The sequence below is a fragment of the Mytilus californianus genome, unplaced genomic scaffold (assembly GCF_021869535.1).
Source record: "Mytilus californianus isolate M0D057914Y unplaced genomic scaffold, xbMytCali1.0.p SCAF_12, whole genome shotgun sequence".
Taxonomy (NCBI): Eukaryota; Metazoa; Mollusca; class Bivalvia; order Mytilida; family Mytilidae; genus Mytilus; species Mytilus californianus.
In genome coordinates, this window is record NW_026262604.1 from 52,637,757 (window position 1) to 52,705,996 (window position 68,240).

The following is a 68,240-nucleotide window of genomic DNA, read 5'->3' on the forward strand; positions in this document are numbered from 1 at the left end:
GAAACTTATATTAGAAAGAAATAGTGTTTACTTTGACGGCACATACTATCATCAGAAAAAAGGAACAGCTATGGGTACTAAAATGGCGCCTTCATACGCCACTTTAGTACTTGGATATTTGGAACAATTATTATACGAAAAAATGGACCATAAATACGGAAATGACTTTGCCATTTACCTACGTCAAAACTGGAAACGATTTCTTGACGATTGTTTTATAATTTGGAATTCGGATATATCTGTTTCAGATTTTCATTCTGATTTAAATTCTTTAAACCCACATATTCGTTTCACACAGAAATGTCAACAAAATGCCGTTTTTGGATATTTTAGTACTTATAACGGAAGACAATGAAATTGTCACAGATATCTTTTCTAAAGACACCGATACACATATGTATTTAAATTTTTACTCAAATCATCCAAAACATGTAAAATTAAATATACCTTTTAATCTAGCATCAAGAATAATTACCATTACAAGTACAGAACTATTACGCAATAAAAGATTGGAAGAATTAAAAGTGTATTTAAAAAAGCAGCAATATCCGGAACAAGTGATAGATAACGGAATTCAAAGGGCACTGATAAAAGGACCAATCATTACAGAATCACGGTGATCCGAAACAACCGAAGAATCATCAAACAGTTTAGACAAAATTATCCCGTTTGTCACAACATATAACCCACGAGATTATGATATATTTAGTTTCATGCGACAAATTGAAAATAATTTACACAAAAGTGAAAAAATGGACAAAGTATTACAAAAAAAGAAGATTATCAACAGTAAAAGACAGTCAATAAGTCTAAAACGATATTTAACATCTTCAAAATTCGACTTTAATGAAACTTTGCCTATTGTTAGAAAATATACCGATAAACGATGTATGACATGTCCAGATTTAATAGAAGAAAGTTCAATCTATTTCAAAAATGGAAAGCATTTCACAGTTAAACAAAATATGTCTTGTAAAAGTTCAAACGTCATTTATTCTCTCATATGTGCAAATTGTGAGGAATTCTATATTGGAGAGACAAAAACAGAACTGCGGACTAGAATGACTGTACATAGACAGCAAACCAACCATGAAGATTTAACATTCATCAGGGCTAACGACCATTTTCATCGTTGTTCTAATGGACGATTTAAAATATTTCCGTTGTATATGGTCAATCGTCAAAATGATTTTCTCCGGAAGAAGAAAGAAGAATTAATCATAAACATTCTCAACCCGGGATTAAAATGATAAATAATATTTTAATTTTTACGAAACATTTTAAAGACTTTACTCCAATTTTAAAATGACATTAGTAGTCTCCCTTGTATTTGTTAACGTCATACTATTGTTAACGTCAATCAATTGTTTTATAACATTTATGTATACAAGTCACATTACCTGAAGATCTGTGAAAGCAGTGAAAGCGCTAGTAAAAGTGATGAATTGAAACCGTCATTATCTTATATTATTTTTCTTATATGTTACCAGCATACGGATTCTATTTGACTTTTCTTTATATATATATATATATATATATATATATACTAGTATATATACAATGTTACAAGACATCGAACACACGTATCCCTCCGACACTGAATCAAAAGAGGCAGTTGCATCAAATATAAGCCGTATAAATAATCCACCTCAAGTTTGTCAAATATTTCGACAAATTATATATATTGACTTGAATATAATGCTTTCATGCATATTTTCTAGGATCCCATATGGTATGAAAAGAAGTTGAACATCTTTTTTATGACGCCGACGTCATCGGAGGGTAAATTTTAGTGTTACCCTTGTCCGTACGTACGTACGTCGCAAAATTGGTTTCCGTTCTCTAACTTTAGCTTGCCTCAGCCAAATAATATGAAACTTATACATAATGCTTATTATTACAAAACACAGATCAAGTTCGAATTTTGGTTGCGTCATTTTTACCGTTCTAGAGTTATGCCCATTTACAAATGGAAAAATTGCCGAATTTTTCGTTTCCGTTCTCTAACTTAAGTTTGCCTTCACCAATTGTTTTGAAACTTATCATGACACAATGCTTATAACTATAAAACTCAACTTAAGTTCGAATTTGGGCTGCGTCACTTTTACCATTATTAAGTTATGTCTCTTTATGAGACATTGCAAAACAACCTTCATTACTGAACGTGCAATTAAAATCAAATGCGTTATATACAGCATGGCCACCGTATTGTGTTATATCCTTCCATCTTTGCAAGCGGTGACATCGTTTGTGTCCCATGGACACATTCTTTATTTATTTTTCTAGATAATTCTGTTGAATATTGAATGCCTAGCAAATGCATTCCCATATTAGTTTACGAGTGTGAACTGTGATATGTTATAAGAAGTATATACCGTGTCGTGATATATCTCTTTTCGCTCATTGCAGTTTTAAATCCTTCGAGTGTTCAATGAAATTCTTGTGGCCATTTTTAAAATACGAACTTTAAGACTAGAGAAATTTCATAGCATAAAATAGCAAAAATGTCGATGATTTTTTTTTACACGATATGAAGGTAAACTGATCTTTTTTTCTGCAGATTTGCGGAAATATGTATTTGACGTCATTTATATTAGTCCTTATTTTGTCCTGTCGCTATGGCAATCCTATAGAAAGTGATATGAACAGTTGTTTTAATTGAACTTTGAACTTTGATAACAAAATAAATGAGTCCAATAACAAGCAAACATCACGTTGGTAGTATATGGGAACAGTTCAAGTCGTACCTATGGCGGGGAAGAAAGTCTTTATCGTATTGTAATGTCATCAAACGGTTGTGAAGTCATATATAACGCCATCCGTCAAGAGAACGGATATGGGTACTACGCATGCGTAATTAAAATGGTGCACTGACCGCGCGTGTCGACAATTCACATGTCTTGTTATATTTACATAAAATACCGTTAAATTAATAAAGTTACAATGAAAGATTACTCAGTTGATCGCACATTCACACATAGCAAAATCAGTTTGAAAATTAATATTAACTTTCATTTTTCTTAAGACATTATTGAAATCCATTACTACAATTTTTTTCCTGAATGTGGTCTAACTTTTCAATCACTATGTTCTCTTGCAACATTAATGGATTCTAATCCTCAAATCTTTTAATACATGTATATAGATTTGAAAATATTCATTCCTGGGCTTTTTTTTGCATTAAGTGATTATATTACCCCTTGCGCTGCACCTTAAATTAAGTTTAAGAGGGCGGTATCATAACTCTGACTGGGAGCAGCGCGCGCAGAGTTACGTTATCGTTTCAAAAGGTTTCCAATCCCTTACGGATCCGCCATTGAAATGTATATTCGTTTTTGACGTTAACAGAAATCCTCTTTTCATAATTTAAACTTTTGATTTATATATTTTACTTACCTGAGGTATCTTTAGATACTGATGTGCCAGTCTAATTCCAAGTCGACAGTTGTTTACTCTATTGTGTGTTTTCAAATTTCTATAACCTGGACAGGATCCAGGCAACACAGATTCCAATAAGGCACAAAGTGATATACCATAGTGCCATGAGGATGAAAAATTCTCAACTGATCGGTCCGGAATTTTAGTCTTTACCCAAAGCAGAATGGACAATTTTCGCTTTGACTCTACAAACAATGAAATTAGGTTAAGAACTTGTATTTATCTACTTTTGACTGCATGTATCTTTTTGTCAGATAAAAAAGTCAAGGAATATTTATATAAATTATCAGAGCAAAATAGTCATCATCGGATAGTTTCGGCTTTATCCCTGCCACGTAATCTCGTGAAAATATTTGTTCTGACAACATAAGTATATTTTTGTTTTTATTCTGCATTTAAAAAATGACACGGACCTTGTTGACAAATATCCAGTATCAACTTCACAAATAATACATAATGGTCTTCCAGTATAGATTCTAGGTACTGACGTTGTTTATCATCTAAATTACGTGTTATAGTGTTCTTTTTATTTGTCTTTGCATATTATCAACCTTTACTGTTTAGTCCATGTTTGGTAATATCCTTTTGGCGTGACTCGGTGTTTATACATTGGTTTGGGTGGGTTTTCTTTTTTTTTACAAATTTTGTATATCAATCATTTGTACGATTGTTTGGCTTATTGTTTAAATAAGAAGACTTGTAAACTATAATACAGCGACAAAATAAAGACGAGGAAATACATGTATGAACCGACCATTCATCATTTGTGGGGATGTTGAATGTTTGTTTTTTCTTCTCCTCAGAACTAACAAGTTTTATTGACTTAAAAAAAAAATCCTCTAATTTCCATTTTGTTTCTTCTCTTCCCTTCTAAAACAAATTATTTTGTGTATGAAATTTAGAATCAAACAATTTATAAACTCCAGCCCCCTTCACAAGATGAATGGTTGATACTTTAGGATTGATTCTTACCTGATGATAATAGGTTCACGAGCCTCTCTTTGTAACGTGGTTTGAAAGGGATATTGCCATCGGGATCATTGTAGTATAGTGTCTTCTCTTTCTCTCTGATATAATACACTGGGTTAAAGATGTAGATATAAGACACGTAATGTAATACATAGAAGCAACCACATCTTATAACTACCCATAACTTCCGGAACCTAGAAACTAGAAATGACAATTACAATTAGTTAGGGAAGCATACAGATATATAGTGGTCATTTAAACCACTGATCACCATTCACAAATTGGCAAAATGTGTAAACGCACAAAAAATGTCATGGACATTACGCCATACATGAGTCAAACAATATAGGAAAGTCATTAATCCTTGTTAAGTTTTGATGATGTTGTAATGCAGCAACTGCACCTTTACTAATTATCAAATAAAAAATATCTACAAAAAGTCAAAAGCATGTACATGTATTCAGTCATAAATACGGTGATGAAGACAACTTGCATGACATATTGAAAATGTGTTAAATATTATTTGCATTGCATTAGACCGCCCGATACCCAAATAACTCAATTTCTTTTGCGACCATCAAATTGCCAATTTATTGCAGCAAATTTTCATATTCCTATGCGAATTTTTCAAACCGTGTGTAGGAGGATGAGTAAGCAGTACTTGACCAAAGTAATTACCTAGTGGTTCTGATCCCGCTCTATTTACAACATTCGTCTTCTTCTTCAAAACTGGTGGTGGCATAATTGGTGTAGTTCTCAATTTTCAATAGTAAACTATAAGGTAAACAATGCATATTTATTTATTAGTTATCAAATATATACAATAGTTGCCTTTTTTATAATTCGAGTATACAATTAATTAAAATACCCCCCTTCATATCAGGAATAACTTGGTATTTTTATTGAACTTCAACAATATCCCGCCCTAATAAAAGAAATCGTCTTTTCTATCGTGGTATGATGAGAAATTGTCATTGCTATCGCTGTATCTGGAGAAATCGTCATTGTTATCATGGGATCGTTATAAATCGTAATTGCTATCATAGTACCCTGAGAAATTGTCATTGTATCATGGTATCGTGGGAAATCGTCATTACTATTGAGGTATCGAGATAAAACGTCATTGATATCGTGGTATCCTGAAAAATCGTCAGCGTTAACATGGAATCCTAAGAAATCGTCAATTGCTATCATGGAATCGTGAAAAATTGTAATTGTTATAGTAGCATCGTGATGCGATCGTATTCATTTTGATATAATCAACATTTTTTGTCTATGTATCTTTATAAAAATTGTAGCGTGATCGGATGATCTTTTTTTTACCAGCAAATTCTAAAGATACGATCGACCGATTTTGCATGGTCGTTGACGTTATGTATTTGAACAATCGTATTTACAAGTATCAATATTGTAATAAATGATGGGAGACACGATGCTGTGTTTGTAGACAAGCTGTTGCGTATCAGAGTATGCTTCGCGTGTAGTGAGTTTAAAACCGACTTAGTACAATAACTTTAAATTAGAGTGTGCACATGTTTAGTTTGATTCATATTGAAACGGCGTATGTCTGCCTATCTAGGAAGAGAGAGAGAGAGAGAGAGAGAGAGAGAGAGAGAGATTTAATACTTTTGTAGATTTGGGACGATACTAAGCTTGACATATTGTATAATCAACTGTCTATTCTTTAGGAATGCATGTCTTTTTGTCTTATTGGTAATTTTTGCCGTAGGTTTCTTGACTTATTGACGTTTCTCAATTATCTATTTTTATTCATGAGTTACAAATTCTAAAGGCCAAAATATTGGCTTCTTCATAATGTCCCTGGACATTTAATATCGTGAGGAAAGTTCATTACAGTTTCTTTTATAAATCGACTTTCTTTAATATGCTGCTTAACTTTCAATACAGTTTAACTATATAGCTTGCTATTTACAGAAACAATTTGTCACGAAGTTCGTGATATCTATTTCAATTCAATTTCAATGTTTAGAGATGTAAATGATAGATTATAAAACAACTAAACCAATCGCATCATTAATTATTGTGTCAATTTAGTTCAGGAATACTGAGGGAAACGGATGGGAAAATGTATTAAACGTTTACTTGAAAGAGGAAACTCATTTCCACAGTAGCCCCCCTCCCCAAAAAAAACCCCAACAAAATAAACACACACACGCACAAAACTAAAAAAAAACACAAAAATAGCGAGGGAAAAATGATGATTAAAAAAACAATGCAAAAGGATCGATTGGTTTTTGACACGCGCATGATTACAAGCGTCAAAAGGGCATTTACACAATGTAATTGCAAAGTACTAGTAGATAGCGAAAAGTGCCATGTCAAATTTATTTTCTAGAGCCTTTTATTTTTTTATTTTATCATTTCATAGATTAAGCTTTATTCCAAAGACCGATGGGGTAAAATTGGACAATATAAATTAAACTGTAGGATTTGAACAACCCATCTGTTTACTGGGACAAATGGAGAGGTATAAGTATAGTCATTATTTGACCCCTAATATTGCAAAATTAGTAAATGTATGTCTTAAATTCATCAGTATGTTTATTTATTGATAAATTAATAATATGATATAAACTGGACGCTTTAAAGGCATAAAGGGGGGTGGGGGGTTCTGGCAATCAGAAATCATGTAATGAAATTAAATGACTTGCCAACATACATGTAAGAACGCGCTTCTTGTTTTTTTTTTGCTCTGAAAATCATCCAATTAAATTGAAGTACACATAACTAGGTACTGTAAACTGTTATTATATTCCAATGTTTCCTGCTTGGCTAATTTGGAGCATCATAGCTTTATGCATATGCATTACAATTACAGTATTGCAATTTATATTTTCATGACAGAAATTATCAAGGAAAATTATTTTCTGCAACAAAGTGTGAAGAGTGACTCAGTCCAGATAGTCTTCTCGTCGAGGGAACAACTAACTTGATTAGTAGAAGGGAAACTGACAACGCCATGGCAAAAACGAATGACGACGAAAAGACCAAATCCTTAAAACACTAATGTTACATAGAAAACTAAAGACTGAGAAGCTCTTTCCCCACCAAACACCGGGGATGAGCTCAGGTGCTCCGGAAGGTCCAGGAGATCCTGCTCATATGTGACATCCATCGTGTTACTCCTATTAAATGTGTTGAAAAGTATTATCAAGAAATTGTATATATCTTACCTAACCCTACGCCATCGGCAAATTCGTATACCCTCGGTCATGCAAATTGTCTAACCCACAATTTGACCGAATGTGACAATTTGAAATAGAAAACATTTTTTCGGGAATTGTACAACTACAATGAATTTAGGTTTACTTGTTTGTTAGGATGAAGTAAGCATAACATTTTAATTCGTCTGTTGACCTCTTTAATACATACAGAAATAATATTGCTATTAGGAGTTAATTTCTATTATTTTGTCAGTAATTTCAGCATTATATAACGGTGAACGGATCGGTGAAATCAGATCTAAATCAATGAAAGTATGGAATTCTAGAGTTATATTAGTTAACATATACTGTTTGGTTTGGCTTATCTTCTTACAGATGTAATCCTATATATTTGTTGTGTAATAATTTATTGCCAGGGTTGTGAATATATAAATGAGGGTCTGGATGCATGGGGTTTACAGAAAAGAAAATAATGAGCAAAAAGTGCAGAATAATGGGCAAGAGAACATAAAGTATAAAGAAAAGAGGACAAAAAATAAAGAACCGTGCGGGGCTAAAATATAAAGAATAGAGAACAGTGCGGGGCTAAAATATAAAGAATAGAGAATAGTGCGGGGCTACAATATAAAGAATAGAGAATGGTGCGGGGCTAAAATATAAAGAATAGAGAATAGTGCGGGGCTAAAATATAAAGATTAGAGAATAGTGCGGGGCTAAAATATAAAGAATAGAGAATAGTGCGGGGCTAAAATATATAAAGAATAGAGAATAGTGCGGTGCTTAAATATAAAGAATAGAGAATAGTGCGGGGCTAAAATATATAAAGAATAGAGAATAGTGCGGTGCTTAAATATAAAGAATAGAGAATAGTGCGGGGCTAAAATATATAAAGAATAGAGAATAATGAGCAAAAGATATAAAGAATAGAGAGAAATGACTTAAAAGATTAAAGAATACAGAAAAGAAGGACCCCCCTCCACACACACAAAAATCCAGACAAATGTAATATTCGACCTGTAGATACTTTTTTCATCGCTATATGTAAGTCATGTAAGTCTAAATTAGCCTGAAAATATTAAAAAAAATCGAAAATTATTTCAACTGATGAAGTCTTAAACGGCGAAAGTATTAATAACAAAATCACATGGGCTCCTTTTGCTGTGACTTTCCCTTTAAACCTTCTGATATAAACATGAGTAGATGTGGTATGATTGCCAATGAGACAACTATTATATGTATCAACCAAAGTCCAAATGAAGTGGATGTAGCAACTATAGATCACCATAGGATCTTCGACAATGAGCAAGACCCAAACCGTAAAGTAAGCTCTGACATGACAAATGTGAAACCAACAGCTTGATTTATGACAAAACAACAAAAAACAAATATAACAAACAGCAACCAAAGACAACAATTCGATGGATGTCTAGCCCTCGATCTTGGTCACTAGTAACCTTTGAATGAATGACTAAATCTAGATCTTGATAATTAGTAACCTTTGGATGAATGAATAACTCTAGATCTTGATCACTAGTAACCTTTGGCTGAATGACTAACTCTCGGTCTTGATCACAAGTAACCTTTGAATGAATGACTAACTCTCGGATTTGATCACTAGTAACCTTTGAATGAATGACTAAATCTAGATCTTGATAATTAGTAACCTTTGGATTAATGACTAAATCTAGATCTTGATCACTAGTAACCTTTGGATTAATGACTAAATCTAGATCTTGATCACTGGTAACCATTGGATGAATGACTAACTATATATCTTGATCACTAGTAACCTTTGGATGAATGACTAACTCTAGATCTTGATCACTAGTAACCTTTGGATTAATGACTAACTCTAGATCTTGATCACTAGTAACCTTTGGATTAATGACTAAATCTAGATCTTGATTACTAGTAACTATTGGATGAATGACTAACTCTAGATCTTGATCACTAGTAACCTTTGGATGAATGACTAACTGTAGATATTGATCAATAGTAACATTTGAATAAATGAATAACTCTGGATCTTGATCACAAGTAACCTTTAGATGAATGACTAACTCTAGATCTTGATTACTAGTAACATTTAGTTGATTATCTAACTCTCGATGATCTTGATTACTAGTGACATCTGGGTGAATGTCTCGCTTTCGATCTTGATTACAAGTAATAAATTATGTGGGTGAATGTCTAACTCTCGATCTTGCAATTGATTACTATAGATATTTGGGTTTATGTCTAACTCTCGATATTGAGTACTAGCAACTTTTGGATAAATATCTAAACTGTCGATCTTGGCTACTAGTAACCTTTGGGTAAATGTCTAACTCTCGATCTTGATTACTAGTAACCTTGGTGTGAATGTCTAACGCTCGATATTGAGTACTAGCAGCTTTTGGATAAATGTCTAAACTCTCGATCTTGGCTCGCTACTAGTAACCTTTGGGTAAATGTCTAACTCGAGATCTTGCGAACTAATAACCTTTATGTTTAACCCCGCTACATTCTGTATCTGCCTGTCCCTAATCAGGAGCCTGTAATTCAGTGGTTGTCATTTGTTTCTGTGTATCAAATTTGTTTTTCGTTCATTATTTTGTACATAAATTAGGCCATAAGTTTTCTCGCCTGAATTGTTTTCCGTTTTATGCGACAGGAGATTGTTAAGAATAATCTGTCTCTTTTGATTTGAAAAACTCCCGTTATTTTTTTTCATACGGATATGTATCAAAGAACATGTGAGGAAGTGTATATAAATATATCAATTTGACAATAGTATAATAACGTCATGTCATTGTTCATTTTTAAATTAAACATCATATTCCAACTAATGCGCTTTTCAAGTTATATATCTCGCATATTTTCGATACACGTTTTGTGTCTTGCCCGTTCACAATTAATCTACGTATACAACTACCATTTTAACAAGTGTTAAGGTTGTTGTTTATACAAAACATGTCATAAAAACTACTAGTAATATCAATTCTTTAATGATATTTATTACTGATCAACACAAGCCTGTATATGTCTACAAAAGCATCAATTCACCATGATCTATACAAGGGTTTTTTTTTTCATCTAACAAGATTCAAGGTTTTTATGAACAGTCATTCAGGAGTTTGGTTTCACCGTACATTGTTGTCAGTTGCCTTAGAATTTTTGTTTTATTCAAGGATATGCCACTTTGAAAAATATACCTAATAAAATGTAGATATACTAGCTTACTTAGTAACGGAGAAATTCTAATTAGATATAAGTATGTGGTATGAGTGCCAATAAGACAACTCTCCATCCAAGTCACAATTTGTAAAAGTAAACCATTAAAGGTCAAAGAACGGTCTTCAACACGGAGCCGTGGCTCATACCGAACAGCAAGCTATAAATGGCCCCAAAAATTACTAGTGTAAAACCATACAAACAGGAAAACCAACGGTCTAATCTATATAAAAAAGGAAAAACGAGAAACACTTATGAACCAAAACAACAAACGACAACCACTGAACTTCATGTTCCTGACTTAGGACAGGTGCAAACAAATGTAGCGGGTTTAAACGTTTTAATAGGCGCCAATCTGCACCCTACCCGAAACAATAGTATAACATCACAACATAGAAAGACACAATATAAAATATCAATTGAAATGGCTTAACTCAATCAATAGACATATTAACAAAAACAAGTGAACATGCACTGAACGAATAAATTTGATCTATGACCCAATGTAAATACAAAATTGATAAAACAAGGGTGTTAGATGTAAAATACTATTAGAAAGACTACCATAACCTTGGACAACTAGTACATTTGTGAATTTAATTATCTTTCTAGTTAAAATATCTGTTGTTTCTAGTAAATTTACTATTCCTTCAAGTAAGTTTACTTTCAACCTAGTGAAAAAGCATAACAAAAATATCGAACTCCAGGTAAATCAAACAGGGGAAGTCCATAAAAACTGACAAATAAAAAACATTATCAAGCAACGGAACGAGTGACAAACAACTTCATATTCCTGACTTTTATAGCCGTCAATACCGTATGGGTTTTTCTCATTGTACGGTTGCCTATCATTGCTTACATCCACTTCATGTTTACTTTGGTGGATAGTTGTCTCATTGGCAATCATACCACTTCTCCTTATTTTAATACTAGTACAGGCATTTTCCGAAGAAAATGGTGGGTTAAACCTGGTTTTATAGCTAGCTAAACCTCCCACTTGTATGACAGTTTTTCGGTAAGTTTTACAATAATGGCTAGTTATCCCATGGACATTACATTTACTACTAGGTATTTTTTTTAATGCCAGAAGCATTAGCGTGTGTAACATAACTTGACTGATTCCGTTTACTTCTGCGGTGTTTCTAGGATGATTTCCGATATTCAGTAAACATTTTAAATATTAATCGGCAATTAATGAGATATCGACTTAAACATAGTCGGGTTTTCTATCTTAATTTTATGAAATACAAATGAAACATAATTATTTCTTACCTGATAAAATCACGTCAGTAGCATCTTCACCTGTAATCTTCTTCATCTGACATCTACCTGTGAAGTCTTTACACCTGGTTATTGGAATCCGTATATATATCTTTACTTATGATATTTTAGTGTTACGTTGAATGTATTGATTTTCTATACCTGTGTTTTACCTGTCATAATTAAGGATGTTGATATAAAATATCATTCTGTCAAATATAGATTTTATCTGCCATAATGATTTGATCAGTTCAAACTGATATAGGATTCTTAGCAAGGTGAACAATAGAATGCATATTAAGCTTATCTTTGGGGGAAGTCACAAAGTGACAACTATGATATGTTACAAGTGCTTAGATCAGGCAAGATGTCACAAGTTCGAAGATTGTAGCCTCTTCCTTGAAAAGAGGTTGAAAAATAAATCCAACATGGACAGAAGTTCAAATATGACGTATTGTAGGGCCATTTTATTTTTTTTTTTACTGTGACGCCTTCGTAAAAACTATAGTCCTAAAATTATGACGTCTTGAGGGGCGGATTCAGGCGGGGGCGTTGCGGGCGTGCGCCCCCCCCTAAAATTTGCAAAACATGGGTTGTCCTCAGCTTAATAAAGAATATTTCAATAATTCTTCCTCAAAAATTATTTCGCCTAGCTCCGCTCGCCGAAAATTTAAGTTTGCGCCCCTTACCTAAAATCCTGGATACGCCCCTGTCTTGTAAGGTTATTCAATTTTTTGCTGTGACGCCTTCGTAGGAACTTGTCCAAAAATTATGACGTCTTGTAAGGCTATTTTTATGTTTTGCTGTGACGCTTTCGCAGGAACTGGTCCAATTAGTTATGACGTCTTGTTAGGCTATTTTATTTTTTTTTACGTTTACGCCTTCGTAGCAAAAAAATAGAATAGCATTAAAAACTGTCATAATCTATTGGACGGCATTACAGCAAACAATTAAGGTATATATAGCCTTTGAAGGCGTCATAATTATTTGGACTACATGGACATATGGAAACAACCTGGAAGGAAACATCCTCATACTTCAAGATGTTTACCTATCACAGAAACAAACATCATACCATACCTCCCTATTTTTATAATGATTTACCTAAAGTCTGAAACCCGTGTTCTATATTAGAAACACTTACTTTAAACGAAGTTAAAAAAATAACTATATGTTCCTTGTGGCCGATATCTATTTGTGCCAAAAATGAAATCATTTGTGTCAATGCTGCTTTTGCGCCAGTTCATTTTGGAAACTATAGGTTTCATTTGCGCCAATAAAACAATCATACAATTGAGCCAATTTTATAAATTTATTCATTTTTACTTCTATGCATGTACATGTATATCTACTACATGATTGATGTTCCCTCCGACTTTATACATTTAACCATTTACTAATGTCAGTTCAATTTGTCTTGCATTCTTTAGCAAGAATTAAATGCAGTATTTTTCTCCACCAAGCCTGACCAATATGAAATCTACAAGACTTAATGACGACGTTTGGAAACATGTCTCTTAGGGAACTAAACAAAAATTTCTGACTCAGACAAAAAACCATATCCCCCCCTTTTGAATTTAAATGGTTGCTCCCTTACTGTTCTATGCATTCGCTCTTCAAAATCTAGATGAATGGTGTTAATGTTCAAGATCAAGTTAAACTTCTTGCAACTTTCATCAAGTAAGGAAAACATTTTCTTGAAACAAGCTTCTAATTTGACGACAACAGACAAAATACTGATGGAATATAATGTCCATTCTTAAAGCCATGAATAGTATAGAGTTGTTTGAAATATTTTGGACACCATTTATAAGTACCATTAACAAAAAAATCCTCTGAAACTGAACACAGAAATTTCAAATTGGCCTCGCATCCAAATAAAATCATCCCGCTAATATAAATAAAGTACATCCTACATGTATTATATAGATAAAAAAATATACAGGTAAATGTGGCGCAATTTGGTTCCATTTATTGGCGCAATTAATACAATCAGAAAAAATAGAGAATGTCGCAATTGATACCTTTCAATATTGTAACCGGCGCAAATTGATTCTGGCCTTCCTTCAGTGCCTCTTAATTAGAACGGTGATAGGTTTACACGATCCTTGTATTGTACGTTCACCAACGAGATTCTACGAGGACATTACTAGTATGCGACTTTCAACGATTGCGAAGATCGCAATACCCATATGACCAGCGCGCTCGAAATATTTGAGTGAATTCAATTAGACAACAAAAAGTTTGGAAATCACCGCAAAATCCCTGGCTAGTAAATAGATAAAGAGCATAAAAGAAAGCTTAATCCTGAAATGGAACAGGTATATACAGATGTGTGTTGGTGTGTGTCTTGTGCGTGTGTGTGTGTCTTGTGCGTATGTGTGTGTGTGAAGGGTAGGACCGCGGGCGGGGTGGGGTAACAGTTTAGTCTGGGTGTGTGTCTTCTGTGTGTGCGTGTGGGGATGGGACCGCGGGCGGGGTAGGGGTAACAGTTTAGTCTGGGTGTGTGTCTTCTGTGTGTGCGTGTGGGTTGGGACCACGGGCGGGGTTGGGGTAACAGTTTAATCTTACTTCTTCATACTATCTCTATTATTTGAAGAAACGACGACACAGAATAAAAACATCCATTACATAGATTTGTTTTAAAAAATGCACTTCATTCTATATTAAGGGAATTTTTTTTGAAGTTTTTAGGGTTTGTTACAAAAAGTAAATAAAGGATTTACTATTTGGACATTGGCATGCCACAGAAATAAAAGAAATTATAAATTGAAATTGAGAATGGAAATGGGGAATGTGTCAAAGAGACAACAGCCCGACCAAAGAGCAGACAACAGCCGAAGGCCACCAATGGGTCTTCAATGCAGCGAGAAACTCCCGCACCCGAAGGCGTCCTTCAGCTGGCCCCTAAACAAATATGTATACTAGTTCAGTGATAATGGACGTCATACTAAACTCCAAATTATACACAGGAAACTAAAATTAAAAATGATACAAGACTAACAAAGGCCAGAGGCGCCTGACTTGGGACAGGCGCAAAAATGCGGCGGGGTTAAACATGTTTTTTGAGATCTCAACCCCCCCCCCCCCCCGCTATACCTCTAGCCAATGTAGAAAAAACAAACGCACAACAGTACGTACAGCAAAACTCAGTATAAGAGAAGTCCGAGTCCGATGTCAGAATAGGAAACAAAAGAAAATAAACAAAATGACAATAATACACAAATAACAACAGACTACTAGCAGTTACTGACATGCCAGCTCCAGACCTCAATTAAACTGATTAAAAGATTATGTCTTCATCATATGAATATCAGGCACAATCCCTCCTGTTAGGGGTTTAGTATTATACCGTCATAAAATATATGAAAAGAACATAACCCGTGTCATGCCAACAACTGGTTTTAGAATAAATGTGTTTAATTCCGATGCAAAGACCCTATAAGTGAATTAATATTAAAGCCAAAATATGCAATCTTTAATGACCTGACAACAGCATCGTAACTATATCCCTTCTTAATAAGTCTGTTTAAAGGTTTTGTTAGCTTTTGAGGTGAATACTGACATTTTTGTGCTTTGTAAAGAATACTACCATAAAAGATTAGATGTGAAATACCCAAACGTACAAGATATAGAATGGAAACGGGGAGTGTGTCAAAGAGACAACAACCCGACAAAAGAGAAGAAAACCGCCCAAAGCCACCAATAGGTCTTCAATACAGCGATAAAATCCCGCACCCGGAGGCGGGCTTTAATATGTCGCGTCTTAACATTTGTCAACACAGTAACTATAATTAGAAACAAAGCGTGACAAACGTACAAAAGTAATAATAAAAAAAAAAGATTTTTATAATACACTAATAAATAAGTCACTCTATGTAAAGTAAAATTAAAAGTATTAATCCAATACCATCACCTGATTGATAATAGAGTGAAAAATAAAAAGGCTGGACAGAGATTACAACTACAAAAAAAATGCAGGACAACATTTTCATCCTAGCCACCCCCTCTCCCCATAAAAGTCAAATGGTAGCTCCCTTATTGTATATGTGACCCGGAGAGGAAGGAGAAGGATACCCATCTAAACTTTCTGATCCTAAATTCGATAGGGAACAAAAACTGGGAATGTGAACATGGCGAACACCGGCTCCAAAATATCAGAAATAAAATCAAGGAGTTGGGTAGCTCTAGAGAAATAGATTGACAGTGTTTCCCTTGCATGATATCAGTATATGTGTCCCTAAACTCAGAGGAACTTCTGTTGAGAGGACCAAATATGCATTGACACCACACAGTGGCGTAGCTTGCATTCTGTTATTACCGAGGCAGGGGTCTGGGGTTGCGCCCCCCCTCCCCCCCCCCCAACCACTAGAAGCTGTTGAGGTTTTGCAATTTTAACAAGAAGAATCTATTAAAAATTATAACAGTTCTTTTATTTAATTTCCTCATAATAATATTAATATGCCTTACACTAAGTTATACTACAGATTTATTAGTTGATTACTGGTACCTACATCATTTTCAATCAACGGCTCAGATGAATACATAAATGTTCTCAAATACATTTACCACTTTTTCAAATTAAATCCTTTCAGTGAACTCAGATTCGTTGAGAATAAAAGGAGATGGATATGGGGAATACTTAAATGACACAGCACGTCAAACAATCAAGCTAAGAAACCATGTCAACTTACGTACAGAATTAAGAAAAAAAATAGATTTTAGCTAGCGCTTTACAAGTGGACGCAACAGCAAGATTCAAAACGTGCACTCTGCAATGATGATAATATATGCTCTTGGTTGGATTTGCTGTATGCAGGTTTTAACGAATACCAGAAACATTACCAGACATTATACGCTAGTACCATTTCTTGATAAACTAAGAAATACACACGTGCTACATGTAAAACGCATCACGGCACTTTTATGGGTTGTGTTTCGCCCTGATATTTCTTGGAATGTCTTCAAATTCTTGCATGGTTTTCCCATTGTTAAAGTGACAACCGTTGAAGTACTAACGGAAACATTTTCGTTTTTCTGAAGTCTTCATAATAAATGAAAACATTTTTATAAAGTTTTTATATAGAAACAGACATTTACTATACATGTCGCTGGAATAAATGACTCCTTCAAGTATTTTTGTCCATAATGTGATTTCCTTTCTTTTATATTTAAGCACCATTTTAAATCTCTATTCTTTTAAGTTTAAAATAATTTCAGGGCATGTTTCTGTATTCTGTAAACCTCACTCAGACCCTATATTCTAGGAATTATTCTCACACAAAATTAATAATTTACTTGCTCGTGAAATGGATCATCATCTATTCTACTGATTTTGCTTGGGGTAGGATTAAAATTTTCCAGCTTCAATTGTGTCGATTTCTTTTGACTCTGACATATTTAGAAAACTACCGCAAAGGAGTCGGATTTCCAGAGGGAAATGTTTCCACAAGTCTTGCATAACTCTCAAACGGTATGAATCAATAACGGCAACAAGACGATATACAAGTTGGTTTAGTAGCGAGTCTGCTGCATTTTGTGAAAAAAAAGTTTTTTATTTTTTAAAATTTTTTTTACCGAGGTTGCCTCAACGTAAGCTACGCAACTGTAATCCCCATTATAGGTTTCACTTATTCAATTGTCAATAACATCACAATCATGCGTTGTTGCGTCTTTCCGTCTGTTATAGGAGTGAATAGCTGGGAAACCAGGTACCCCCATTTTTAACATACTTTTAAAGGAGAAAAAAAACAGACGTAGAGAGAAATTAATCTACACTTCTTATACATGTATAATTGGATGAACTAAACAGATACTCAAATTCACAAGTATCAGATTAATGCGTTATTATGTATCAACATAAACTATTATTTGCTTAGTAATGTTTGTGAAAAAAAAGCTTAGGAAATGTCATTGACAGTTCATCACTTGATCAGTTATCAACATGTAGGTTAATGGCGTTCTCAGTACCTAACTTCTCAACATGAAATTGAAGAAGTCCCCTTTACCTGCAATTGATTGACATGTATTTTTACCGACCCTTTATCATCAAGGTAGAAAAATAAATTAATATGGAAAGAAAACCAACCTTAAACAAGAGGCTCTAAAGAACCTGAATCATGAACAAAAATATACCAATTTAATACATTATATTTATTTTTTTTTTTTAAATCTATTTTAAAATATACATTATTTTGAGAGCATTCAAATTATGCAGAGTGGAATAAATTGCCTTTTCTTCTGTTAATTATTTATAAAGAATAAAATCAGGATTAAGTTTTTTTTCTTCTTAATCTTCCAATCCCCATTCCCACCCTTCCTATACTCATATTGCCCTCTACTATAACTAAAGACCAATAAAATAAATTTTAGATCTCAATTTGCTTGTTTATCAATTTTACAGTTTACAGTTTCTCATTATTAATAATAACTGTTTTCACAATTATATCCAAAAACATCAAAAGTTCATAAAAATAATTAAAGGGTGATAACTCTTACACAATCTGATTTAAGTGCAGCACCTGTGTCCATGCTTTGCTTACAAGAATCTGACAACATTCTGTTCTGGTAATTATTGCATCAGCCAATGAAATTTCAGCATTCAAATTTTTGTATCATTATGACAGAACCAGAAGATCTCAAAAGAGAAAGCAATAGGGGCGGTTGTCAGTTCCTTGTAAGTGAAGCATGGACATAGGATCTGTATTCTAATCAGATTAACTGTCAGTTCCTTGTAAGTGAAGCATGGACATAGGATCTGTATTCTAATCAGATTAACTGTCAGTTCCTTGTAAGTGAAGCATGGACATAGGATCTGTATTCTAATCAGATTAACTGTCAGTTCCTTGTAAGTGAAGCATGGACATAGGATCTGTATTCTAATCAGATTAACTGTCAGTTCCTTGTAAGTGAAGCATGGACATAGGATCTGTATTCTAATCAGATTAACTGTCAGTTCCTTGTAAGTGAAGCATGGACATAGGATCTGTATTCTAATCAGATTAACTGTCAGTTCCTTGTAAGTGAAGCATGGACATAGGATCTGTATTCTAATCAGATTAACTGTCAGTTCCTTGTAAGTGAAGCATGGACATAGGATCTGCATTTTAATCAGATTAACTGTCAACTTAATGATTTTAGTAACTCTGCATTTTTGTATTGCTTTGATGGCGTCAGCCAAGTAACTGATTATGCAGATCTTGTAGGGTGATCATTTATGCTCTTTACAGTTTCTGGCTAGCTGAAAATTTGAGAAAGATTAATAGATCTTGATATTGTCCTGTCAGATTTTCTCTATCTTATTTTTGATAATGCATTTTACCTTTATGTTCTATTTTTAGCAAAGGTGGCCATATAAGATATCCTACGGATCATTTAATCAAAAGTTTGGGTGAAATTGGTCCAGTGGTTTAAAAGGAGAAGGTTTTCTTAAACAATTGAGATCAAATAGCCCTTTTAGCCAGTTGAGCTAAAAAAGAAAAATTAAACAACACGTCAAATAGATTGACAAGTCCTCACATGACATAGCCAACCATGATCTGACATAAGTTTTTCAATGACAATAACACTAATGAAGCTATTTTTAGGCAATACAGTGATCTTTAGTTGCTTACATCCTAGTCTTTTGGTATGTGATGGATACTGTAAATTCCGAAATTATCGCGTGCATTTATTATTGCGATTTTTGAAGAATGGGCTAAAATGCGAGATTAATTATTGCGATTTCAGGAAAATCTATAGACAGATATAAGTATCAGATATCAAAATGCAAGTTCTTATTATTGCGATCTTCATCCACTCGCATTTTTTTGCATTTAATAAAAACCTCGCAATAATTTCTGAATTAACAGTAGTTGTTTAATTGGAAATAATTTTATTCTCCTTTTATTTTAACTAAAGCAAATATAAGCAATCTTATCATTGCCATACCAGCGCATTTTAAGTAAGTTATGTGACATCATAATACCAATAAAATGTTGATAATAGGAAAGAGTGACAATATCGAATATTTATAATTTTATTAACAAATGATGATGAATCAAATAGCACTGTAACAATAGTTCTTGTAAGAAGTTCACTTTCAATGTCCTCTAATGAATCTGTTGATTCTCTGTGAACTTGCCATCAAATGATGATGAGAAAATGTTTATCATTCATAACCCCTGGAAACATAACGAAAAAAACAGTCAAAGGCTATAAATTCTAAATGCATAATGTGTGTAAAGTAGATAATAGAATACTGTAAATTTTAAGCTTTTGCATGCATTTATTATTGTGGTATTTAACAAAGAACAAAAATATGAGATAAATTATTGCAATTTCAGGAAAAGCTGCATTGAAATAATGACAACAGAAAGTGAGAGTTACATTTTTAAGAAACTTATCCCATTACAATTTTGCAATAATAAAATCTTTGCAAATATTTCCGACTTTAAAGCATTTATAATCTACATTGTACAATACATATCTTGCCTAATGAAAGATCTTTACACACAATTATTGACTTTTATATAAAAGACCCAATGAATTGAAAACTGGAACAGTCTACTCAATTAAATGAGGTATTTCCCAATTAATTTCTGTTTGAACTGGAGGTTTTACTATAACGTGTACTTACTTAATTAGATGAGCTATTTCCCAATTAGTTTCTGGTTGAGCTGGAGGTTTTACTATAGAACCATCTTTTGTTACTACTGCAACTTCAAACTGAAATTAAACAAGCAAATATTAAGTTAAACTTTTAAACATTTAATCAATATCAATGATGGGCTTTGAAATTAAAGACATTGGTGCAACACAACATTAAAATCTCTCCTCTGTATCTAAATATTTGATCAGCACTAATTTTCGAAGGTGTCAGAGAAATTGCTGATATAAACCTATGATATAAGTTTCATAAAGATCTGTCAAGAACTGTACATGTGACAGCGCTAACAAGACGGACGCCCAGTATTTCTGTGTCCCCAGCAGCGCGTTGCATGGAGGACAAGAATGTGGATATTGCTTCAAAACAAATAAGATTGAACAACACATTATTTCAAATTTTTATTTTGTTGATTGATTGTTTCTTCCTTAATATCTAATGTCAATTATTTCATGCACATTCTGGATTATTTTGTTCTGATGGTTTATATATAGATTTTAGGCAAGGAAAACATGTTATTTTCAGTTAGGAGCATGAAATTAGTTCCATTCTTTTTTCCATTTTTCGATAATTTCAATGCTAATTTTTTAGCATTTGAATCTTCATTATAAAAATATAAAATATAAACAATATCCAAACCAGCTTTCACACAATAAGGTGTATGGGTTTGGGTCTTGGTAAAAAAGTGTTTTTATACCCCCATTCCTATGAATTTAATTTGGGAATATCCCTAACTTAATAACAAAATGGTGTTACACAGCAATTTTACCTTGTTTATTGATCTAGCATCTCTGTAATATAATATCTTCATACATCTTTCTATCTGTTGTTGTGCTTCCTCTAAACTCATGTTAGGGTTATTCTCATAGGCTTCTCTTAATAAAGGCTGAAATGCATATAATTATTATAAATCTTTCGACCTTTAAGAAAATAAATATATTTTATCAACATGTATTTGTTACTGATGTAAAAGAAGGGATATTAAATGTGATTATTTGACACATAATTTAGAAATATGTTAAGTTGTTTTGCATCTTTAAAGTGAATTTAACAGCCTTTGTGGTCTTGTAGTATTCACAGCTTTTCCCCTAAGCAGGTAGCATTTAAATGACTTAAGGTAGTGTCACATGTCTTCCTCAGCACTGTTACCATCACAATAAATGATGATATTGAATATGGATGTTAAACGCCAAGTTATACATTAAATACATAATATTCAGACCAAAAGATATTGTGGTATAAATATGAACCCTGCTTGCACTAGACCCACTCACTGAGCCCAATTTTTAAAGTGCTAGTTCACAAGGTAACAGTCCTTAGGTAGACGTGTCACCCTACCCGAACACATATCATTCTGACTCCTTTCTGACCATTCTTTGCTCTTACTCCTGAATGCTATGTGCTTAGCAGAGAAGTAGCAAATACCAATTTTAAATCTCTCCTTTGACCCAGACGGCGCCATGATATAGCTTACCAGCAAGTGACTATAAGATTATGATTGCACTTTGTACGTAGTTTACCAAAAAAAGTAGAAAATATCATTTCTCGTTGAAAATAGCTGCATTAATGTGACTTACATTTGCTATATATGCTCCGTAACCAGTACAAATAGTTGGTGCTTCATAAGCTATACCTATCTTGTCAACATAACCTAAAAATCTGTAATATATAAAAAGCAATGTTATTGGCAATCTGTACAGTTTGTTAGTACTGATCAATATTTTTTTAGATCACAGACTGGATGTTATACTAAAAAAATTTGGCAATAACATCAAGTAACAATGTTATCATGTCATGCCACATCAATTTATCAATGAACTGCATGCAATGTCATTCATACAATTAAACAAACTATCACAAAACTTTGTACACATTAAACATGTTAAAATAGTTTTATATTATAAATTACTTCTTAAACAAAAAAACATACAGATAAGACAAATTGCTTATTAAAAGAATAATAGCATGTATCATATTAATATGGACTTCACAGGCTAACTGGATATTCTTGCTGATAAGGTCAGTATAAAAAATAATGAGTCATTATCCCATATTTACTACTATAACGACATTAAAACTCTAACTTTTACGACATAGATTGGCAACAGGGGGTGGTAAATGGGCAAGAAAGGTTACCAGGTAAACACAACCACATTTTGTGCCTGTGCCAAGTGAGACTATCAGACCATGTGTTGTTTGTTGTTCTTTGTCTTTGTTTCTGCATCAATTTTTATCTATAAAAATTAGGTGTTGGTGGTTTGTGTTGTACAGCTGTCTAATATTCTCTGTTTTATTCTGCTATCCTTTTAATGTATAATTCATTTGCCTCATATGCTGATATGTGAAGAGTTTATCTAAATGATAATTAACGATGTCAATAAAATAACTGGTTGTTAATTGAAATTAACACTGATTACTTAGAATGATGCAGACCTTAAACTTCTATATAATGCAATTATGTGTTATTGATTAAAGGGGCTACTGCTAATGACATCAAACTCATCTTTTAAGTAATTGTATCTTAATCATGTTAATAATTACATCTGTGATTTTTTTTTCAAACAAAGGCTACAGCCTATTGAAAAATACCTTTGATATATATTATATATATCCCCCATATCCCCTTTGATTCAAAATGAAAGTTAAGTAACTGATTATGTATCATTAAGTGTGGATTTACATTTTACTCCTTGTACCCAAAGGATGATTGACTGAGTTACTAATAGTACTGCCTGTATTTGATTTACTGATTACATGGATCTCCATCCAGTTATCCTCCAACAACAGAATACTTACGGTTCTCCATCCTGTAATCCTCCAACAAGGAACACATTCCAAAGTGGATTAAACTGTGACCTTCTGTTATATAGAATTCTGGTCATCCATGAGTACAGTCCTCTTGGTGTATAACCAAAACCATCATTTAAACATTCTTCATCTATTCTGTAAATATATGTGCAAAACATTTAGTTGTATTTAAAATATTTAAATTAACAAATTAGCCACGTTAACCTCTAAATCATTTCAATGCAAACAAGATAGGATATCCATGATTATCGGTAGACATCCAGGAAAATACATTCAAACAAAACAAGTGTACCAAAAAAGTGCAAATAATGTATATATATACATGTTGTACATGTATACATGTCAACACCAATTTAAATGTGCCAAAACTAAATGAAAAGCTCTAAAAACATAAATTGGTTCAACAAAGCTACCATAGGTCTACACAATTTTGCATACATTTAATCTCACCATTGAGGTTAAACTGGATCACAAAATATAAATGATGTTAGTTTAAGCTATTTTTTTTTTTAATAATTTATAGTGTTTGATATTAAATAGTTTATCAGGCATGTGAGAATTTATAGTCTTGGTACAACAATTGTCTTTGTACTACATGTACTATGAATATTAAATGTGTTTATTATATAAGAATTTATTACATTTGAAAAGACACACACATGCCAATCTCGTTCTAAACCTTTTGGTATATACATGATATGTAAATGTAATATGATTTTTAATTTTCCAATATTTTGTTAACATGACCACTTCTTATTTTGATATAAATCTTTTGTTTTTGGTCAATGGTGTTCATTTTTACATGTCAACAAAGTCAATCATGTTGTGTGCATACATGGCGACCCACAGAAACTGCACTAAACCCCTCTCTTAGGCCTTAACCTTATTGACTTTTCAGCCTCTACATTTCATTCTACATATTTGTAATAATAATAGAAAAAAATTGTCATGTTGCATCAGAAATGACTTACACTCTTTGTTCAATAACACTCTGTAAATACTGGAAATCTGCATAATCTCCCCCACAGCCAATTATTGTACTGTCATTAACCTTCATTACACGAGAGAGATTCCTGTACCGAGCCAGTGAGCCGTATGATCCTAACATGTCTGCAGCTATCACTACCCCACCATTAAACTTTATACCTAGGACAGACGTTCCAGTTACAGTAGGTGCTCTGAAACATAGAAATAATGATTTAGATATTGTTTAAACACAGGTTGTCTATCCTTACATATTGACATCGAGTTTGTGAATCTGTCATGAATGTAGTATATCTGGTTTATGGTTGTATTTCATCAACCGAACTGGAGCACACTAGTTTTAAAGTCATTTGTTTTTTATCCTTCAGTCACAAAAAGGCTTTAACAAATATTGCTAATTAGACCCACACAGTTTTGGGATATGCCAAAGGAAGAGCTTTTATCTGATAACATTTTTTATCCTTCAGTCACAAAAAGGCTTTAACAAATATTGCTAATTAGACCCACACAGTTTTGGGATATGCCAAAGGAAGAGCTTTTATCTGATAACACCTGAAAATTTTCTATTTTTAATTATTTTTTGGGGGGAAAATGTAAGGGTCGGTCCAGCAACCAGAAACACACTTATTTTTTTTGGCCTCAATCATGTCAATACACCATATATAGATATAAGAAGATGTGGTATGAGTGTCAATGAGACAACTCTCCATCCAAGTGAAAATTTATAAAAGTAAACCATTATAGGTCACAGTACGGTCTTCAACACGGAGCCTTGGCTCACACCGAACAGTAAGTATAAAAGTAAACCATTATAGGTCACAGTACGGTCTTCAACACAGAGCCTTGGCTCACACCGAACAGTAAGTATAAAAGTAAACCATTATAGGTCACAGTACAGTCTTCAACACGGAGCCTTGGCTCACACTGAACAGTAAATTTTTTTGGGGAAAAGGTAAGGGTCAGTCCAGCAACCAGAAACACACTTATGTTTTTTGGCCTCAATCATGTCAATACACCATGACTAGTTATGGAAAAGGGATGGTGAAATGATGACAATGATGATGATATTTCGGAAAGAGATATAGAAATTTTTCTGGACTGTTATATGAGAGAATAAATTATAATCTTGTCTTGTTATTTTAAACATCAAATTTCAAAAGTCCTAAAATTCTTCAAATTTTTTGGGACTGTAAAATAAAGTCAGGGCTTGTGGTTTTCCAGGAACCACATGTACAGGCCCAGTTGGATAGTGGTCTGAAAACATTTTTGTGAAGAGTCAAGACTGTATAAGGGAGACAACTGTGATTTACATTTTGTACAAGTCGCACAGGAAAACAAAAATAGCTACATTTTTGTACTGAAAGAAAAATCGAGATTTTCAAAACGACCACGGACTCATACGATTAAATGAAATAAATACAATGGCGACTTTGAACATCCTTGAATTTAACATTCAGAACTATTTAAACAGTAAACCGAGCGACTGTTTTAGTTATCATTTACGATGATGCTCGTCACGAGGATGTTGCTTAATCACTCAGCTGATTTGTTTTATTTTCATTTATTACGAGCTGACCAGTTGTACTATTTGGAAGGTCTTTAAGCAGTGGGAATTAACGGGAGATTTTTTGCTATTAATTGAATAATCAAAGTGCTTGTGAGCACTGAAGATTAAAGATTGCTTTTGTTTTGCACTTAAGTGAATTTTTAAATAAAACGTTGAATTGTATTTTGCTAGGCTAATTAAAAATTTGAGTTGGACATGTTGGAGTTATCTTCCTTTGTTCATGATTTGTAGTTGAGCCTATTTTTATAACAGATTCATACACCATCATGACCATGCATTCCTTATGTAATTTTTAATAAAAAATGTTTTCTTGGCAAGTATTGTAATTCAAATACACATCATGATGATCATATTGTAACTTAAATATCAAAGTATAACATACATCAATAAATTGCCTGACATTGACCATGTTGACTGGATAGGATCGAAATAATGATCACTTCACTGCACTATTTTGTTTGAACTATCAAAGGTAGTGATAAACCTTGGAAGATATAAATATCAAGTCAGTACCATAGGGTTTTGATTGCATTTCATGCAACTTCTACCCAAACATTGAAATTTGTAAAAAGTAATAAAAGAACAGAGTTCAAATGTCCCCCTTATTGTACATATTTTATCTATCCAAGGGCGATTTACAAAAAAAACTTCTTTTTTTTGTTCTTTAAAACTTTTTACAAATATCTTAGAGAAATGAAGGCTTGAGAGCAAATACTATGCAATTTCCAATATAATTAATATTTCCAAGTTGCATTACTCTTTTAAAAATAGTTGATCGGCACTGATTTTCGAACTTGTCCGAGACATTGCTGATATATATAAACCAATGATATAAGATTTATAAAAATCTGGCAAAAATTGTGAGAATACTAACAAGACCAGACAGACAGACGGAAGGACGGATTTCTATGTCCCTGTACAGCATTGTGCAGGGGACAAAAAAACGTGACTGATGCATGATACAACCTACCCTAAATTATAATATTTTTTTATCAACTTTAAAGTGCTTTGGCACTATCAGGGCTCACGGTACTGGGCGTTTCACACTCCTCACTTCGCTTTTCTTGAATGCGAAAACCAATATCTAGTTGCACGGGTGTTAGACAGACTCTTTTGTCATCAGCAAGTTTCCTTTTGTAAATGTTTTGTAATGGCATTTTTTTCATTTATAATTAAAGAACCTTAGTGAGCGCGCTCACATACCCCACGTCCCCACATTGTCACTGGAGAAATAAAATAACAGTAAGAAAAAAAAATTGAATCATAATTTCCTGTCAATATGCACATCAACATAGTATGTCCTTATTATCTACAAAGTTTCATGAAATTCTGTTGTGTGGTTTCAGAGGAGTTGCGATGACAAACTGTTGCAGAGGTACATGTATATTGAAGCAAATAAGTTCAAAGCGGCGTAACTCCTAGAAAAAAATTGAATCGTAATTTCCTGTCGATATGCACATCTACGTAGTACGTCCTTATTATCTGAAAAGGTTTCATGAAATTCTGTTGTGTGGTTTGAGAGGAGTTGCAATGACAAAAGGTTGCAGTAGTATATTGGGCAAATAAGTTCAAAGGGGCATAACTCCTGGAAAAAAAATTGAATCACAATTTCCTGTCGATATGCACATCTACGTAGTATGTCCTTATTATCTACAAAGTTTCATGAAATTCTGTTGTGTGGTTTCAGAGGAGTTAAGATGACAAACTGTTGCATTAGTACATTAAAGTAAATAAGTTCAAAGGGGCGTAACTCCTAGAAAAAATTGAATCGTAATTTCCTGTCGATATGCACAACTACATAGTATGTCCTTATTATCTAAAAAGGTTCGTGAAATTCTGTTGCGTGGTTTGAGAGGAGTTGCGATGACAAGAAACAGACTGACGGACGGGTAAAAAAAAAAATCTCAAGAGATGCAGCAGGCTTTGACAAAACTGAACCTTTCGGAGGACTCAATAATGGTCATAAAATAGGTTGTAAGTTGCAAAATGATGCTCCTATCTCAAACTAGCATTTTATAACAAAAAAACTTGCATTATACGTCAATTGGTCTATACCAATATATGTCAATTGGTGGATTATATGTCAATTGAGGTATAATCCACCAATTTAGGGTTCGACACTAACGCTAGTCCGCTAGCCAGAGGCTAGTAAAATTTGGGGAGGGCTAGTAAAGTTTTCATCACAGTAGTCCGACGGGCTTGTCAAAATTTTGTTTAAAACTAGGAATTTCACAAAATTATTGTCAACAAATCCCAGATGTATTGCTGACCTTTGCAGTCTTTGTTTTACAGTTTATTCACGTATATTTTTATTGTCAGACATTTTTAACATCAAAGGTACTTTTTGGGGAGGGGAAAGCAACGGATATAATGATGGTACAGTACTTAATACATTGAAAACCACGTTTGTTACAAATGCCGTGATGATTCTAATCAGAAAAAACCTGGATCTCAAAAGTGCTTTCATAATATCAAAATAATAACATGAATACGAAATTTACATACATGTACATTACTACCGATACCATCACTGTTTGGGAAAAATGTACAACTTATTGGGAGGAATTTTAAGCCATTTTTTTTAGTAATTGGGAATTTTCTCTTGGGGGAAAAAGCTGTATTTTGAATGTAATTTGAGGCAACCAATATCACTGAATTATTGTCATATATACAAAATTATAGATCTCTGGTAAAAATATACAGATTTTTAGGAATTAAATCTTGTCCTGCAAAATAAAATAAACTGACAAACAACAAGGGAAAAGAAGGAGTCCATGAAGAATTATGACAAAATAAATGACACAGATGATGCCCCCGCTTGCATATCATATAGTTATAAAGAGACTTAACTGAAGAACGATAAAAGTGACGCTACCCAAATTTGAACTTGATCTGAGTTTTGTGGTAATAAGCATTGTGTGTAAGTCTCATAACATTTGGTTGAGGCTAACTTAAGTAAGAACAGAAACTAAAAATTCAGCAATTTTTCTATTTGTAAACACCCATAACTCTAAAACAGTTGTGTATAAGTTTTACAACATTTGGTTGAGACAAACAAAAAAATTCAGCAATTTTTATGTTTATAAAGGGACATAACTCTAGAATGGTAAAAGTGTTGCCACCTAATTTCGTACTTAATCTGTATTATGTAGTAATAAGCATTGTGTATAAGTTTCATAACATTTGGTTGAGGCAAACTCAAGTTAGAGAACTGAAACAAAAAATTGTACTTGATCCTTACTGAGTTTTGTGGTAATGAATATTGTGTATAGGTTTCATAATGTTTGGCTGGGGAAAACTTCAGTTACAAAATGGAAACTAAAAAAATTTGCAATCTTTCTATTTATAAAGGGGCATAACTCAATAATGGTTAAAGTGACACTACCCAAATTCAACTTGATCTGTGTTTTATCAGTGGAAGTCAAAGTTAAACATTGCATTGTATAAAGCATTGATTGTAGTTGATCCAACTATAATCATGGTCAAAGGAAGATAACTCCAATTTTAAAAATATATTATATAAACTTGATATTTAGAAGAAAATAAAAATTTTGCAATTTTTCCTTTTATAAAGGGGCATAACTCTAGATCGGTTAAAGTGACACCACCAAAATTCAAACTTGATCTGTGTTTTGTGGTAATAAGCATTGTGTATAAGTTTCATAACATTTGGTTGAGGCAAACTTAAGTTAGAGAACGGAAACTAAAAATTTTGCAATATTTCCTTTTATAAAGGGGCATAACTCTAGATCGGTTAAAGTGACGCCACCAAAATTCAAACTTGATCTGTGTTTTGTGGTAATAAGCATTGTTTATAAGTTTCATAACATTTGGTTGAGGCAAACTCAAGTTAGAGAACGGAAACCAATTTTGGGACGTACGGACGGATGGACGTACGTACGTACAGACAAGGGTAAAACTTAATGCCCCCTCCGCTACGGCGGGGGCATAAAACAGCAAGGGCAAACCTTTCCTCTTTTGAGTTTGTGGGTGTATTTTTAAATCCCTTACTTATCCATCTTCATTAAAGACACTAGTAATAATATAGATGATTAAAATATGAAATTTAAAAAAAAATTTTGGGATATTTTTTATTAGCAAACCAGTGAAATTTCATGAAACAAAACATGTTCAAAAACCCTCTGGAAATGCTCCAGAACACAGGATTTAGTTTCATTTGTATCAAAATTTTCTGGGGGGGCATGCCCCCAGACCCTCCTAGATAGGGTCGTGCAGGTGGCATGACAGTCCAAGTGCCTTTGGCACTTGGATGGCTAGTAAAATAAGAAGAGGACTAGTAGAATAATAATTTCACTAGCCATGCAGGCTAGTACATACATTTAGTTAGTGTCAAACCCTGCCAATTGGTGGTTATTCCTGACCTGTTTAAGGGGTAGTTATTTCAACAATGTGTCTAAGTGAAGAATGTGTACTTACAAGAAAGAGAAAAGAGGATACAAGTCAAATCGGCATCTGGTTAACTCGACACCTAAGTCACCTATACAAAAGTCAAATCGGCACCTGGTGCCTGCCGAAGTGACTAGAATTTGAAAAAGGGGGGACTTGGAACACTATTTCGTCTTTCCATTTGTTCTTGTTAATTGTTAGATGCCTTACAGTGTACGTTTTGCTGCACCAATCTGTGATTGATTTTGTGTTGCATTATGTCCTGGAAAATTGTAAACGGAACCAGGAGATGGTCCATTTCTCCAAAATTCTGTAGACATCATACTCTCCGAAGTCATCTTTTACCGGAAGTGGATACCGACTGCATTACTCTCTAAATGATTGAATTGAAAAGAATATATGAAAAGTATTGTCCAATGCAAATACAACAAAATATTCATATAAAGTTCAAAAGCCCCATTATGATTAAAATTTCTTTCAGAATGATTTGGAATTTAAAGTGCCAATGTGTTTAAAGACTAATTCATACCAAGGGAGGTAACTTACAATGACAAAGTGAAAGTAGGAGGAGCAAACCAAAAAAACATAAATATGTTGCGAAAAACGAATAGATTCTGATTTTATTTTATATTAAACAAAGTAATCAGGTCATCTTGTAACATAAGCGTGAATGTAAATAAGTTTAAGCATCTATATCTCGATAAAAAGGTGGGAAATACCAAAGGGACAAAGAAAAAACACAAGCCATTTTATATATTGTATAGTGAGACAAATCCTTGCTTAAACAATTATTTAATTAAATGTATAAGGACAGTGTATGTATGTCTAAAACCAACCAGAACATAATGTCTTGTGGTAGAGTAAATGCTTCTGAAGACCCTTCAAATACCTGTCATGTCAAACATACCTGCCTGTTTCAATCCTCAATGTCAATGCCAGACAATGGCACAAATTGTCATGAATTTGCAGGTTACTCCTTCATGCTTTATGCTCAACATATTATCTGTGTGTGGTTTTTAAAGGGTATGCACTGGTTAACATTGGGATTGAGGAACTGCAGTATCCAATCTTCCAGTTCTGTCAAACAGTCAGGGGACTTATTGAAATAAGTGATTTTTAAATCACTTATTTAAGTAGCAAATTCGAAGTTTTGTCACAAATTGTGATTTTGTAGTTTTACCAAAATTTTAAACACATAGCTTTAGATAATATCTTTTCATTAGTAAAATTGAAAAAAATGAACTTTTTGCCTCTTTTAAGCATCAAGGTTTATGCTTTTGATGCAATCATTTACAAATGATTTAGCTGCAAATTCTATTTTACTTGAAAAAATGCTATAAAAATGGCTTTACATAATGAACTGATACTTTCTCAACAGATTTTTCCCAGCAGTGGGAGTATTTTTCCTGTAAAATTCAAGGTTTCATCTTATAGATTATGTAATAAAATTCTACTGTTCGCGATCAAAATTTCACTGTTCAGGGTTTTGAAATTAGTGGGGGTTATTAAAATAATGATACTTAAAGAAGTGATTTTTTGGAAGGAAATTGAGGTATGATACTTGAACAAGTGATTTTTATGTCATTATATTATCCTAGATTTAGTACAAGGTCATCACCTGACATGACCTGGTCATCCTATCAACACAGATGTTGGTTCTGATAATTTTAGCAACATAATTAGTTCCTGGATCATTAGTATTCTATATTTAAAGCTACAATAAAATTAAATCACTTAGTCTAGTGATTAATTTGTACTACTTAAATAGGTGATTATTAAAGAAAGACAACTCTTACTTCAAACCTTTATGTACATAATGTTACTTGAATCAGTGATTTAGAAAATCACTCATTTAAGTAAGTCCCCTGACTGTCAAAATTAGTTGCCACTGTTAGTAGTTTGGCTTTAGTCTCTTCAATGTTCTCACCTTCTGGTTACTATGGTTGATAAATTCAGGTTTGTGATATTTGATTGAACATATTTTCTCGTTAGTTCTCAATGCAAGCATGGCAAGGAAAATCCAAGAGAAAGTGGTGAGGTGTTTCGGATGCTCCACAGTTGCATGACTCTATGCTGTTGCTTTGCACTACTTATTTCTTGTAGTAGTTTAGTTCTGTGTAGTCAGTCAATTGAGTGAATATGCTGAAATGTCTTTTAGTTGGAAAATCATACAGAATTGTTATCATTTCGTATAAGTCCTTGCCTCTCTTAGATATTTCCCATCCTCTCTACCATTTTCAAGCTGTTGAAAATCTCCATTGGGGGTTTTATGCAAGACAACAATTTAAGTGTTACAATTTTAACAATGTATTTGCATGAATGATTTTTTTATTCTAGATATCTCCAATTCATAGTATTGCCTTCAAATGCTTTTTAATACAATGCAATTTTTCCTACTGTACATTGCTGTAGAATGAATGCAATCTTTACCCTTCAGTGCTCATTTTGAAGTTTTAAGTTGGATTGTGTCCCAATCTTGTATTATTTAAGTATGTTGTGGTGCATTTTTGTTTAGATTGTTGTTGGTTATTAGTCATCTAGTCATATTATTCTTAGTTCCAGTTCCAAAAGAGTCAACAATAGGATCTGTATTCTAAAACTATCTTCTTTTTCGTAACAAATTGTTTCAATGCGAGAAATAATCTATTGCAATAGATTTTCATTATACATGTATTTTATATACATATAATTCTTTGCATTTTACTACCATGTTTATCTATTCGGTCATTACCATTTATTGTAAATGCGTTTGGCCAATAAAATATTGTCTATTGTCAATTGTCTATTGTCTACAGACTTAAAAGTTTTAAAAAGTACAAACAAAAATTTAAGAGCCCACTCAAGATTTTTCAATACCCTTTAAATTTTCAGAGTTTGACAGGTATGATTGTAACAAACCTACCATTTGAAGTTTAATAGTTGCATTCACAAATTTGATAGAAGAGATCTGTTTTTTTTCTGAATTTATAATCCCAATACATGCAACTATTTTCAGATATTTTTTGAAATGTCAGACCTAAAAGATGATGTTAAGGTTGAGCATCCACAGAAAAATTTAAATGAAGTTTCTAGTGACCATACAGATGATACTAATAATGCTACCAAAGAAGATGTGAAAACAGATAGTAAGGGAGATAATTCTACAGAAGATCAAGGTATGATAATAGGTAACAAGAGCACAATTATTTGTTTACATTTTACCGGCAAGTTTTTTTACCCAAAGATGATACTCAGAATAGAATCTTGTACGGCTTCTGATTGGATGATACAGGATTGGAATTACTTTTAATTGAAAGCTTATCTAATTAGGTTTAAAAAATCCAGAAAATCAAATTTACATTTTACAAAGTAAAGAAAATATTTTCAATATCTGCACGTCGGAGCCATTAAAAATCTGCCTTTTTCATAAAGCGAAAAAAATAGATGATGTTTTTCAACTGCATTTTAAGTCAATTTTTACCGCATGACCATATATATTTTTTTGGTTGTTATGCAACACTGACATTTCTAGTAACACCCCAAGGGTAACTGGGGAATAGAAGTATGGTCACCATTGGCCTTCCTCCGACCGGCAGTAAAACCCTTGCCAAAGTGGAGCGTCCATTTGGCTGTGCAGGATGTACAAATTTGCAGCCATGTCCGATCAGATTGGGGACACTAAATCCATTCCCTTGTGTAAAGAGAGTGCCACACTCTTTGCACGTTAAGAACCCTAGCAACAACTCTTTGAGGGGTCCGTAAAGGCTAAATTTCTGTCCCTATCCAATATACCCTCATTTCCCGCGGCAGTCTAAATTTCTCCGACCTTCATCCTGGACGCCTCTATTACAGAACCTACCTATTGTATTAATTGTTAATTTGTTCTTGTCCTGAATATGCTTGAAATATTTCCGACTGGACGTTAAGCAACCAACAATCAATCAATCATTTCTAGTAACAGGAACTGCTACCCATTTTTTCCTAGTTTGTGTAGTCTTCGAGAAAAAAAATATGGAACACCACTTGTACCCTATGGAATTGCATTACAAATAATTGCACTCTTGTAACCAATAAATAAAAACTGTAGGAAGGGAGATAACTAAAGATGATCAGGGTATGATAATAAATAAAAACCGTAGTAAGGGAGATAATTCTACAGAAGATCTGGGTATGATAATAAATAAAAACTGTAGGAAGGGAGATAACTAAAGATGATCAGGGTATGATAATAAATAAAAACGGTAGTAAGGGAGATAATTCTACAGAAGAAATGGGTATGATAATAAATAAAAACTCTTAGAAAGGGAGATAATTCTTCAGAAGACCAGGGTATGACTAGATAAAAACTGTAGGAAGGGCGATAATTCTACAGAAGATCAGGGTATGACAGTAGATGAAAACTGTGTATAATCCTTGTTTAAAGTTTCTTTTGAATAATAAAAAAAACTAGAAATTGAAATAGGGGGCATATTTTGCCTATTGATCAGATCAGAAGTGTGGACTGTTCGTCATTTTGTCTTTTTTTCTTTTGGCCATGCAGTTGTCGGTCTTTCATTGAATTCTGACTTTTGATAATTCCATCAGTATAAATATTAACACAGCATTTTAAGAAGGTTGAAAGGTTTAAGTGGTTTAAAAATCAAATGAGATAAAAATTCAATACATGCTGTATACTAAAATGTTAACATTGCTGATTTGCCATTGTTTAATTCTAATTCCAGCTAGTTTTTTTGAAAATTTTTTAAAATCTACACTGCAATCTTCTCTAAAAATGACAGAATTAATAAATATGCAATAAACATATTACAGAGCTCCAGATAAGCTGTGTATTTGCGTGTTTACGCAATAAAAACAATTGAAAACCCAATCCAATTGATAATTGCAGCGTTCAAAAACTCAATTCATGCAAAGGAAAACCCAATTATATGTCAAAACTATGGGTTCTAAACCCTACTTGTTGCTATCGTGTGCGTTATTTACCCTTGTCGATTAATTGTTGTCGCGTAAATCTATTTTTGTAATACTGTAAATTCAGAAATTATTGTGAGGTTTTTATTATTGCGAAAAATGCGACAGAGTTGTAAACGCAATAATTTAAACTCGCATTTTGAAATATTTTATATGAATTAAACATGATTTTTCTCAAAATCGTTAAAATTAAAATCGCAATTAAGTCTAAACATGCTAAAATGACAAAATCGCAATAATAAATGCACGCAATAATTTCTGAATTTACAGTATTAGGAAATCAGAGTTAGGAAATCTACTTTCGTTCTAAAAATAGAGCGTACATCAACTATCTGATCTGGGTCTCTGTTGGAAGGAATTATCCGTCAATCAAAGCTGTATCCCGGTAAACATAAGGGACCAGTTTATAAAATTTTATTTGGCAGACCATAAGTTGGAGAGGCAGAAAAAAGCACTGCTAGTTACAAAGTTGTATATTCTGTTGAACTATTGACAACAGAACGCTGTGCGGAATCACAAAAGTACACAAGTCACATCAATTCCTTAATGGAGAAGGCGACAACTCCAAAAGAACCCGTGGCTAAATTAAATTGATTAAAAGGGGGTCTCATATAAATATTGCTCTGAAAGTAAGTCTACCGCAAGCAACATTACAACATGTACAAGTGTTTGGGGCCACAAAGGGACCCCAAATATTCAGCTGTCAGTAGTGACAAGACATAATGAGAGCGCTGAACATATGGATATCATCACTAAACATTTACACCTTGCCAAACTTGCCTCTAATTTTGAATGTGTTGATAATGAGTCTGGCTCACACTTCATTATTCTAAAGCCTGACAACATGTTCAAAACTATTTATCATACTTGGAAAAATAAAATGCCGACAAACAATGTCAACGGATTGTTATAATAACCCCAACAACGAAATACCAGGGGATATCGTATGTGCTCTAGAAAGATAATCAGTTACTGGCCACCTTGTGACACCAGTTTATTTAGATTGATAGAAAATACAAAACTGGCGGAACAGTTGAAACAAACCAGACACAAATTAAACAAAAAATTGCTCGTCAGTGTTTAAACCAAATAAAACAGCTATCACATACATGACATACATACTTGACAAAAAACATATTTAAGATAACAGGGGATGAACATCTTCGTTTGATATGATAATATTATAACATGCCTCAATTCAATATTTAGATGATGAAAAAACTTAATACATTCAGGAGCTTGGTGGTGAAAACCCCAATTTGATATTTGCTAGAGGGGTGAATTGGAATTAAAAATGCAATTGAAAAAACTATTTCACTCAATTACATCAAAATAGTTGGGTAAACAACCCAATTTGTGATTTTTTATCTGGAGCTCTGAACATATTACTGTGGACTCATTTTGGTCTCGCCTGCGACAAAAGTCGCGGAAAGCGAGACAGGGATTGCTCTCCTGCGACAAAAGTCGCGGAAAGCGAGACAGGGATTGCTTTCCTGCGACAAAAGTCGCGGAAAGCGAGACAGGGATTGCTCTCCTGCTGCGGAGACGGCTGCAATGATGGCGTCAACAGTTGTTAATTTTTCAGCTTAAGTTAGTTTGATAGGAACTACTTATGGTAGATCATTGATATTTTGTATGAAGTTGCATTACTATCAGTACATATCAGTTTGACGACAATTTTGAGGCCCTGCCCCCTAGGCCATGGTCTAGTGACTTTGATTTAATTAGCCATTTCAATGTTAAGTTTTCTGCTTAAGTAATATTGATATGAACTACTTGCGATAGATCAATGATATTTTCTTTAAAGTTGCATTACTATCAGTAGATATCAGCTTGATGACTATCTTAAGGCCCTGCCCCCTAGGTCATGGTCCAGTGACTTTTAATCAATTAACAATTTTCAATGTTAAGTTTTATGATTAAGTTAGTTTGATAGGAAGTACTTACAATAGACAATATTTTCTATAAAGTTACCTTGCTGTTTGTACATCTCAGTTTATGAACCATTTTTCAAGGCCCTACCCACTAGTTGGTCCAGCGACTTTGAATTAATTAGCAATGTTGCTGTCCATCAGATTGTCTTTTTCTGAATTTTATGACGACAGGCGAGACATATCTCTGTGTCAACAGTTTATTATTTGTGGGTTTCTATTTTTTTATGGAAGTACTATTCTCCTACAGGCATGACAGGCTTGGATACAAAATTTGTTAAAACCAAGCAGCCAAGAATCCACCAAAACACAATTTTTTCTGAACCTAACAAAATTGGTACCCACAAATTAAATATAAATGAATTTACAATATACTGATTTCATTGCACACTGAACACATTTCTGGAACAATCATAAGGTATACATGAGACCATGATATTAGGAGGATAAATACATAAAACATGTGGGGTCTTCAAAACTGTATATTGAATTTCTTTTTTATGCAACTATCAATATATTATATTTTCAGGAAATTCAGATTTAGCAATAAATCCAGAAACATTAGAAAAATTAACTTTAGGATTCCTGTCCCATTGTTTACCTGATTTACAAAGAGCAAAAGGATCATTAACTGAAATATTGTAAGTCACTTGTATTCTTTAGATATAGATTGAATGATTGATTGATTGTTGGTGTTTAATGCCACTCTCAGCACACTATATCATGGTGGCTAGTTATAAATGGTGGAGGAAGCTGGAGAGAACTACTGACCATCAGCAGAAAAAAGGGCAATCTTAGTCAATTAGGATCTTATAATTAGACCAACACACAATGCAATGCACAGGGTTCAAACTCACAACCTCTGTGTTGACAGGATTGGCTTATTATGTCAAAAGAAATTTATCTGTACCAAATTCTCCAATTGAAAAATATACCTGTTAAGGTTGCTATCTAATTGATGTTACTCCAACTCTCTATTTACTGTGGATTCATTTATTTTCGTGGGTACCAATTTTCGTGGATTGAGGAAACTTTGTATTTTCGTGAATATTTGATTTCGTGGTTTTTTTAAGGTCTGCATACAAGCCTAGATAATATTTGTATTTCGTTGAATATTTAAATTCTTGGTTCACCTGTAACCATGAAATCAACGAAAATTGGTATCCCACAAATAATAATGAATCCACAGTATTCAGATTAACAAAGTTTATCAAAGATCTAATATCAATACAGTTCTCTGATTGAGGGTGTGGATGGGGTTTACAGAGTTGAAAATAATGGTAAAAAAAATAAGGAATACACAAAAATGGCCTAACAAATTATAGAATACAGAATGAATAATCCCATCCAGACCCTCCTAAATTACTAAGACAGAGCATTAATATACAAGTTTTGCAGGAATCTTGAAACTTGCTTTCAAGATAAATATCTGTTCCCTTTTCAAACATTGAAAATTTATTTTTCCCCTAAGTGATAGCAAACTATGATGTTAGACAGAACCAGTCAAAATAGTTTATTGTATTAGAACCTTTTTTTACATCTGAATAGAGCTGAGCCAGTCAAATTTTGCTTCATTTCATCTTTAGAACCAAAAATAATCTTTTACTATTTATTTTCAGAAACAGTCAGAACATTTTACATGAAACAGCACAAAATGAAAACAGTAAATTTAAGATCAATGAAGATGTAGAACAAACTGTAAGTCAATTTCAGTAATGCTTAAAATAGTATTATATATATATATATATGTATGAGCTGCATCGGATAGAAATCGACCTCATGCAAATTAATATCAATACATCTGTTAACCTAGTTCCGGTTAAAAAAATCTCTATGCAAAGTCTGCAACTGTTTGAAAATTGAGTTGATATAAGAACCCTACAAAACAGACCAACATTCATCTTTTATTTCCTATTTGAATGTTCCAAAATCAAAGTCTTATACATGTACATGTATTCGTGCATTTGCATAAGGTCGATTTCTATCCAACGCAGCTCATATTCTGGATGGAATTAATTATTAGTTTCTTAAAAATATGTATGATAGTACTGTTAATTCTGAAACTTTTGCATGCAATTATAAATGTGATTGTTCAACAATTGACAAAAATGTCAGATTAATTATTAAGATTTCAGAAAGCACTGCATTCAAATAAAGTTTTCACAATTTAAATGCAAGTTTTTATTTTTGCTATACTTATCCCGCCAATATATAAAAAGTTTTGTTTGTGCTCATTTCATGATTAAGATACAATAGAAAAAATATCCCTTCATATAAAGTTAATCCTTTTTCAAGAAAAATGTGAAAATAAAATCTTGTGAACAGATTTGACCTTGAAATCTTGCATTAATACTGCGAAAATAAACCATTTAACTGTAAGAACCTTATATTGAAGATTAAATATATTGTTGAAATAACATTAACCGTACCAATTTTACTGCACCATATGGGCATTTGCCAATAAATTTCTGTTCAGTGATGCTGGAAGCCAAAATATTTAAAATCCAAATCTCATTAAAAAATTGAAGAGATGTATTGTTGAAATCCTGTCGATATATTCAAGTATAATTTTGTCAATACTAAATATGGTAAACCAGGTATAGTACTTCTCTTGTTATAGGTGTAGTTGAAAAGAGAGTTCATATTAAAATAAAGCCCCTGCCACTAAGTGACAATGACATATAATTTTACTGCTGTCTGTCATTCCTTTTAAATATAAATAAGAATTGGTTTGAGTGCCAATGAGACAACTCTCCAATCTATATAAAAAACAAGAAACACCTATGAACCACACCAACAAATGACAACCACTGAACAACAGGCTCCTGACTTCGGAAAGTGCATAAAAATGCAGAGGGTTTAAACGTTTTAACAGGCGATACATGTAAATTAAATTCAGTTTTCTCAACTATCATTGTCCTGTCTACAGAGGCAGTGCTATTATTATACAATGCTCATTTACAGTTATTGTACGTGTACTATTTAGCATAATTGTGAAAGAATTGAAAATGTTATGGCTACTGTAAATTCATAAATTGTTGCGTGCATTTATTGCAATTTTTTTAGAATGGACACCAATGCGAGATTAATTATTGCGATTTCAGAAAAAATCTGCATACATATATATTTATTCATCAGATATCATAATGAGAGTTCTTATTATTGCGATACTCACCCAGTCGCATTTTTCGCATTAATAAAAACCTCGCAATAATTTCTAAATTTACAGTATTCAATCTTAAGCCTGTTGGAATTTGAAATTTCAGGAATCAGTTTTTTTCACAAATTATTATTGTTTGACTGTGTTAAAATGAGATGTTAGATCTGTTCATGACAATATATATTTAGGAGAAACGAATAAACTATGACGTAACTATAATTTTATTATATATAATAGATGGCCAAAGTTAAGCTTTACCATGCCAAGTTGTTGTATTTGAAGAGAGAAATGAATAACCTAGGAGAGAAATCATTTAAGCTCAAGGTAGGTTATCAAAAGTAAAGTTTGGTTATTAAAAATTATTTTTTTACTTCATTGAAAAAATATAAAAATGTATGTGAGGCAACATTGAATGAATACACAATTGAAATGCACATAGCTCTAATTTATCTTAAGAATTATACCATACCAGTTGTCTCATAGTATTTTGTTTGCTCTGAGAGGGGAAGGTTTTGGTTTCAATTTAAGGTCGCTTCAAGCTAAAAGACTTCAAAATTTGTATTTTCTGCCAGCCAAGCACACATTTAGAATTGCAAGTTAGAGCGAAGACTAATCAGCTGATAGTTTAAAAATGTGTCCAAGTAAGATGATTTGTCTTGTTATTAGCTAACTGTTAAAGATTTGACTCCACATGTTGGTTCAGTACAAATCATGATATTTACTTATTGCATTATATATATACTAAGATATCATCCTGAATATGTATGTGTTGTTTAATATTAAGCAGACATTTCACTGAACTAGAATACATTATTTTAGGGGTCAGTGGAGGCCCGCCTCCTGGTGCGGTATTTGCTTGCTGCATTGAAGACCCATTGGTGGCCTTAGGCTGTTTTCTGCTCTTTGGTCGGGTTGTTGTCTCCTTGACACATTCCCTGTTTCCATTCTCTTTCAATAAATCAATCAAACAATGGATCAGTAATAAACATTATTAGAAGCTCTAAAGAATGAAAGTCCCCCAAGGTGGCCAGCACCCTTTGCATCTCTTTCCATAAAAAAAACTTTTTATTTCCTTTTTGCCTGAGCATATGTACGACAATTTACAAAACTCATCAAGTAACAGTAACTATAAATTCAGAAATTATTGCGTGCAATTATTATTGCGATTTTGTCCTTTTAGACTAAATCCGATTTTAATTTTTGCGATATTGAGAAAAATCCTGTTTAATTCATATAAAAAATTTCAAAATTCAAGTTTAAATTATTGCGATTATAACCCTGTTGCATTTTTCGCAAGAATAAAAACATCGCAACAATTTCTGAATTTACAGTATTTCCTGTAATTTAAAATATTCCATTTCAATCTACTCAACTGAGATGGTTTTTTCTCAGTTTAGCCGAGTGAGAATTCTATGAGGTGATAAGCTTATGTCATTGAGGTTGGCTAAGAAAATAGTGAAAAACAGATTATCTAGGGTCTTTCAAACTCAAAGAAGTTTTTGATCTACACCATGTCTTTACCCTTTGATTAGATTGTAGCAGAAAAAACTCCCTTTCCTTTTCAAAACCATAGAAAATTTATAATTGTAAGCCCTCTAAATTTACTTGTCATTTTCCATATCCTTGTATTATATCAGTTCTCAACCTATATCCAACAAGATATTCTCCTGGGTTGACACCAATCCCTCATACCTGGTTGGCAGATTCACCCTTTTTTCGGCTCACTTATATGATTTGACAAACTATGTACATTATATTACATACAAGATTAAAACAAATAACTGTACAGTAGGAGTACTACTAATAATTTTGTAATCTATAAAGAAATCTAAGATTCTGTTATGAATTTTCTTTTAGTTTTTTTTTGTCTATTTTGATCTAACAAGATGATTTCATTATTGCTTTGTAGAAAAGAGGAATAAAACTTCAGCAACAGAAAATTAAAGAGGAATTACAGAAACAAGAACAAGAAGAGAAAGAAAAAATGAGGGAGGAAATGTTAACAGCTAAAATTGCTAAGAAACGATCATCTAGCCAATCAGAGAAGAGCTAGTATCATTCAAAAATAGAACTTTATTACTGTTTTATTTGCAACTTCCATACCAAGTCATTTATGTGCTTACCAATGTAAAAAATATTAATTAATGTAATAATAGTTATTTGTTGATGTTAAAACAATTCAGTAGCGGATCCAGGGGGGGTCCTGGGGTTGGAACCCCCCCCTTTTTTTTGACAATCTACATTTGAATGGGGACATATAGTTGGAACCCTCCCCTTTATCCTGGATTGGGAACCCCCTTTTAAAAACGGCTGGATCCGCCCCTGCAATTTCTGTGTGGCTGGAGGAAACTGGTTATATCATGTGTGTTATTTTACTTATCATCCTTTATGCAATTATAAAAGAGGGCGGATTAAGATTAATAATGACGTGCTGATAATCAGTATTCTCTAATTCTTCGTCAATTTATTCCTTTCTGCACCCATTGTATAAAAAAATTTAATCAACGTGTGGTTCGTTTGATCTCAGTTCTTCATTGGTTAAAATCCGATTATGACGTCGAATTTTCTTGCTTTCCTCTGAATTTCCTATTGTGACGGCATGAAAAAAGGTGACCATGCCTGATGACGTCACATAGAAAGAACACATCTTTTTGCAGATCATTCAAAAAGGAGGAATAAGTTTGCCTGCATATTGTTTGAAAATCATTAGAGAAACAGATTCCACCACCAAATCTCGTGTAATACGATATTTATCCACTCTCGACAGTTAAATTTTAAATTTGAAAATTTAACTGTCTCGAGTGGATAAATATTGTATCACACTCGATGCAGTGGTAGAATCTATATTTATCTGAAACTTCAAAAATAGTAAAAGTAGTAAACTATTCTTTATACTATGATATTTTTGCATTTACATCTACAAAGTTTTGGTAATTTGTAAGAATCCGAATACTCAATATAATAATTCTATGTATAATGTAATCTTTATATTACTGACTAATACATGTATTATCAATTAAAAATAGGTTTTCTTGCTGCTCATTTGGTTTGATAATATAATGCATAAACCTTAAGGAAATATGGTAAAGTGTCCTCACAACTCATTTGAATTTTTCAACTTGAAATAAACTTGTTAAATTTTCAATTATTATTACATAAAGTAACAGCAGAGACATATAATACATGTATTATATGTCTCTGGTAACAGTGTGCTGTACACCCTCAATTTTCTTTTATATTTATTTAACTTGTTTTTATTAAAACTAAACTAAAGCTAATCATTTTAAAGTCTTAGAAATAATAAAGCTCTCATTTTGCATTTAAAACAAAAGAAATTTAAAGACTTAAACAATTAATTTAATATTCATTCTTTAAATGTTAAAATTGAACATTATGTGGCATTTCTAGTTGTTGCATGATATCATATATATGTTGTTAGTTATATTTAAAGTGCAATATGTATAATAAATTATTATGATGCTGTTTTGTAGTACTTTAAATTAACTTCCTGGTTTGTGTTGTTAAGATTTGAATGGACAGGTATGGCTACACTCACTTACTGTAAATTCATTATTATTCATGGGATACCAATTATCATGGATTTTCTAGGCACAGGTGAACCACAGATTTAAATGTTTAACAATTTACAAATTTTCTATAGACTTGTTCATATACTGTCGCAAAATTAAATATCCATGAAAATGCAAGTTTTCCTCAGTCCATGAAAATTGAAAACCATGAAAATAAATCTACAGTATTAGATAAAAGCTAAGGATTAGGAAACTTGGTATGAAGATATGTAGATACACATACATAAAAAAAGGGCCTGTGTGATCTTTTTCAGTACCAGTATTGCGACAAGAGAACTCAAAATTTTATTGGGCCATTTTTTTATATTTTGAACAATTGATTGATTGCTGATTGCTAAATGTCCAGTGGCTAATATTTCAAGCATGTTCAGGACAAGAACAAATAAACAATGAGGTCATGCAATATGGATTCGAGCAGGATGATGGGCTGAAATTTGGAATGCCACTAGAAAATGACGGGCTTCATTGGATAGGGACGGAAATTTAGCCTTGCAACAGGCCACCTAAGGACCCCTCAAAGAGTTGTTACAAGGGTTCTTAAATGTACAGAGAGCCTGGCACTGTCTCTACACTAGACATTAGATTTAACGTCCCCATTCTGATGAGACATGGCTGAGAATACCTGAAACTGAGTGCTTTAAATGTGTAATTTTCTGCATCTACTGTCACTTGTTTATGATTATTAGTCCCCTACCGACGAAGTCGAAGGGGACTTTAGGTTTGCACTCCTTCTGTCTGTCTGTCCGTCCGCCTGTCCATCCGTCAGTCCGGCAAATCAGCTTTCCACACTTTTTTTCTTTGTTCTTGAAGATATTGATTTGATATTTAGTATATAGTTTTATCATGAGAAGTTATAGATCAAGTTCGAATTTTGTTCCGGTCTGATGATTTAGTCCAGAGTTATGGACCATAACTCGGGACCATATCTAATGTTAGAGTACTATGTTAAACCATATTTCTGTACAAAGGGAGATAACTCATTTTTTAAAAGACATTCTTTGTTAAATTATTTGAAGAATTTTTTGGCAGGTTTGTTTGTTATTTAGTATAAACTAATTTTCTTAATGCTATATATATATAAAAAAATTATGAAGAGAAATCCTTTAATTAGATAATAATCTATTTTTATTAATGTATATATTTCAATACATTACATTGTGTAGATAAAAGTTGTTGACATTTTATAGATAAGTTACAAATCTACATTAATTTGTGACAAATGAAAGAAAAAAAATTTTAACTATTTATTATATTTGATTATAATTTGAAAATAGATCTACATTGTATTACATGATATCTAATTTTAGAGAACTATTAATCATATCTGATGTTTTTTTCATCATGCTTATAAGATATTGATTGATAATTGGTATATATATATAGTTTTATCATGACAAGTTACAGATCAAGTTCAAATTTTTACTTTGGTCTAATAATTTTGTGTTGAGTTATGGTCCTTGGACTTGAAAAATTCACGCATATAATCAGTTTTCCACACTGTATTTAGTCATGCTTGAAGATATTGACATGATATTTACTTTTTGTTTACACCATGACAAGTTATAGAACAAGCTAGCATTTTGTTCCAGTATAATGAATTTTCATCCGGTAGGGAACTATGTATTACCATGCAATACTCTCAGAATGCTTGATACACATATATTTTTTGATTAATTATTCAGTAGCATTAGGGCCAACATAAACATTTTTTGGCAGAATTTGGCACAAATAAACGCATTAACACAAAGGAGCTAGTAAAATTGACCAAATATGCTGGATAAACTGATTGGGTCCTAAAAGTGTAGTGACCACCAATAGGACCAACTACAAAATGTATGTGAGACCCCCCTTTACAAATTTGCTATATATTACAACAACTTGTAAGGCATAAAATAAGCAACAAACAATTTGTGCGCCAGAAACGATTCGACAATACAATACGCCATCTATGATTTGATGACCTTTCTCCCCCACCCTTGATTTTAATTATGTGGTGAACCCTGAAAATACAATGCTTTTGTGTGATGAAGCTCACATGAACCAGACGTTTATGAGAAAATCTTACATATTAATTAAGGTATCTAGTCATTTCGTACCATAACCATTTCGTACCCAAAATTACCATTTCGTACCATGAATCTGCCATTTTGTACCATGAATATAAACCATTTCGTACCATATGGAAAAAAAGATTTACCATTTCATAACAACATTTCTTTCAACATCACTAGACGGTCGTTTGTTGTACCAGAAATCTACATGGAAGAGTGAGTATTACATGCATCATAATTTGTTAATTTTACATAAAAAAAAAGAAACGATAATAAAGACAACACCCATCAATTACCGCATGGTAAGAGCTTAATCTGGTCGACATGTTTCGCCAACAAGCGTGGCGTCTTGAGGACTTGTTGGCGAAACATGTCGACCAGATTAAACTCTTACCATGCGGTAATTGATGGGTGGTGTTGTCTTTATTATCGTTTTATTTTACTTATCTAGTGAAAGACAACTATGAATACCTTTCGGTATCCACCCACTATTACCCAACCACACGATTACCACTTCAGGTGTTGGTTCACCTTGTTCAAATTCAAGTTTACATAAAAAAAGTTCGAAGTTGTCAAAGTTGTGGTATGATTGCCAATGAAACAGCTCTTTGATTTTTAACATGCATATGATAAAAAATATTTACAATGTAATGCACAAATTGTATAATCATGATTCAGCAAGCCAAATCGACTAATGATGCACTAATGTGTTTTAACTTGACATATTTTTAAGAATAATTTGCTTCTTCAACTCTAAGCAACTCAGCCGTAGTTTGAGTGTGTTTCTATTTAGTGCAAATATAGGTTTTATCCCTTTTTTGCTTTGCGTGCATATTAATTTTAATGCTAAAATTAAGTGCAATAAAAGGACTAATCTTTAACTTATTTTAGTACAGGTTAATTATAAGGTTAAGTTTTTTATTTTTTTAGTGCAGGTTAATCATAAGGTTACACGTTATTGCAATTAAAAGACTAAAAATTAATTTAATTTGCAATTTGTTATTGTTCTTTCTATTGTTATTGTTATGTATATATGTACACAAATAAATAATAAAATAAATGTAATATTTTTTTGCTTATTTTAATTGATATTCATGAAATAAATGAATAAAATAACATGTAAAGTATACATCATTTAGACAGTAATTACATCCAATCAATCATATGACAAAAAACAGGGTATCGAAAGTTTTAACTAAATTCAGGTTCTTTTCATCTCTTATCAAGAAATTTCCTGTACGCACATTCTATCAAATGGTAGGCAATTTAACATAGGAAAACTTACCTTCAGTACTGAATTATGAATACATAAAAAAAATAGCATACAATGGTACGAAATGGTAAACATTATAATCTTCCATATGGTATGAAATGGTAAACATTATAATCTTCCATATGGTATGAAATGGTAAACATTATAATCTTCCATATGGTACGATATGGTCATGGTACGAAATGGTTATGGTACGAAATGACTATGATTTTTAATTAATGTCCATTTCCTCAACATCAATATTTAGAATTCTGTATATTATGGTCTGTATGGGGTTTACAGATCGAGAGTAGAGAATAATGGTCCAAAAAAATAAAGAATAAAGAAATATGTGTACAAAAAATAAAAAATAGAGAATAATGGGGTGTTAAAATATAAAGAATAGAGAAACATAGCATAAAAATTTAAAGAATACAGAAATGAAGACCTTATTCTGACCCTCATTTATGAGAAAATAAATCCTTGAACAACATGACAAGTACCAAACTTGGAGCAGGATCTGCTTACCCTCCCTGAACACATGAGATAACTCCTGATCTTTGGTTGGGTACAAGTTGCTTAGTCTTTAGTTTTCTGTGAGGTGATTTGTAGATTGTCTGCCATTTTTCTTTTTGTGCCATGGTATTGCCTTCTTTTCTTTGATTGTTCATTTGGTTATCTCTGACTCTTTTATAAAATTAACTTATCCTGTATATAACTATAACACTGATTAACCCTTTAAGTGTGATTTTTTTTGTATAATGAGATCACAAATAAATATTGGAATATATAAGGAGCATTAGTAACGTAGTGAGGTCATGTCATCTGTATTCAGAGAAAATAAACAAATTCAGGGATAGCCTTCTTTGTGAGCACAAATAAAATTTCTAAATCATTAAAACCATTAGGCAGAGAGTGATTTTTAATTTGTTCTTTGTGACATTTTTGAACACTTTAAGGTATTATACCTGATTTAATCCATCAGTTTTGGAGGTTACCACAGCCAGTAAGATTAAAGTTTTCCTTCATCAAACAGATGAAATGATATCAAAATGTTTTTGATTGCATATCCACGGAAGAAGTCTTATAGTTATTTGAAAGTCATATGGTGAATATGTCACTGGTATCCAAACTGTGTAGTTACAAGTATATGGCCCCAGGAATACCTATAAATAATAACATTTTTTCAATCTTTTCAAAACTATTTTAGTTTTATTATTAAATGAATAGAATGATATAATCTGGACACTTTAGTGCAGAAATATCATTTGCGATGTCACTAAGATGTCAAAGACATGTCGAAAATTATATGACTTTATCACATATGAATTACCCCAATCATCTTAGGTACTGTTTCTAAATTTTTATCAAAGTTTACCAATGTCACAATCCTGGTGTTTGAATGTGACCTGGTAAGGTTAATTGATTGATTGATCAATTGGTGTTTAATGCCATTTTTTAGCACTAGTGGCTATTTCTAGGCAGTCAGTTGTTAGGGAGCTACCATTTGATTTTAATGGGGTGGGGCTAAGATGAAAAATGTTGTCCTGCATTTTTTTACTCAAAACTCCTGTCCTGCATTTTTTTTCAAATTTCATCCTAGCCCCCCCCCCCCCCCCCCCCCCATAAAAATCAAATGGTAGCTCCCTTATTGGTGGAGGAAGCAAGAATGCCTGGAGAGAACCACTGACCTTCGGTAGGAAAGCTAACAATCCTAGTCAATTAAGATTGGAGTCGAGAGCACCTTCCACATGCAGGATTCGAACTCACAACCTCAATGTTGACAGCCTAGTGATACAACAGTTGGACTACTTAGACCACTCGGCCACCGACATCCTTCGATAGGTATAGATGTCTTTAGTAAAAAGCTTATCAATATTGGAATCAATAGGTCAAAGTTCAAGGTCACTGTTACTAAACTTGGTAACTTTTAGAAAACTTGATTTCCTTAAAATGTAACTATTTGATTTTTATGGGGGGGGGGGGGGGGGGGGGGGGGACAGTGGCAAAAAAACTCATAATGTCAAGTTCTTCTTTCTTTCTTATTCCACCAAAATTATCAGACCACTCATTATAGTGTAGTGATTGCCCTTATTGACACATCTATTTTACCTTGTATCTCAAAAACTATAAAAAATAGGTAGAAATTTTCAAGGCAAAAATTAGTAATACGACTAAAACCATTTGATGAACCCTTATAGGAGTTATCTTTTTAATGGCGATATTTGACTTAATTTCCAGTATTTGCCTTTTATCTCGAAATTTTAACAGATAGGTAGAAACTGAAAACTACAAAAAAGATCAGCAATACAAGATCTTCCAAAAAGCCAACATGGCCGAAACCATACGATTACTCCTTAAATGAGTTAATACCCTTTAATTTTCGAGTTTTTTGTCTATAATCCCGAAAAATATAAAAGAAAGGTTGAAACTGTATACAACAAAACTCATCAACAAGACATACAAACATTTCAAATAACTGAAACAATGTTGGATGAATCCTTATAGGAGTTAGTTATTGCCCTAAAATAGTGATTTTTAAACCAATTTACAAGTGTACACACCAATATTATCAGATCAAATCCGTTAGATGACTCCTAATAATAGGAGTTATTGCCCTTTACTGACGATATCTGACTTAATTAAGTTATGACTTTTTGCCTATCATATAATTTTTCAACAGTTGAGCGATTGAGTCTCTTGGGATACTCTTGTTTTTGCTCTACTTTTAGCAATATTATTGGCCATGGGTTAGCACAGGACAGGGTAACCTTTCCCCAATTCGTGAATATCTTAAAAGAGATTTTCTGTATATATAGTCTCTGGAGACAAGAGAAAGTATAAGTAACAATTTTAATTCTAGATACCAGCTCTGGAACATAAAGTGAGTGGCGGATCCAGAAAATCAGAAATTTTCATAAGTGGGGGCCCACTGACTGCCTAAGAGGGGGCCCGCTCCGGTCATGCTTCAGTGATTCCCTATATAATCAACCAAATTTTTCCCAAAAAGGGGGGACCGGGCCCCCTGGACCCCCTTAAATCCGCCCCTGTAGTTTTTGCTTTATTAGTCACCTTTTGGAATGTTAACTCGAGTGTCCCATTATTGATTGAAGCACACTTTAAATATACAGTAATAATAATACATGGTTTTTTTTGTTCCCTCCATGCATTCAAGTATTTTGAATCATTGAAGTACAAGACAGACCATAAAAGTTTGTTTACTCTAAAAAAAATGTACGGATTTGAGATTATCTTTTGGCAGTGCTAACTTTCCACTTTTTTAAATCGTTGAATAGAAATAAATGATTACAATGGTGAACTCATTTAATTGTAAGAAATCCTGGTTTATTGGTATCACTTGATGTCCATGCTTCGTGTGTGGTCTCGTTGTCATTTGTAACATCAAGCTTCATCACCGGTGTATGGGCATCTGTAAGATGAAAAGCAAATTTTAAATTACAGTTATGATTGACGGGACATAATAATGTTGCACCCGTCGCATTGCTCACGAACTATTGCTCATGGCAAAAATATCCGGTCATTAATTAAATTCGGCGATGTCTAGCCCGAATAAGCCAGACATTATCTGTGGGAGACACTGACCTTATGAGGGAGCTGTATTATTTGAGTTTGACGACGCCTTGATAGGAAACACAAGCACTGTATTATCGTGTCATCTAGGTGAGGCATACTTCATATGCTAAATATTCTTTTATAAGACAACATAAGAAATTTAAACAAGAAAAATAAAACGGAAGAAAACATTGGTCTATGTGCAATTTTTTTAAAATCAAATGCTATCAAAAAACAATCAATCGATTTGGTAAACTTGGATAAGTCCGGGAAATTTAAACAGTTATAGTAATAGTAGGGAATAAAGGTAACTATATTCGATAATGGCGTAAATTATGGACTCTCAAATAGTTATTGCAACTGTTATTTCACCTTCAGAAAGAATGATACTTTCCAAACAGTTGACATCTGATCGGACGAACATTGTAGCTGCGTATCTATGCATCCATGTAGCAATTTTTTAATTTCCCGGTCAACACTTTGTTCCCTATCCTAATGAAATCGCTTCACAACTAAATATGAAAGGTGTTACACCGACAATTAAGGTGCAACTCCATCAACTATGTCTGTATATTAACATAATACTGTATAAGTTTGGTGCTACGGTAGTACCGAAGCGCTTTTCTGGATTTAATTCCACCAAGAACACTCCAACCTTTACTTTTGAAAGCAATGGATGCATAAATGCGTAGAAACTTTGGGAACTATTTATATGTTAGCTAAAGGGACCAAATCAGAATATTCAAATTCATCAAAGGTCAGCATTGCCCGAGGGAGTTGTTTGTATCTGACTATTCCACTAATTCAATACATAGTCTAAGTCTGTAAGGTAGATAACGATATATAACATATCTTTGTGTCCGATATTCTCCCGTTCCATTATTCTCAATGGACAAGACAAGACAAAACAATATTTTATTTAAGTCTCACCTCTTACAAAACATTTACACATTATTTTAACTTCACATATAAAACAAGAGCCACTATAAAAAGAGTTGTGAGAGACTATAATTTTTTTATGGAGCAGCCAAGGTACAAATCATGTGACTTATTAAAAGCAGATTAGGGTTAAATATGAAATATTGATTACAATAAATTTCTAAATGCGTAATGTGCATTATACTTATACTTTACACTACTGTCAATTTCCAATTTTTATTGTACAAAATGTTGTAGAGAACGACATTATTATATTTGTCTCGTGTATTTAATTTTGCTTCATTGCAAGTAATACTATTCATGACTGAATCGTTACTCGTAAGCCTAACCAAGGATTTGTATAGTCTTACTATATAAATCATTGGCCTAATGATGAGAGTGGACGAACGCATGTCCGGAACCCTTTTAGTCCGAAATTTGTGTTTTTTTAAAAAAAATCTGAATGTTGACTGCACCCTCCATATTTTTTGGTACAACCCTCCGGATCCCCTATTAAAAAAATCCCAATCCGCAATTGTTACGTTTAAAGTGAATAACTGCAATTTTGGTTCGTTCTTTTAGTATCCTATATAATATATAAAGTATTAAGGTGAAGTTTTTTTTTAATTTACCAAGCAATAATTGTTGACCTGCATTGTTATCATTTTTGAAATTTTAAATATAAGTACTGTTTAATGATTAAGTCTTTAATCTCCTTTAACTTTTAAGTTTACTACGCGGCGCATTGTTTTCTTTACAAACAAACAAATTAAATTTTGCAAGCAGTAGTGTATTTCTCAAACTAATACTTAGATAAAGAATATAAAAATAAAATATAAGTTCACTGGGTTGTGAACTAGCGCTGTTGTACTTCAACAGAACAAAGTGACCGATAAAATTTTGAATAATAAATTGGAAGGGCTTTGACTATAACTGAACAAATCAATGAAAAATTATTAACATTCTAACTAAATAACTGTTGTTAATTATTATTGTTATTTCTAGTGTGAATACCTTTCTTTGTTTCTTATATAACTTGTACTTAAGTTGTTTTTTTTTAAACTGACGATGTCAGGTAGGCTCCGCTTACATATTTTTGAGTGAGGCACATAACAAATACTTTATTCTGATACAAACAAAAAGAAAGATGAAAGGATAAACACCAAAGCCGGGTGCTCCGAGGGGGGGGGGGGGGGGGGGGGGGGGGTACCATGGAGACTGGGATCCTGGTTCTCTGAAAACAGTAGACATACTGACGCGAAGAGAACGTTTGGCCAGGACGCCATGCTAACAATCCCTGATCCATTTAGTAACATCCTTTCTGCTGTTCATAACAAGTAACCATCCGACAATAAGTCGCATTCGGCATTGTCATAAAGATGAAAGTAGGAAGGGGCATAACTTCTTAGTCATAATCACGCGAAGTGATAATGTTATATTGTTGTTTTAAAACGTTACATTAAATGACAATTGATTAATAGTCAATTTAGATTATGACATTGTCTATTGATACAGTACATGTTAGAGTAATAGGATAAGTCAAATGTATTTTTTTGTTGGATTTTCTACTTCAAATGCAAGGAATTATGGTACAAGTAAACGAAATAGTAAACCCTCAGACAAATCACAACATTTGTCAATCAAAATCTAAATTACAAATAAAGGGCGGACCGCAAGTGTATAAAAAACAATCCTAGGCCATACAAAAAATGTGTGACTGTCAAATATGCAACATGCATATTTATTCTAAGGTACTATTGTCGTGAACAAATTATATTATAAACATGCGCGGATCCAGCCATTTTTAAAATAAAGGATGTTTAATCACATGCAAGTCATAAAAGTGGGGTTTCAACCGTATGTTCTCATACAGAAGTATTAGTTGTCAATCAAAAGGGGGTTCCAACCACCAGAACACCTCACCCCCTTTCTATATCCGCCGCTGATGTACTACCTTGACAATAACGACCAATATATGATAGCCCTGTTTAATATTCTGGAAATGAGACCAACATAACAATAGTTACAGAAACTGCTGCCCCTTCCGGAGTACGGGAGTTCACTCATTTTTTTTTTTGGGGGGGGGATTGTTGTTGCTCAATCAAAGTTTTCTATGTGGTGTATTATTTGTTTACTGCATGTTGTTTAAAAATATATTAGATGTACTGTGAGGTAATTGGTAATGAGGCAACTATCCACCAAAGGCAAAATAAAAAATAAAACACCAAGGATATTCGGGTCTTTTTTCTTTTGGCCATGATGTTGTCTTTCTTCAATTATGGTTTTTGATAACCCCTTGGTATAGTTTGCTTCTTTAAAACGGCGCACAATATAAATATGACAACATTTTTTTTAAATTACCTGATTTAGATTTAGTTAGCTTCGGAATAAATGATTTTCTCCTCTTTCTATGTTTTATACTTTCTTCAGGTGCCAAATGTTTTATCCCAGACTGTGTGGACGAACGCCTTAACGACTTCGAATTGTCAAAATGTTCATTGTTATCAACAACAAGAACGGTGCCATTTTGAAAAGACGTGTCTTCATCAAGTGATATTTGTCGACTAGGAAAACTCATTGATCGTTTAGTAATTGGTCTACTTTCAGGAATGGCATTATGGAGCCCTATACCTGTATCTTTAACTGCTGTAAACATGTCAGATGACGATTTATTTGACGTATCTGGACCTGTGGGAATTTCTTCTACGTCATCAAAAACATTGACTAATGAAACAGACGATACAATATGAACAATCTCCTCTGAGATGCTGTGGCACTTTATCCTACCATTTGGAAGTACATTTTTGGCCTTTTGAACATTTGCTGCAAGGTCTGATTCCTCATTAATTCTTGCGAAAGTTTGCGTTTGTGGAGACGACATTATAGGAAGAGAATTCTCTCTTCTCATGCCTTCCTTTTTTACTGCACGTATAGGAATTTTTGTTACTCTTGGAAGTGTTGAAATTGAGTCGTTATCATTCGATGTGTTATCGTTTGTTTCACTCACACTTGATCTACGATTCAATTGAACATTTTGAGCAGCGTCATGAGGATCATACCACGATAGTCCAGCTACTTGCGTGTTGGATCGCATGAGTATCTTCCGCTTCCGCTTAGTTACAACATCTTCTTCACCTGCATCAGATTTTACACGATTGAGAACAGATGTGGATGTAAAGGATTGTGAACTCGCGGATTTTCCAAGCTTTCTTATTTCATTTGTTTTAAAGTCTGTGGCTTCCGTATTGTTTTTAATAATTTCATTTACATTATGACAGTTATGATTTGTATTTGTCTCAGTGTGATTGGTATCATTTATTTGAAACGTATGCTCTGATGATTTTCTTTCTAGCATATTGTTAGAATATCTTTTTAAGCTGTTTTCATTACACAATCTTGCTGGAATACTCTTTGAACGATTTATAGATGCATTTATCGGGTGGTCGCCATTCTCATTAATATTATGTAAAGCCCTAAATAAAGCAGGGTTTAATATTACCGTTTTCTCTTTCTCGCCCCGAGATTTCGACTTTTTGCCTATATCACTGGACTCGTTATGATCCGTCGTTCGTTTTTGCGACTTTTCATTTTTTGCAGATGCAGCAGCGGACTCATCCGGGCTAGAGATTATTGCCACTGTTGTTACCATGGCTACGTTTTGATCATCTTCAATAGTTGACTCTCTTCTTGAGCCTACGCTAAATTTTGGTCGTTGTGAACTACTAAAAGAAGAATTAAATACAGAAAACTCATGACCACTTACTTCAATATCATCTCCGTCGTCGTTTTCAAAGACAGAATTATCATCCCCGCTGTATCGTGCGCGCCTTATAGCACGTTGTATTTCCTGTCGGTCGAAATCGGATAACGACTCCATAAAAGCATCGCTAAATGTTATTTCGTCTTGTTCAACATGGTCCAAATTATAATCACGTACAATCCACGGGATTCTTACGAGATCTACCAGCCACCCAATGCCAAAACAGCCTAATGTAAATAGATATAGAAACCCGGCTTTATACCGTCGGAGGTAAAAATGATGTCCTCCTAATATCCCAAACCATATCCAGATCAGGTACACATCGTCTGCGTACTTTTTGTTAAGATTAACTCCAACTTTCCATTGTTTCCGCCTGTGAACAATAGTGGAAATTCTAAACAAATCAAATAGCCACCAAATGCCCAAGCCTCCTAATGTGAATGTGTATGATAATCCCCATAAAATTCTCCCGCTGTAATACTGATGAGCTCCGAGAATTCCGAAGGGCGAGGCAGCAATTAAGTATGTTTTCAGAATTTCTAGATCAGTTGAGAATTTTTCTTTTGTGTTGCTTTGTTCTACTAAAGATGGCATAAAAAATCCATCCAGAACCCAGCCTATACCGTACACTCCAAATGTGACAAGATATAGCAATGCTAACGAGAAGTTCCTCAGGTAAAAGTGATGCCAACCTGAAAATGTAAAAAAGTTCAAAACTTATGTTGTTGAAAAGAAAAGATATAAGATCTGCCACCTTCCGGAGCACCTGAGATCAACCCCGGTTTTTGGTGGGGTTCGTGTTGCTCAGTCTTTAGTTTTATATGCTGTGTTATGTGTACTGTTGTTTGTCTTTTGGTCTTTTTTTTTGTCATGGCGTTGTCAGTTTATTTTCGACTTATGAGTTTGAATGTTCCTTTGGGATCTTTCGCCTCTCTTTTCCATGCGAACAACACGTGTTTTGGGAATAACATTGATCAGGTACACCCAAGAACAAAAGTTTGAAAAGCCGGATATATCAAATATTTGAGAGCATTAAAAGCCAAAATGCACAATACAGAACAGCCAAAAACGTCAAACTTTAATAGGGAGTTGCAATTTTGACTTGGAATAGTTACCTAATTGTATAATCTGAAATTATTAGATTAAATAAATCATGCCAATATCGATGCAAATATTACTGGGCAGATGAAGTTGTTGGGTTCCTTTTTTTGTTCTGCCATAATAAATCTTTGTTGATTAAAAGTCTGAAAATTATTTTTAAATTTCGATCATGTTTTTAAATATTTCTATACATCAATTTCATAACGCAAAACGTAAAATTTAGAAACTTACAAATTTAGAAAAAAACTATTTTATAAGCATTCCTTTGCAGATACATGTAGCAGATAGCGGAAACGGCAAACATGAGTACAAATCAGGGAAGATGGATATAAGATTTTCAATAGGATTCAATGGGGTACTGTGTTAACATTGTAAAAATTCATGCAACGGAATAACACAAGTAATTTTTTTTTAAATCAGCTTTTAACAGGGTCATCCAATTATTATGATTTTCATTATTACAAATTATGAAAAGATCTAAACTTTTAATTCGAGTTCCTCGGCTAAAGTTATTTATAAAAAAAGCCACCTTCGTCGGTCAATATAATTTCTTCAACGATCATCTCCAATCGGAAATTGTTGGAAAGGAACTTTGATTAAGATTGACTCTTCAGTTTCAAAGAAGGAAGTGATAATATGATTTCCAAAAGTTTTTAATGATCATACATCTGTTCAGAACGAAATGAGGAGTCTTTGTACAGGTTATCACCGTGACGGTTGTCATTCCTATAACTTTTTGGAGAAAGTTGGCCTCGATTTTAGTTTTAGTGGCAAACACTAAAAAATGAGAATGTATTGGTTCGAAATGAGGTTTTTCCATTTAGAATCTTCAATGCCATCATTACTGCAAATTGCTATTGAAAAAAGCTGTGTTATATTAGTTGTGTGAAAAAATAAGACAGAAATATGAGATGTTAATTCAGACAAAGATATATCAGTGACGATTTTAAAATCGGGAAAACATTTTTGTTTTGCAATAAAAACGTTTACAAACTTTTTCGCATTCCTCCTTTTTGCGACAATCTTGGGCTTGCGCCGTCTTACATTAAATCCTAGATGCCCTGAAATCTTCATATGAGACCAAATGATTTTAACTAACCACTTATAAAAATAAGAAGATGTGGTATGATTTCCAATGAGACAACTCTCCACAAGAGACCAAATGACACAGAAATTAACAACTATTGGTCACCGTACGGCCTTCAACAATGAGCAAAACCCATACCGCATAGTCAGCTATGAAAGGCCCCGAAATGGCAAATGTAAAACAACTCAAACGAGAAAACTAACGGCATAATTTATGTACAAAATAATGAACGAAAAACACATATGTCACACAGCAACAAACGACAATCACTGAATTACAGGCTCCTAACTTGGGACAGGCACATACAGAATGTGGCGGGGTTAAACTCGTTTGAAGGCGCCAACCCTCCCCTAACCTGGGACAGTGGTGTAACAGTACAACATAAGAACAAACTATAAAAATCAGTTGAAAAAGGCTTAACTCATCAGATGAATACAAATAGAAATACATCTAATAAAATCACAGAGATGACGTGGACCTTGTACATCCCCACAACAAAAAGACACTAAGTACAGATCTGAGAGTACTAGCAGTTACTGACAGTTAGTTCAAAGCCAATAACAACTACTAGTAATAAAAAAATCATGCAACTAAGACTTAAATATCAAACAGTACACATCAAACATCCATGGATTTAGTGTAAAGACTTCATAAACAGTCAGAGAAAAACATGTCTTTTATATCAACCGACCTTTAACCATTTTGACAAATTGTTTTTTGTTAGCTAAACGTTCAGTGACAAATATTTCATAAATATTAAGGATGAAAACCATTTTGTATAAATTTGTAAATGTACATTCATTTTGAAATTTGTAAATACATATCACAGCTCTAAAAAAATGCGTACCAAGCTTTTACGGTTGTAATTTACAGTATTTAATTTATTTCTATATATTGAACGATACAATACGATGAATCAATACGAGGGTCTGGTGGGGGTTTACAGAATAGAGAATAAAAGGTGAAAACAGAGACTAAATGGCAACAAAAAAAATAAAGATTAAAGAAAAAATAATCAAACCAATAAAGACTAGGGAATAACAGGGTGCTAAAATATAAAGGAAAGAGTATCGGGGAAAAAAGAAAGGATAAAAATGGCCTTAAAATTGAAACATACAGAAATGTATACCCATTTTCAGACCCTCATACATGTTATGCTACACCTTGAAGTACTTGCCTATTATTCCGAAAGGAAACCAAACAAGATATGAATCCAACAATGTCTTTTCCGTCTTAAATTTATCATCATTATCATTCTCATCCACTACCATAGAGGGTATTCGGAACAAGTCTATTATCCACCCTACTCCAAAGACTCCGAACGTCAACAGATACACAACTCCCATAAACCATCGGTTTAGATAAAAATGATGCGCTCCGAATGGACCTAGGAAAATGGCTAACAAGTATGCGGTCTTGACCGACTTCTGTTTATGACTTTTTAGTTTGTTTAATCCTTTTTCCACATTGAACATAAATCCAAATTTAGGTCTTGGAAATTTGATACCATATGTCTTCTTCAGTTGTTTCGACATTGTATGAGTTTTGGTTTGGCATTAATGCAAAATTAAATTTATCCTGAATTTCTAACGAATTAAAACATCTCTTGTCTTTTTATTTCATCTTAAGCTTATTCCAACATATCTATGCTTAGCATTCCTATTTAGCAAATGAAGGTTGAGATTGTTTGAATTGTTTCAGGATTTTGAAATTTAAAGTAGTCTATCTAAAGTTCATTTATACGCTTCACAAAATCAATTTCTTTCCGAGGTGGTTAAATTGTAGCCTATTGTATAAACGGATTATTTAGATTAATACAGAGATTATAAATTCATTTATGGAATAGGTCACTGTTAAATATTTGATATTATTGAAATTATATGTTATTAAGACTATGATATTGAAAAATCGTTCACCTGAAACTTTAATTGTTTTGAAAATAAACAATACACGAAACTAAATTAAAAAAATAAAACAAAAACAAAAACAAACCCCCGATGTTATGCAAATGTCCGAATTATTTGTACTCAACCACAGTAATGTTGTGTAACATTTTTGTAATATATATCTTAACTTGACAAATATTTCGACTGAACAAATCGACTTCGTCATTTTCAATAATTTTTACAAAACTAGTTGTTTGTTAAAAAAGCTCAGAAATACAGGTATGTTCTGGTCTATTGATGGATTATATATATATATATATATATATATATATATATATATTCCATTAATAGAGGGGTTGAGATTTCACAAAACATGTTTAACCCCGCGTGGCAGATCCATTGATGCCCTTGAGCTGTTTTCTGCTCTTTGGTCAGGTTGTTGTCTCTTTGACACATTCCACGTTTCCATTTATAATTCCATAGAAACAACAGAAATCTAGGTGCAAACGTTGATATTTTAATACAAATATACAGGAAATACGAAAAACAAATTATAAATTACAATGATTTAAAAAATACATATCCACAAATCGAGTTATGTACAATGCGTTGCCGGATTTCATTGTTAACATGATAGTTGTCATTGTTAACACATAAGTTGTCCTTGCTAACATATTAGATGTCAGTGTTAGCATATTAGATCCGATATGGTTTTAAATATTTTTCTCGAATTTTTTCACTATTTTCACATTTCCCAAACGATTGTGAAGAAAAAATGTACTCCTCACTAGTGAAATATCTGTTCTCAGCAAATGATTGGTCGAAATTTAATTATGACGTCAAATTTTCTTGATTTCTTCTGAATTTCCTATTGTGACGCAATGAATAGATACCATAAGACTTAAATCATTAAAAGCAATCTTGCTTATGTACTATAAGCACAAGGGTTTCTAACCCATTCAAGAACCCGGGGGTTGTGAATGCTGTATCCTCTTTGCATGACAAATATGTCGTTGTTCCAGCAAATAAAGCCTCCAATAATATTGTCTTCACATGTAAAAACCATTATTTGGAATGTCTCACAAAAGAGCGTGGAATAAACAGCAAAACTGGTAATCGTACTTATTCTTTAACATCATTTACAAAGGATGAAATTTTACAAAACCACAAATCTGTCCTTCTTTCTTTTGGTATTAACATAAAAAAAAACCGAAGAAAATCTACCGTCATTATACTGGATACCAAAACTTCACAAAACTACATATAAAAAACGATACATAGCCGGATCATCAAGATGTTCAACTAAACATCTTTCTAAAGTGCTGACTACTACTCTTTCTACAGTAAAAGATAGCATTCAAAAATATTGTGATGAGATATATTCCACCAGTGGTGTCAATCAGATATGGATTCTTAAAAATACTAAAGATCTACTGCTAAATCTTAGATCACAATCTTTGCAATTTTGCAGCAACATTAAAACTTTTTATTTTTCTACGCTTTTTTTTGTGAAGAACCACACTGATTCTATCAGAAAATATACTGAAGATGATATTATCAAAATGCTGGACTTTTTGACCGACAATATATTTGTTGTGTTTGGAGGATTGATATTTCAACAGACAGTCGGTATTCCAATGGGTACTGATTGTGCACTTTTTGAAATTCTTTAATTTTACTTTCAGATATATTGATGATGGCCTATCACTGAATAACCCATATTTGAGTCAGTACTCACATCTCATATATCCCAGTGAACTTGAAATTAAGGATACTACTGATACTAGAAGGACTGCTTCATACCTTGATCTCGCCCTCAATATTGACACAGATGGAAGACTTCACACTAAAATCTATGACAAACGGGACGATTTCAACTTCCCAATTATCAATTTCCAATTTCTCAGAAGAAACATATCCTCTGCCCCATCGTATGGTGTTTACCTATCTCAGTTGATACGTTATGCTCGTGCATGTTCACACTATACGGACTTCATATACAGGAGTGTGCTCCTTACGCAGAAACTGCTCCAACAGAGTTATGAGGAGGAAAGATTAAAAATGACGCTCCGTAAATGTTATGGACACCCTCACGAATTGGTTGATCTATACGATGTGTCTGTGTCTAAACTAACTAACGACATTTTTACCACGTCTTAGATTGTGGTTTACCATCTACGTCGTCTAGTCTGGTAAGTATCGAACGTGACCTATGCCCGAATATGACTGTTTTGCCGAGTGTGAATTCGTATTGATATTAGACGTGTCTCGGTATTTATACATCCAACATTCATGTATTTAGTAATGATGTTTCTTTTGTAATTCTGGTTGGATATTGTGTTATGTCTTATCGTTTGTGGTTTGAATTATATTTTAATTTTCTATATGTATGTAAAAGTAAAGATAATTAATCAGCTATTTCATTTATGTGACTTTTAGTTAAAACAACTATATGCACAGGATTTATTTGTTTTTACACAGTTCGATTTAGAAGAAAAACCGACATGATTAGAAAATATAAATAATTACACCACTACTCACACAATTATATATTAATATTCTTGTAATGGTTAGAAAATACATAAAATAACACCATTACAAACTTAATCCCAATTTTATATTCTATTTTTAGAAATTTACCTGTGACGTCACTTTTTGCGGAGTTGATACATTCGTGTGACGCACAAGTTCATAATTCTATTGTGCTGTCGTAAATTAATTTGAGGTGTTCGTTGTTATTCTGTGGTTTACGTATTGTAATGTACTATTATATTATTTATTTATGTATTTATCTGTCCTGAATGTTCTTGCGTTTATTTGTACTGTATTCCTGTCACGTAATGTTGTCATTTTAGCGGTATTTTTAACATAGCCATATAGGGGGGAGGTTTGGCTAGCCATAAAAACAGGTCCAACCCACCATTCTTAAAATGTCCTGAACCAAGTCAGGAATATGGCAATTGTTATCAAATAGTCCGTTTCTATGTATGTTGGCGTTTGTTTTGTAGCAGTTCAGTGTTTCTGTTGTTCCGTTGTTTTCCTCTTATATATAGTTGATGTGTTTCCTTCGGTTTTGGTTTGTGACCCGGATTTTTTCCCAGTTAAATCGATTTATTACTATTGAACAGAGGTATACTACTGTTGCCTTTATTTATGTTACCTTCGAAAGTGCTGGCAGTTTGAAATTGTGCGAATGCATGTTTCGCGGCAAATTTTGAAGAAAAACAGGAAAATGAGTATGTTTAAGATTTATCTGGCGAACAAATATAGAAGAAGATCGATCGGATTTCATTGTTAAATAAGAGGTCAACGTATCAATTAAATCTGTGTTGTTGGAAACATTTTTTGAAAGTTACAATCAGAACTTAAACACATTAAATAAATCGTTTAAGACCATCGTTTGTAATAGATTTTTTTTTTTTACATATTACCGACTTTTGACTCCGGAATTTATTTTTTTTCGACAGGGTACCTACTCTGTGGTAGGACATTCTAGTACCCGGGCAAGTAAGAGCAACTTAAAGAAGTAAAATCAACCTTACAATCAGCACAATTTCGGCGGAAAATTAGCTGTTTAAATTTTTTTTATACACGACAAAATAATCGGAAAACAGTAAAATTCCCCCCAAATTGCTCCGATTACATGTTTGATTTTACTTTCTTTTAGTTGCTCTTTCTTGACCGAATATCAGGATGTCCTACCGCAGAGTAAGTAAACTGTCGAAATATTATATAATCCGGAGTCAAAAGTCGGAAATATGAAAATAGTCTATTCTGCTTTCCCCGTTTCTAAATAGTATCCTTATATTGTTTTTATGTCAAGTCAATACAATATTATTCTATTTTTTTCTCTTCTTTTTTTGTGAGAAAATGCAGATAATGGAATTGAAAATTGACGACATAACTTTATTTCTTGCAATGGAGAGATATTCAAATATAAAACTATACGTTATTTTATGTGTAACTATTTTATTTATTGGTATTGCATTTTAAGTAATGATAAATGATAAACAAATTCAAGATTTTAGCTAGCATTATAAATGTGTTTTTGATTTATTTTTAATCTTCGCTCTGCGTTGTGAAAATCTTTAGAATTATTCTTTGATTCATATTATGAAACTTTGCCAGAACCCTCATAATCAAAGAATATTTTAGTAACAAGGATAATTAGGAAGACTCAGATACGTCTGACTCGGAGGAAGAAATCAGAATTCCGCATTTTAAAAAGAAGAGTTCATGGATTCCAAAACCTAGTAAATCTGCTACACTGGAAGATGTTATCGACAAAATCATATAGGATGTTGTTCATCTAGCTAGCAACAAGTACTCGTCATTTTATAACACCCCTTCTGACGAGAAAAAAGCCATACAATCGCTGAGAAACCGAGATGATATTGTGATAAAACCAGCAGACAAGGGAAGTGCCGTTGTGATAATGGACAAAGCTAACTACATCGCGGAAGCAGAGCGTCAGCTCTCTGATGAGAGATTTTATAAGAAGCTTGACTATGACCCTACTTCCGAGTTTAGTTCCAAAATTATTACTGCGTTACAAACCATGCACGATGAAGGTCACATAGATGAGGATACAATCGGATATTTCAAACCAGAGAACGCCAAGCCTGGTCGATTGTATCTTCTTCCCAAAATACACAAGGTTAACAACCCTGGTAGACCCATTGTATCCGCAAACGGCCACCCGACTGAGAAAATCTCGGAATTCGTAGACTTTCATTTAAGATCTCATGTAGAAAATCTTCCTTCTCACATCCAAGACACAACAGATTATCTTCGTAAAATGGAATCCATGAACCCTCTTCCTCCGGAAACCCTCCTTGTCACTTTAGATGCAACCTCATTGTATACCAACATACCTCATGATGACGGAATACAATCGTGTAAGAAAATATGGGACTCTCGTAACACATTAGAACCACCTACCGAATGTTTAGTCCTGCTGCTCACTCTGGTTCTGAAATGCAACAATTTCACCTTTAATGGTGAACATTACCTTCAGATAAACGGGACAGGGATGGGGACGAAAATGCCTCCGTCATACGCCAATATTTTCATGGGAAAATTATAGAAACAAATTCTTTCAACATCTTTATCCAAACCTCTGTTTTGGTTCCGTTTCATCGATGATGTTGACAAAAACAAAAAATCTGACAATAAAATTGAGAATGGAAATGGGGAATATGTCAAAGAGACAACAACCCGACCAAAGAGCAGAAAACAGCCGAAGGCCACCAATGGGTCTTCAACGAAGCGAGAAAATCCTGCACCCGGAGGTGGTCCTCAGTTGGCCCCTAAATAAAAATGTGTACTAGTTCATTGAAAATGGACGTCATACTAAACTCCAAAACATATAAATAAACTAAAAGTAAAAAACATACAAGACTAACAAAGGCCAGAGGCTCCTGACTTGGGACAGGCGCAAAAAAATGCGGCGGAGTTAAACATGTTTTGTGAGATCTCAACCCTCCCCTATACCTCTAGCCAATGTGGAATAAAGAAACACACAGCAATACGCACAGTAAAACTCAGTTTAAAAGAAGTCCGAGTCCGATGTCGGAGTAGGCAACAAAAGAAACTAAGCAAAATGACAATGATACATAAATAAACAAAGAACTACTAGCAGTAACTGACATGCCAGCTCCATACCTCAATTAAACGAATTGAAAGATTATGTCTTCATTATATGAAAATCAAGCACAATCCATCCCGTTAATGGTTTAGTATCATACCATCATAAAATATATGAGAAGGACATAACCCGTATCATGCCAACAACTGGTTTTATACGTATATCAACTATGTTCATTACCGAATTAAAAAAAGAATCTAATGATTTCTTGTCAGCTTTTTCTCGTTTTATCCATTTAGAGCAGTAACACATTTGAAATTTTGAAAGATACATAAAAGAGGAATAGCACTCAACTGCTCAATAATAAATATTCGTTTTACCCGTTTGGATACTATCCGTGACAGAAAGTCAGCCAAGATTTGCATCGGAAAACAAATTGTGGATAATGTTGTGGAATTTAAGTGAATACGATACTATATATTATACGATGGAATTACGACTCGTAAATAAAAGCTGTTTGTTGATAATGAGATATTTGGTGTTCATTGTATTACTACGGTCCCAATTAAAAAAATTCCAGTAGCAGCCTTTTTAGTAAGTTTTCATCTTCGTTCAATATCGCGTTACGTCCTTAAGAATTATTTCCACGGGTGAATATTTTTAAGAAAGTGCCCATGGAAATATCAAAAGGGCAAATTATTCGGATGAATGAAGATGAACAATAGAAAATACCTCTGCATTCCTGAAAAATAATAGAGAATTTGAACAAAAGATTTACGTCGCAGGTGTATTTTAATACAAAGACGACAACAAAAAAGGTGAAGTAGATAGTAAATTTAAATTTGAGAATGACGTCAACAAAAAGTGTTTGTCGTTGTACATTGCCGTATATAGTAAATGCTTTTTCTTTATCGATAGGGTATCCAAAATAGAAACAACACTGTAAAAACCCTTTTATGTCCGGATCGCACCTCAGGACCCACCAGCACTAGGAATTCACAAAGTTAAAAGTAAAAAGCCGGATGGCGAGCTGTATAAATACTGAATCAAGATAAAAGTCAAAAGTTCAAAAGAAACATAATAGCATGAAGACAAATAATGGGAAAACTAAAGTAAAAAGAAAAGATATACAACTTCAGCACCTGAAGTATCTCTTTACGATATATACATAAAACGGTATAAACACAAATATATGGATAATGCCAGCACTACTAAGAAGTATTATGACACAGTTAAATGGAAATAAATGTCGTAAAATTTATACAAATGAACTATTGCTTATTGTAAGGCAATCTACATTTTCCTTTAAATATCTGCTTAATATTGAGGGTGATGGATTTCTATTTCGTTTAAAACGTTGAAATCTTAATTATTGTTACAAAAAAATAGCTTGAAGTAAAGAACTGCATTTCATAATAAGTAAAATCCGTAAAGATATAATATTTTGTTTTATTTTGTTTTCATTTCTAGTTGTTCTGTTCTGTTCTGATTGTTATCTTTTTAACAATTTTATATATATAAAAACTTATGTGTTGAACGTATTCATTATGGTTGGTTTGCAAAACGATTGAAGGTGTTGAAAAGAAAAGTATTCAAAATAATATGAATTATACTTCTTTAACATGTTTAAATTGAAACAGTTGATTACACTCAAGGAAAAGTTCAAACATGTCTTTAGTGATATTTGTATGTGTAACAATCTAACATAATTCTGATACAAATAAAGTAAGAAGAATAACTGACCAGATACGTACATTTATTGAGTTATCAGTTTACGTTTTTTTCTCCTTCCTCAAATACACAAGCTACTTAATCAATATATTCAACATTCAATGTTTAATGAAATTCTGGGAAACTTTTGTCTGTTTCAACCCCAAGTAATAATAATGGACTATTATTTTATCAATACATTATCAATAATTGACAAAAAGAAATATGAGAATGAAAATTCACGATTGCAGCATGCAATTGTCTCCATCTTCAATTTTGTGAGCTTCGTTCTACTTTGCGATAGTCCAAAAAATTATCAAAAGGTCTACTAGTTTCTAAAAATAAAAGAAATCAATAGTATGGTTCAGTTGTTAAGAAAACCGATTAGGTTACGCTTTACGTTAACCTCGAACTGACAATCGTGAAACATTCAAAGGAATTAATCAATGTAATACAACAATAAATCGAAGCATGTAATTTTGAAATGATTTGGGAAAGTTTAATGAAAATTGTTCAGTGGCTGATCCAGAAATTTTCATAAGGAGGGCCTACTGACTGCCCTAAGAGGGGGCCCGCTCCTGTCATGCTTCAGTGATTCCCTATATAATCAACCAAATTTTTCCCACAAAAGGGAGGAGGCGCCGACACCCCACCCCCACCCTGTATCCGCCTATGCTGTTCCAAATATTAGTTTTCTAGATATATTACGTCTCTGTTTAAGCTATAATAGAATTAGTTGAAATTATTGAAGTGCTTTAATTGAATTATAACCCGAAAAAGATACTGTAAAACTATTGTAAAAACACACTACGTGTATAAAAGTCTAATTCCAAATGTTTCCTATAACTCTATACACATGTGTGAATTGTAAAAAAATATTTTAAACTCATCTTCCTATCGTTGTTAAAGGAAATTTATTATTAAACTAATAAATAGTTGTAGTGTTCTAAACAAATTTTTCAATATTTTTTATCTTACTTTTTCAGAAATTATACATTAACTTAATTTGTTGTCGTCAGAAGTTACTTTATCGAAAAGCTTGAACAGTGTATAGAATACCTAAATTCTAACCATGCTTACTGTCAGGAACGGAGAAACTCGTTATGCACGATACTTCGTGTTGACAATCGTTTCCATAATGATTGATAGACAATACAAACATCGATTTTTTTTAGCTGATGTGCTGTTGAAAACATTTATACTACAACCGAT

The 68,240-nt window shown here is 33.1% G+C and overlaps 3 protein-coding genes across 3 annotated transcripts; 1 reads left to right on the forward strand and 2 right to left on the reverse strand.

Moving 5' to 3' along the window:
• Nucleotides 1-20,068: 20,068 nt before the first annotated feature.
• Nucleotides 20,069-30,835, reverse strand: LOC127722006 (proteasome subunit beta type-4-like). The gene is made up of 7 exons (XM_052228869.1): nucleotides 30,686-30,835; nucleotides 24,489-24,695; nucleotides 23,506-23,652; nucleotides 22,287-22,368; nucleotides 21,479-21,595; nucleotides 20,683-20,771; nucleotides 20,069-20,227 (listed from the first exon to the last, which is right to left on the reverse strand). The coding sequence occupies exons 1-7, from the start codon at nucleotides 30,811-30,813 to the stop codon at nucleotides 20,215-20,217; spliced, it is 783 nt and encodes a 260-aa protein (XP_052084829.1). The 5' UTR covers nucleotides 30,814-30,835; the 3' UTR covers nucleotides 20,069-20,214.
• A 176-nt stretch (nucleotides 30,836-31,011) lies between these two features.
• Nucleotides 31,012-43,996, forward strand: LOC127722007 (biogenesis of lysosome-related organelles complex 1 subunit 6-like). The gene is made up of 6 exons (XM_052228870.1): nucleotides 31,012-31,036; nucleotides 33,471-33,630; nucleotides 37,883-37,994; nucleotides 38,973-39,051; nucleotides 40,751-40,837; nucleotides 42,423-43,996. Exons 2-6 carry the CDS (start codon nucleotides 33,483-33,485, stop codon nucleotides 42,564-42,566), a joined length of 570 nt encoding a protein of 189 aa, XP_052084830.1. The 5' UTR covers nucleotides 31,012-31,036; nucleotides 33,471-33,482; the 3' UTR covers nucleotides 42,567-43,996.
• Nucleotides 43,997-50,669: 6,673 nt separating this feature from the next.
• On the reverse strand, nucleotides 50,670-56,251 carry LOC127721128 (uncharacterized). The gene is made up of 2 exons (XM_052227803.1): nucleotides 54,259-56,251; nucleotides 50,670-50,836 (listed from the first exon to the last, which is right to left on the reverse strand). The coding sequence occupies exons 1-2, from the start codon at nucleotides 56,249-56,251 to the stop codon at nucleotides 50,727-50,729; spliced, it is 2,103 nt and encodes a 700-aa protein (XP_052083763.1). The 3' UTR covers nucleotides 50,670-50,726.
• Between the last annotated feature and the right edge of the window lie 11,989 nt (nucleotides 56,252-68,240).

What these genes read in the sequence shown, in the direction of transcription:
- LOC127721128 (XM_052227803.1), bottom strand. Translation starts at nt 56,251, where the DNA reads ATGCCATCTTTAGTAGAACAAAGCAACACAAAAGAAAAATTCTCAACT. An exon ending in GCTAACTAAATCTAAATCAG is followed by an intron (nt 50,837 to 54,258) that starts GTAATTTAAAAA and finishes TTCATCTTACAG; the next exon opens with ATGCCCATACACCGGTGATG.
- LOC127722006 (XM_052228869.1), bottom strand. Translation starts at nt 30,813, where the DNA reads ATGACTTCGGAGAGTATGATGTCTACAGAATTTTGGAGAAATGGACCA. An exon ending in ACGGAGCATATATAGCAAAT is followed by an intron (nt 21,596 to 22,286) that starts GTAAGTCACATT and finishes TATGCATTTCAG; the next exon opens with CCTTTATTAAGAGAAGCCTA. An exon ending in ATGCTAGATCAATAAACAAG is followed by an intron (nt 20,772 to 21,478) that starts GTAAAATTGCTG and finishes GTTTAATTTCAG; the next exon opens with TTTGAAGTTGCAGTAGTAAC.
- LOC127722007 (XM_052228870.1), top strand. Translation starts at nt 33,483, where the DNA reads ATGTCAGACCTAAAAGATGATGTTAAGGTTGAGCATCCACAGAAAAAT. An exon ending in ATGAAGATGTAGAACAAACT is followed by an intron (nt 39,052 to 40,750) that starts GTAAGTCAATTT and finishes TATATATAATAG; the next exon opens with ATGGCCAAAGTTAAGCTTTA. An exon ending in AGAAATCATTTAAGCTCAAG is followed by an intron (nt 40,838 to 42,422) that starts GTAGGTTATCAA and finishes ATTGCTTTGTAG; the next exon opens with AAAAGAGGAATAAAACTTCA.